Source organism: Bufo gargarizans, unplaced genomic scaffold (assembly GCF_014858855.1).
Source record: "Bufo gargarizans isolate SCDJY-AF-19 unplaced genomic scaffold, ASM1485885v1 original_scaffold_1911_pilon, whole genome shotgun sequence".
Taxonomy (NCBI): domain Eukaryota; kingdom Metazoa; phylum Chordata; class Amphibia; order Anura; family Bufonidae; genus Bufo; species Bufo gargarizans.
In genome coordinates, this window is record NW_025334566.1 from 973 (window position 1) to 73061 (window position 72089).

Below are 72089 nucleotides of genomic sequence, written 5' to 3' on the forward strand. Positions count from 1 at the left end.
ATGTGGAATTATATACATAACAAAAAAGTGTGAAACAACTGAAAATATGTCATTCTAGGTTCTTCAAAGTAGCCACCTTTTGCTTTGATTACTGCTTTGCACACTCTTGGCATTCTCTTGATGAGCTTCAAGAGGTAGTCCCCTGAAATGGTTTTCACTTCACAGGTGTGCCCTGTCAGGTTTAATAAGTGGGATGTCTTGCCTTATAAATGGGGTTGGGACCATCAGTTGCGTTGTGGAGAAGTCAGGTGAATACACAGCTGATAGTCCTACTGAATAGACTGTTAGAATTTGTATTATGGCAAGAAAAAAGCAGCAAAGTAAAGAAAAACGAGTGGCCATCATTACTTTAAGAAATGAAGGTCAGTCAGTCCGAAAAATTGGGAAAACTTTGAAAGTGTCCCCAAGTGCAGTCACAAAAACCATCAAGCGCTACAAAGAAACTGGCTCACATGCGGACCGCCCCAGGAAAGAAAGACCAAGAGTCACCTCTGCTGCGGAGGATAAGTTCATCCGAGTCACCAGCCTCAGAAATCGCAGGTTAACAGCAGCTCAGATTAGAGACCAGGTCAATGCCACACAGAGTTCTAGCAGCAGACACATCTCTAGAACAACTGTTAAGAGGAGACTGTGTGAATCAGGCCTTCATGGTAGAATATCTGCTAGGAAACCACTGCTAAGGACAGGCAACAAGCAGACTTGTTTGGGCTAAAGAACACAAGGAATGGACATTAGACCAGTGGAAATCTGTGCTTTGGTCTGATGAGTCCAAATTTGAGATCTTTGGTTCCAACCACCATGTCTTTGTGCGACGCAGAAAAGGTGAACGGATGGACTCTACATGCCTGGTTCCCACCGTGAAGCATGGAGGAGGAGGTGTGATGGTGTGGGGGTGCTTTCCTGGTGACACTGTTGGGGATTTATTCAAAATTGAAGGCATACTGAACCAGCATGGCTACCACAGCATCTTGCAGCGGCATGCTATTCCATCCGGTTTGCGTTTAGTTGGACCATCATTTATTTTTCAACAGGACAATGACCCCAAACACACCTCCAGGCTGTGTAAGGGCTATTTGACCATGAAGGAGAGTGATGGGGTGCTGCGCCAGATGATCTGGCCTCCACAGTCACCGGACCTGAACCCAATCGAGATAGTTTGGGGTGAGCTGGACCGCATAGTGAAGGCAAAAGGGCCAACAAGTGCTAAGCATCTCTGGGAACTCCTTCAAGACTGTTGGAAGACCATTTCAGGTGACTACCTCTTGAAGCTCATCAAGAGAATGCCAAGAGTGTGCAAAGCAGTAATCAAAGCAAAAGGTGGCTACTTTGAAGAACCTAGAATATGACATATTTTCAGTTGTTTCACACTTTTTTGTTATGTATATAATTCCACATGTGTTAATTCATAGTTTTAATGCCTTCAGTGTGAATCTACAATTTTCATAGTCATGAAAATAAAGAAAACTCTTTGAATGAGAAGGTGTGTCCAAACTTTTGGTCTGTACTGTATATATATATATACAGTCATGTGAAAAAATTAGGACACCCTTTGAAAGCATGTGGTTTTTTGTAACATTTTTAATAAAAGGTTATTTCATCTCCGTTTCAACAATACAGAGAGATTAAAGTAATCCAACTAAACAAAGAAAACTGAAGAAAAGTCTTTTCAAGATCTTCTGTAAATGTCATTCTACAAAAATGCCTATTCTAACTGAGGAAAAAGATAGGACACCCTTGCCCCTAATAGCGAGTGTTACCTCCTTTGGCTGAAATAACTGCAGTGAGACGGTTCTTGTAGCCATCTACCAGTCTTCGACATCGGTCTGAGGAAATTTTACCCCACTCCTCAATGCAGAACTTTTTCAGCTGTGAGATGTTTGAGGGGTTTCTTGCACGTACAGCCCTTTTCAAGTCACCCCACAGCATCTCAATGGGATTCAAATCTGGACTTTGACTTGGCCATTCCAGGACTCTCCATTTCTTCTTTTTCAGCCAATCTTTGGTTGATTTACTAGTATGTTTTGGGTCATTGTCATGTTGCATGGTCCAGTTCCGCTTCAGCTTTAATTTTCTAACTGATGGTCTCACATGTTCTTCAAGCACCTTCTGATACACAGTAGAATTCATCGTGGATTCTATGATGGTGAGCTGACCAGGTCCTGCTGCAGCAAAGCAGCCCCAAACCATGACACTTCCACCTCCATGCTTCACAGTTGGTATGAGGTTCTTTTCTTGGAATGCTGTGTTTGGTTTACGCCAAACATGTCCTCTGCTGTTGTGTCCAAATAATTCAATTTTGGACTCATCTGTCCAAAGAACATTATTCCAGAAGTCCTGGTCTTTGTCAACTTTATCTCTGGCAAATGTCAGTCTGGCCTCGATGTTTCTCTTGGAAAGCAAAGGTTTCCTCCTTGCACACCTCCCATGCAAGTTAAACTTGTACAGTCTCTTTCTGATTGTAGAGGCATGTACTTCTACATCAACAGTAGCCAGAGCCTGCTGTAGTTCTCGAGATGACACTTTACGGTTTTTGGAGACCTCTTTTAGCATCTTGCGGTCTGCTCTTGGGGTGAACTTGCTGGGGCGACCAGTCCTGGGCATGTTGGCAGTTGTTTTGAAAGCCCTCCACTTGTAGACTATCTTCCGGACAGTGGAATGGCTGATTTCAAAATCTTTTGAGATCTTTTTAAATCCCTTCCCAGACTCATAGGCTGCTACAATCTTTTTTCTGAAGTCCTCTGACAGCTCTTTTGCTCTCACCATGGTGCTCACTCTCACTTCAACAGTCAGGAGCACACCAAACTAAATGTCTGAGGTTTAAATAGGGCAAGCCTCATTCAACATGCAGAGTAACGATCTACTAATTATGTGCACCTGGTGTGATATACCTGTGTGAGATCTGAGCCAATTTAAGAGGGAATACATGTGAGGGTGTCCTATCTTTTTCCTCAGTTAGAATAGGCATTTTTGTAGAATGACATTTACAGAAGATCTTGAAAAGACTTTTCTTCAGTTTTCTTTGTTTAGTTGGATTACTTTAATCTCTCTGTATTGTTGAAACGGAGATGAAATAACCTTTTATTAAAAATGTTACAAAAAAAACACATGCTTTCAAAGGGTGTCCTAATTTTTTCACATGACTGTATATACATATATACACACACACACACACACACACATATACATACATATACATACACACACACACACAGTATCTAACTGAATATGTTTCTGTTCATGAGACAAAGTGCTTAGAAGCAGATCATGTTACTGCCACATAACGCCTCCTACCACCAGAGAAGAAGCAATGACACTAAGTATAGGGGCTACACCAAAAGCATTTGATGTTTTTACTGTATTTCCTACTTAGCCAGTGTAAGTACAAGTCTATACAATTATCTATGATATCTTCTCCATAGAAAGACAAGTTGTGGCAGGATAACTACCTCTGGCTCTTGCTTTCATAGGAAATAAATGTGGATTAAAAAGGATGTCCAATTATCCTGCCACAACCTGCCATGTTTCTCAAAACCATCTTTACTTTGCTAAATAAATTTCTAAGTGGGAGCTACAGAGACCAGTAAACATCAGGAAATGCAATTTAGTCCTTCACAAATCCCCAAGAGGAACAGACACCAAGAAAACTACAATGTTATCCCTATTGCTGAGGGAAGCTGCGTCCAGCCATACATTTATCCTGCGGCTGGAGCTTTAAGGTGTAAGCCTTCAATAGCTGTTGTCCAAGCATTTTTCATCCAAAAGCTCCCTCTCCTGATTCCCCCATGCACATACATGCTCTTCTTTTAATGGGAAGAGAAGAAAGCTGCTGCCAGACACCTCTGGCTGCCGCTTATATTCCAGGAGAATAAAATAATTGAGATTTATTAAGATCAGCGTTTTCTACGCCAGTTTTGATATCCCTTGCACCGTCAGATGTCCCCTCCGGCAGTCAGTGCGCCCAAACTGAAATCCACCACAGTTCCGAGCTGCCATAGATGTCAGTCTTCTTTTACACCAGAAAACTGGCGTAAATGAAGATAAGACACCATTAGCCCTGTCCTCTCCATGCAGCCTTTTTTCAGAAAATGGAGAGGGCGGTGTACAAATGCCACCTGCAACTATATTTTGTCGCAGTGGTCTTTAAAAAGTCACACAGACGAGGTTTGTGACTTTCTTCCGCCATACTGGCATAGGGAGAAATTTAATGTGTTGAAATTCAGGACACTTGAGCCTTCTCTCTTCAACATCATCTTTCAGGGGAGCTTCGGTGGCTTCCCATATACATTATATATATCTCCTCTACAGAAAATGCAATATTGAATAATGAATACATGTACTATATGATTGGCCTGGGTCCACCACAGCATCTGCTTGTGAGCAGCTCCCAGAAATCTGTCTGAGCAGTGAAAACCGATTAGAAGGAGCAGCTTCTCGGATTAAAATACAGAGTGAAGGCCTCATACTTTCTATTTAATAGCACATTTTGGTCCATGGGGCTTTCTAGTGACTTATATACTATTCCTATCATATTCAATAATCCAGAATATTTGGAATTTTACATTGTTTTCATGATTCTTTTAACTAAACTTGTACACTGGCGTTTTGGTTTCCGTTTGTAAGATCCGTTCAGGGCTCTCACATGCGGTCCAAAACAGATCAGTTTGGCCCTAATGCATTCTGAATGGAAAAGAATCGCTCAGAATGCGTCAGTTTGAATCCGATCAGTCTCCATTCCGCTCTGGAGGCGGACACCAAAATGCTGCCTGCAGCGTTCTGGTGTCCGTCTGGTGAAACTGAGCCAAACGGATCTGTCCTGACACAAAATGTAAGTCAATGGGGACGGTTTTCTATGACACAATCTGACACAATAGAAAACAGATCCGTCCCCCCATTGACTTTCAATCGAGTTCAAGACGGATCCGTCTTGGCTAGGTTACAGATAATACAAACGGATCAGTTCATGATGGATGCATGCGGTTGTAATATTGTAACGGAAGAGTCTTTGCAGATCCATGACGGATCCGCAAAAAAACGCTAGTCTGAAAGTAGCCTAATATCCTTCTTGGCTGAACCAACGCTCCTAGACAACACTTTTCTTTAAACTAAATTTACCTTCAGTGTTGGTGAGGATCCCACATAAACTGGGGGTGGGTTTCCTTGCCACCCATGCAGACGGTAGATGTGACCCACACGTGAACAAGGTGTAAACAATAGCTTTCCTCCACATTGCCAGATCTAAAAAAAACCACAAAAAAAACAAAACAAACACAACATATTGTATTACCAGTTACAATAGAGATCTATAAATATATACTTTATCTGTCCTGTCACCTTTACTCCTGATAGCCTTACATGCAGCACAGTGGAAGTGATGAAACACTATGTGGATTTGAGGTCATTACAAATATCACTCATGTCAATAACTGCAGATTATTTTACCAGGAAAACCTCTTTCCACATGGGAATATGGAGGTCACAGAGAAATTCAGAGGATGTGAAAATACTGCAAGCACTGTGCCGTGGGCAAAGTCTACCGCGTGCCACAGATTAAGTGCGGCTTTGTGCTAGGTATAAATAGATGCATCTCATATGTAGGTCATAATGATTCGTAATACTCACCTTCATTAAGTAATGCTCAATACATGCTGGGGGTAAGGCTCTGTGCACACGACGTTTGACAAATACGTCAAATGTATCCGTAGGGCTCTATTCACCCAACAGTAGCCAAAAGCGTGTCCTTTAAGCTTCTGTTGGGCTGGTATACTTTTATTTTCTACTGTATAGGAAAGTGCAGCAGACTGCTCCTTTCACCACAGAAACAAATAAAGCACTATGCTTGATTTTCTAACACTAAGGCCAATGATGTATGACCGTGTGGGGCTATACAACCGCATACATTGAAGCTTTCCGGCTGAGAACTTGAAGGCAGTGTGCACAAAGCCTAACCTTCAAAGATTTAATACATAGGTAATATGTATATGTAATAAGTATAGTAGTAACCTTTCAAACAAAAGCAAAAAAGACTTATTTTGCTGGGAAGAAACATATTTGAAATGTATAGAAGACAAAAATGGCTATTTACCCTCTGATCAACACAAACTGAGATAATATCCACCTAATGTAATAGCTCAGTCACTGGGAAACAACGCTACAAGCAGACTTCAATAAGCTATGCAGAACAAGCTGCTGTTATGTCTATTTTGTATAAATGACATGCTTCATAGAACCTTCTTGTTACAGGCGTAGCCTGATAAGGAAAAAACACAAGCCCGACCATTACAAGGTTGTTTTCCATGCATCACTGACACTCGCAACTGAAAGCCTTAAAAAGTCACTAATAACTGAAACCCACCATCACTCAAATACAAAAGAATATGCCTCATACTTGACAAATGTAACAATGATCGCCATGTATAACCCCGACACAGATTTCTTTACTTGCATCATGCTGCTGTCTGTTTGCCCCTACCACCATCCCCGTAGTAATCATGGGGGTGCCACTTCTCAATATGGGGGGGGGGGGGGGAGTAGTCTAAAGCCTTATTAAGTCATCAGTCTGATAAAAAATGGTCGATTCTTCATCTATGATGATGTGCGTGTTATGTTTTTTTATTCCGCGTGTCGATTTTTTGGCCCACTATGTGCCATCTACTCTGTTTACTTTAAATAATATAATGTTACACATATGCCCTGCAAAGTCTATAGAAGATATAGACAGACTGTGTATGTTTCTACAAATTCATGGAGAGACGGGGAGCCGCTTCTTCATTGAAAGCAGTTAGCGGAGAGTGTGCATATTAAGGCGTTGTGCCGGCCGTGCCCGTATTGCGGGCCACAAACAGAAGGTCCTCAATATATGGGCAGCGGCCATGTACACACTGTATTACAGATGCAGACATGTTCAATATGATTGTCGGGCCGCAATTTAGTTTTAATATAAAAAATCCTGGCTGCCTTCAGCTACCAATGGAGGAACCTTACGAGATTACTGCATACATTGAACTAAATAAGAAATGTATGCAGTATGCTCTTAAGCTCCCTCTAGTGGCAGCTGCAGGTAACCAGAAATCTATTTTTGAAGGGGCTACCTGGGGAACAGAAATTATTTACCACTGGTTTTATTTCAAATATTTTCAAATAATGGCACGTAATAATTAAGTCCTGCTTTCAAAGATGATCCCCACACCGACCCCTTGCCACAAGAAAATCAGTGGTTTCTTTCTGTGCTGTGACGTGTTGACATAGCACAAAGGGAGGGAGAGCTGCTTCCCTCACCCATTTGAGTTGGCTCATCACTGATTGTAGTGAGACACTTCATACAAGAAGCTACCAGTGCCAGTCCCTTGAGCGGACGTGGGTTGGTCCTGGCACAGTTGCTCTCTGTACAAGAGGTGCAGGGGCCTGGCTGTCAGAACAGCTCATGATATGATGCCAAATGATTCTGGATAGTGATTTTCTGTTCTGCCAGATAACTCCTTTAAATCTATAGGGGTTTTGGAGCTCAATATCAGAAGAACAGAGCTCCAATTGCTATAAAGGTGTAATAAGAAACTAAGCAGTGCAGAGTTTTGAGCCTATTTATATATATATTTTTAAATCTATTCAAGGGTGGACACAGACTTTAAAGGGACACTGACAGGCCCAATAAGCATATTTAGGTATATATATGACAGTACAGGTCTTATAAAGTGTATTAAAATCATCTAAGTATCCCCCTGTCCACCTTATAAATACTGAAAACTAAAGTTTTATAACCTGCTTGTCTCGTATCCAATCTGCCCAAGGGGCGGCGTTTCATCTCAAATTGCGCCCAGCCAGCCGCTCCCAACTGCCGTTCTGAAGCCCCGCCCAGCTCATCAATATTCACTTCGCTGGGCGGCGGCTACAACTCTCCCCGACTCAAGTGCCCGGCGCATGCGCATAAAGCAGAGGCTGCAGCGGCCTCTAAGACGCGGACTGTCTGTACGCAGGCGCGATGTGACCCCGGCTGGGCGCATGCGCTGAAGATTAGACGGAGGACGTGCCCAGAGGATAGAATTGGCCATGCGTAGGATCTTGAGTCGGGGAGAGTTGTAGCCGCCGCCCAGCGAAGTGAATATTGATGAGCTGGGCGGGGCTTCAGAACGGCAGTTGGGAGCGGCTGGCTGGGCGCAATTTGAGATGAAACGCCGCCCCTTGGGCAGATTGGAGACGAGACAAGCAGGTTATAAAACTTTAGTTTTCGGTATTTATAAGGTGGACAGGGGGGATACTTAGAGGATTTTAATACACTTGATAAGACCTGTACTGTCATATATATACCTAAATATGCTTATTGGGCCTGTCAGTGTCCCTTTAAAGTAAGGTCTTGCATGCTTTTCTAGGGATGCTTTAAAATTCAGGAAATCTTCACCTCCTCTTTTGTATGTTGTACATAAACAGTACAGTGTCTTGTGTGGCGCGATACATTTCCTAGAGCTACACAAACAACAATTGCATGAAAGGTGTAAATTATGGCTTTGCTTTTTGCATTTACTCCTCACTAGAGCATATTCGCTGCCTGCTATAGAGCTCTGTTACATGTCCCTTGTGTGTTGTGGGGACACAGACAATAGAACAGCTTGCTGTAATTTGCATACAGGAAGGTTACTATTGTTAACTAATTGCAACATTGAATCACCAATAGTTGAAGAATTCTATTTCTTAACAGAACAAAAGAAAGCAAATAACTTGGTTTTAAAACAAGACTGAGTAGTATGTGAAAGAGACGGCAACCATTAGAATTCCTGTAGGGGCACCATAATAGAGACCAGCACTCCTATTCACATTAAAATGACATCTGCACGGCTACAACTCGTCTGATGCTCAGCATTTACCTAAAGCTTAGAAAAGTATTTTTCCGCCAGTTAAGGTTGGGTTCACATCTGCGTTGTGAACTCCGGAACTGTATCAGATGTACATGTCGGCTTTCAGACGGACACAAAAAATGCTACATTCAACATTTTTTGTCTGACCGAAAGTTGGCATATGGATTACAGCGAATGGGGATCCGTCGGTGCATGGTGGTATCCGGCCTCTGTCGGAACAGACTGCCGGAGTTCACTGCGCAGATGTGTACCCAGCCTAAGCAGTAGTCTTTTCAGGTTCGGATGACACTCTACTGTGTGTGGGAAGCTCCCGATTCTTCCCCGATAGAGGATGCCAGGGTAGACAAGGATCGGGGGAAATTTATATTTTTGCCCGATGCTTTCTTCTCTCACCAGAAGTGCTCTCAGAAGCTTTCTCTGCTCTCCCCATAGAATAGACAAACATGTTTTGCTGAGTCGGGAGAGATAGTTGTCGGCTGATGGTTCAGTTGACACCTAATGAATGTATATGAGCGCCTTTACTGTTAGTGTGATGCCATGTTGGTCGATGAATGTGTAAAAACATAAGTGGTCATGGTTAAACCAGACTGATGCCCAGTCCTTTTCTTCTCTCAGCAGATAAGTTGCCATGTGTTTGGCAGCAGCTTTCGCCTCTCTCCCCAGTAAAAACAGATACAGGTGAAACTCGAAAAGTTAGAATATTGTGCAAAAGTCCATTTATTTCAGTAATGCAACTTAAAATTTGAATTTTTTGAAAAGGTTCAATATTCTAGGCTCAAAGTGTCACACTCTAGTCAGCTAATTAGTCCATACCCCCTGAGCAAAGGGGACCTCAAAATTGTGACTTTGGGGTTTCATAAGCTGTAATCCATAATCATCCAAATTATAACAAATAAAGGCTTGAAATATCTCGCTTTGCATGTAATGAGTCTCATATGTTAGTTTTACCTTTTAAGTTGCATTACTAAAATAAATGAACTTTGCACGATATTCAAATTTTTCGAGTTTCACCTGTAAGCCCGGTCATACTAAGCGTGTATGTGGGATTTAGGTTCCCCTATAACTGATATTTATCAATTATCCGCCGCATAGATGAAAATGTCTAATTGCTGGAAGCCCTACTGATGGGACCCCCACAGATCAATAGAATAGGGGTCCAGTTTCCCTGAGTAGTCGTGCAGTGGAGGAGTTAGACTGGTGCGCTGCTTGAACATATGCCCTGTCTCTGCCTTCCCTGTCAATGGGTCTGTACTCAGCTACCTTTATCAGTCCCATAGACTTTGAATAGACCCAAGGGCAAATCCTCAACCTGCACTCCATTCAAACTCCTCCACACTGTAATTGTGTAGTCAGGAGTAAGAGTGGCTTGGGACCCCCGTTCTAGTGACTAGTCGGGCGCTAGCATTCAAACAGTTATCAACTATCGTGTAGATGGGTGACAAATGTCTGTCAAGGGACAACCCCTTTAACAGAGGTGATGAAATATCACTCATAATGGGCAATTTTGGCTACTGCTAAGATTATTTGAATATCAAATTTTACTATATATTAATATGTAGCAGTTTGGTCAATTCACATAAGTAGCATAAGTCACAATGTATGTGCACCCTTGTTTCAAATCGCTATTTTGAACGTCACGGTCTCATGTCAATGAATCAACAGCGCGTACTGTCCATCTTCCTCACTGACAACACATGTATCCATTGATTTAAATGTTTATTCACACACCCTTGTTTTTTTATGACCTTGGTTTAGTGGAAAAACAACAGAAATATACACTACTTTTTTCCGTGGTACAGACCAAAAACGCTTATTGAAGTTTATCTATTAAAACCATTGACTAGGCATCTGTTCTGTCAGTGGTTTTCACTGGTCGTTGGTAGTAGATGCTCTGGAAACCCTTCTTCAGCCAAGCAGTAAACATGGAATACGGATGATATGGGGAACCATAAGATACATTGTACACACCATCTATACAAGAGGTATACGTATCCATAAACTAGGCTCCTTTAGTCTACAGTACCTTGTAGGAAATTTCAAAGTTCTCTCCTCCCCAGATCTGAAGACCTGGGTCATAAAGACCCAACTCGAAGAAGAACTCTCTCTCGATCGCAAATAATCCTCCGGCCATGGCAGGAGACCTAAATAACAAATGCATTGAGTAAGTTTTTGTCCCAGCTTCGCATAATGTGAAAATAATAAAATCAGAAGGCTATTAATATCAAGACCGCATTAATCAGACAACGGAGAAAATCCATATGAACGAAGCAAAGAGCTGCCAGGAAAGGTTCTAGATGAAGCAATGAGGGTTATTTGAATGCAATGAGCAGTAGTCTACTCTATATCCCTTGCATTTTTATAAATGACAGTGTAGTTTTACTCCGCATTAAATGTATTAGGCTTGTCTATGAAAATGAGAGGAATCTATGTGGTGGGGGTAAAGGGTCTTCTACAGGGACCAGGATAGTAATTGGGGATAAATGTTTCAGCGCTCATTCCCAATAACCACGCTGTGTAAAGGTGCCAAGGTTCACCGGACAAATGGGCAAACGCTTGTTCATCAGGTGATCGCATCTTTCATGCAGCACCTAAAATCATTATCCATGTAGAGCACAATGGCCTGTGTGAACAGGGATGTGCTTCCAACAAATTATGAGTCTGTATGGGGACAAACGATCACAGTATGAATTGTTCATCCCCATACAGAGGGAATGATTGCTGCTACAGAGGGCACGATCAGACAAGGTTTGGAATTCCTGATGATTGCCCTGTGCATCAGACTGTGTAAATGGACTCTAAGGGGGCATTCACGCAACAGTATTTTTGGTCTGCGTCTGATTTGCATTATTTGCGGATTGCACACAGACCCCTTCATTTCTATGGGCCTGCAAAAAAATGCGCACAGCACACAGACGTCATCCCTGTGCTGCTTGCATCCATGCGGCCAAGCGGCAAATTACAGAAAATGTCCTATTCTTGTCCGTTTGAGACATTTTCTCAATGGGGCCCGATATAAGTGCAGGATGCACATGGACCGCATCTGTAGCAGCCATAATAATGCATTTTCCCTAAAAGGATCTGGTCTGCTATGATGGCAATATTCAGTCTGCTTGCTATTAAAAGGGGTTGTAAAAATGGGTCTGCCTTTTTCCCCCCAGAAACAGCGCCACTCTTGTCTATGGATTAGGTGCGCCCTATGTTTGTGGTGTACACCTGACATGCAACTTTTGCAACTCTATGCAATACAGTCCCATATAACCTGCCTATACATTTATATACTGTGCATGCACACGGAACGCGTGTATACCACACAGTATATAATTGTACATACGTGCCATATGGGACTGTATATCATACCGTTACAAATGATGCATGTGGTGTGCGTTTTTTGTGGAATCCCTGTGTACTGATACATGTAGTTGATTACTTTTCATTACAGCCCAAAAAAGGGAGGGGGCGAACATAGGATGGTTTGGATATGCTAAGCGAATACATTGGAAGCATTTCCCTGCATATACCTCCGTTATACCGTAATACTGGGGATGGACATTGAGGATTGTCGTTTAGGCTTATAGTAAATTATTGGACAGAACGGCACATAGAACTAGGCATTTTGCTATTATTAATGTGATCTTTGAGGGGCAAGCAATTGTGCGTGCATGAATTAGAAAGCTTAAGCAGCAAGCCAGTAAGAGAAGTATTTTCCTATTGCATGCATGTCCCCTTGGTCCAAACAATTAACACCTCTATGTCCCCCAGCTTTTGTGTGTGCCACACTTTGCCGTCTCAGACCTCACAATTTACTCAGGACTGCCATTTCCTAGGCCATTCCTCCCCAGGACACAATGAAGCCCGCAGTAGAGAGGTGAATTCTCCCCCTACACACCCGTTTACGTTGAGAAGTAAACTAAGTGTTAATTCATATTAAGTGTAAGTGACAACCTAGCCATGCGGTTTCTTTAGGTGGACATTTTACATTGGGAATAGCAGCACTTCCATCAACATATGCATTTTGAATCCGTACATTACCCCCTCCCTGCTTCAATAAATCCATTATTATTTTTTTATCAGAATTCTATGCTAAAGAGGAGCTGTCACCTCTCCTGACATATTGCGGGGTGTCCCAGCACAGTCAGAGACTGACAGCACTTATTGGATAGTGTCAGGCACCCAGCTGGATCTTTATTGCTGACTGCTGGCAATTCATTCATAAACTTCAAGTAGGAATAATAGCGGGGTGGCACAACAGAGTTATTACATGGGCAATGTAAGCAATAACCAAAACAGACATGATAGTAGAGGTGATGGGTCCTCCTTACATGACTCCTTCTGACACGTACAAGCTTCGCCTTTCAGGTGTGTAGGAGACAATCTATACTATATCTTCCCTTTCTCCCGATACCGTTACACTCACCTCTCAGCTTCGGAGTAGGGTTAGGAAAGAGCTGAAAGGGGGTGAAGTCCTGCTGTACTAGGAGGTAAATCTGCAGGAAGGTGCTCGGCACCAAGTGAACATTACAAGGGGAGCTTAAAAATTCTGCGCATGCAAAAAATGAGTAAACAGTCTGTGGCCAGCAAAGCAGGGTATGCTTCACTGCTAGTAACTACCAGGAAAGGAAAACACAGAGTCCCGCTTAGCCCAAAATAAATGCATATACTCGTTAGCATATCAATTACAAAGTCAATACCCTTCACCAAAAATGGTGTTAACTCCTTACATAATGGAGCAGAAATTACTACTGTATACGCAGTGGTAGAAAGCATGCTGCCGACTGTGCAGGTAAAGAATAGCGTCTCCTTTATCATTTGCATGAGGTCGTGTGGCCATATATGTGTACAGACAAACATATATGGCGATGAAAGTGACACAGGAAGTGAAATATTACATTAACACCAAGAGGAAATTTATAACATGTTAATCAGGGTGGCCCACGCAAAAGTAGCCCTCCACCAGTGACAGTACCCACAAGTCACAAAATATGGTGAAAGTGGTCCCCGTTCACGTCTATGCATCTTTGGGCAGGTCGGATTATGTTGGCTGATACGGCTTGTGATGCTGCGGATAGTGTTTGTTATGTTCTCCTTGAGTTCATCCAGGGGATGTGGATTGTTAGAGGACACTTTCTGTTTTAAGTTTCCTCACAGATAATGTGGACAAGTCTGGGGAACCCCTTGCTCACCAGTGAGTTCCGTGAGGTGCGGCATGTTGCCCCATCTTTTGGACATTTTTTTCTTCTGCGGGATCACTGTTGAATGAAGAGCGGCAAGCAGTATCAGCCAACATAATCCAACGTGCCCAAAGACGGGAACAGGGACCACTTTCAGTATCTTTTGTGCCTTGTGGGTAATTAAGAAAAAACAATCCACTTACTCATTCATCTTGTCGTACGGGCTACTTTTTCGTGGGCCACCTTGTATAAGCATCCAGGAGATGACACTGGTGAGGGTCTGGAACCCCCTCCTATCAATGCTCAATGTATGGATGTCCATGGCATCCTGTCCAACATGCTTCACATGTGAAATTTCAAAGGATGGAAATTCCCAGGTGGCATCAAACAGGTTCGAGATTTTGAACCCTCACCAATGTTATCCTCTGAAATGCTTATATCGTAGATGATATCAGGGCGATTTCCACGTCAATATGCATTTGTCTATAAAATGCCTTGCAATGTAAGTCCTCCAGTTGCTCCCTTGTGTGATTTTTTTCCCTGTTCAGGCATGCCCGAGTTAGTATACCCCACAGGTAACAAATGCTGGGGGACAACTAGTAACGCAATGTCCAAAGCAGTTGTAACGGTGGGCATACGTGATTTTCCCCTTTCATCTACATGATGGCGATACACATGATAGCTTTTTACCCAGGGGACAGCTTTCAAAGTAGGCGAGATACCCATGGTAATGTTTATATCTCAGGAAAACAAAAGATCAGGCATGTTACACTCCAACATGCCCAATCATTTTTTTCTCTCTTTGTGGATACCTGGGTACAGATGTCCCTAGGCTTCTATGTGGTTTAAAAAAATCAACCATCTGGCAAACAGGGTCCTACAGATAGCTCTTAGTGCATTCATGACATATACACCAAATGCTGGGGAGAGTCATGATGTGAACACAGCCTTACCTGTGTATAGTGGAGGAATAGAACACAAAAAGGGCTTCAAACAAGAGGCCAACTCAGGACTCACATCTTTTCATATAATAAATCAATCACATACTAGAGGAATAATACATTAAGTACAAGCATAGTAATGAAAGACTGGTGGCTAGTAGGACTCTAGGAGAAGGTTGGCAGAGGTGGAATCAGACATGCAGTAACTTAGTGTATCAGTACATTGTATGGAAAGAAACCCGCAAGCCGTTTAGTGATTACCGATAAGGCTCAGTTTTTGTTTTTCTCATATCCTTTTCTCTTTTGGTCAAAGGCACCCGCTTCCAGAGCATACTCCAATCCCACGCTCCTCTAGCATACCCATCTTCATCACCTCCCCCTTGTGGTATTATATGATAATTGTTGCCATCTATGACATCTATCAGAGGTACAGTGCATGCGGTTCTGCGGAGTGGTGGTGATGCAGGATGAGGATTGACACGAAGGACAAACGTACGAACAGAAAAAGGATGGTGCAGGAACAAAAAAAAAAAAAAAAAAAAAAAGGGGACAAAAACAGAAAAAAAAAATTTAGACAAACATGTACATAAAAGATAAAAATCACATTCTTTACCAATAAGGTTCAGTTCTATGCTTTCGTTTGGCCTTTTCTCTGTCGCTTAATGGAATTCGTTTCCATAACATGCTCCAGTCCCAGGCCCCTCGAGCAAAACCATCGCTATCCCCACCTTGCTGTGGCTCAATGGTATAAACATTGCCATCAATGTAATCTATTAGTGGAACAGTACAAGCAGTTCTGCCAGGATTTCAGGAGGGAAAGCAAATTCACAACAAAAAAAAGACACGCAAAATTAGAAATATAACATTAACAAAGCAATAGCATCAAATACTACATAGAAAGAAGAAAAAAAAAATCACTGTAGATAGTGTAGGCCACGTTATATGCAAATACAGTCATAGTATCAAACAATCTGAAATTTGATAAAAATACAGGGAGTGGCACAGTTATGGTTTTACAAACTAGAGAACTTTACCATTGTGATTCAAGAGGACCTAGATCATCAAGACCGGCGCTTTCTTCACTGGTCTTGATATCCCGTGTGCTGCCAGAGGAAGTGCCTAATTTATGATAAGCAGGCCTCACCATACAGGTCCTTCTAAAAAAATTAGCATATTGTGATAAAGGTCATTATTTTCTGTAATGTACTGATAAACATTAGACTTTCATATATTTTAGATTCATTACACACCAACTGAAGTAGTTCAAGCCTTTTATTGTTTTAATATTGATGATTTTGGCATACAGCTCATGAAAACCCAAAATTCCTATCTAAAAAAATTTGCATATCATGAAAAGGTTCTCTAAACGAGCTATTAACCTAATCATCTGAATCAACTAATTAACTCTAAACACCTGCAAAAGATTCCTGAGGCTTTTAAAAACTCCCAGCCTGGTTCATTACTCAAAACCGCAATCATGGGTAAGACTGCCGACCTGGCTGCTGTCCAGAAGGCCATCATTGACACCCTCAAGCAAGAGGGTAAGACACAGAAAGAAATTTCTGAAGGAATAGGCTGTTCCCAGAGTGCTGTATCAAGGCACCTCAGTGGGAAGTCTGTGGGAAGGAAAAAGTGTGGCAGAAAACGCTGCACAACGAGAAGAGGTGACCGGACCCTGAGGAAGATTGTGGAGAAGGACCGATTCCAGACCTTGGGGACCTGCGGAAGCAGTGGACTGAGTCTGGAGTAGAAACATCCAGAGCCACCGTGTACAGGCGTGTGCAGGAAATGGGCTACAGGTGCCGCATTCCCCAGAAACAGCGGCAGAAGCGCCTGACCTGGGCTGCAGAGAAGCAGCACTGGACTGTTGCTCAGTGGTCCAAAGTAATTTTTTCGGAAGAAAGCTAATTTTGCATGTCATTCAGAAATCAAGGTGCCAGAGTCTGGAGGAAGACTGGGGAGAGGGAAATGCCAAAATGCCTGAAGTCCAGTGTCAAGTACCCACAGTCAGTGATGGTCTGGGGTGCCATGTCAGCTGCTGGTGTTGGTCCACTGTGTTTTATCAAGGGCAGGGTCAATGCAGCTAGCTATCAGGAGATTTTGGAGCACTTCATGCTTCCATCTGCTGAAAAGCTTTATGGAGATGAAGATTTCATTTTTCAGCACGACCTGGCACCTGCTCACAGTGCCAAAACCACTGGTAAATGGTTTACTGACCATGGTATCACTGTGCTCAATTGGCCTGCCAACTCTCCTGACCTGAACCCCATGGAGAATCTGTGGGATATTGGGAAGAGAAAGTTGAGAGATGCAAGACCCAACACTCTGGATGAGCTTAAGGCCGCTATCGAAGCATCCTGGGCCTCCATAACACCTCAGCAGTGCCACAGGCTGATTGCCTCCATGCCACACCGCATTCAAGCAGTCATTTCTGCAAAAGGATTCCCAACCAAGTATTGAGTGCATAACTGAACATAATTATTTGAAGGTTGACATTTTTTGTATTAAAAACACTTTTCTTTTATTGGTCGGATGAAATATGCTAATTTTTTGAGATAGGAAATTTGGGTTTTCATGAGCTGTATGCCAAAATCATCAATATTAAAACAATAAAAGGCTTGAACTACTTCAGTTGGTGTGTAATGAATCTAAAATATATGAAAGTCTAATGTTTATCAGTACATTACAGAAAATAATGAACTTTATCACAATATGCTAATTTTTTGAGAAGGACCTGTATATCAGGCACATCCCCCGGCAGCTCTGATCTCCTGAAGATTTCTGGTTTCATTTGTGCCTGAAAACTGGCATAATATATGAGGAGTTTGTCCCGGCTGTTGGTCACGCCCCCTTCGCCACGCGCTCTTTTGGGAATGTGGTGAGGGTGGCGTAAAATGTATTAAAACATAGGTTTGAAACTTTTTAACACTACTTTTCTGGTGCAAACTGAAGACAAATCTCCACCATAGTGTTCATACTCCTTCTGCAAATTAGCCCAATACCTTTTTAAGGTTTAGTGTAGAGTTAAAGGGGTATGGCAATAAGAATAAACGATTCCCTATCTACTGGATAGGGGCTAACTGTTAGATCGGTGGAGGTCTGACCCCTTCATGAGAATGGGGATCCTTAAGAATAGAGCAGCAGTCATGAATGCGTGCGTTTGCTCCATCCTATGGGGCTGCCACAATTTGCTGGGTACAGTGCTCAGTTATCTCTGGCAGCCCCATAGAGTTTGAATTGAGCGGCCATCAATGGATCGGGTATAATCTGTCGTATACTCAATACCCCTTTAATCTACATAAGCAGTGGGAAATTAGTTACTATTAGAGGCAGTCAATGAGCTTAGCTGAACTCCTATAATCTAGTGGAAACATTGGGTAATCGAGCAGGCTGCCATATATGCTAGTGCAACCAATCTAGGCGTCACCAGTTAATGCGAATGGTCTGCAAACATTCCTTGGCAGAGTCAATTTTCCACTGGCTATGCACATCGAGGGTCAGTTTGGCTGCCCACAGAGAGACTGATTAGTTTGCGGATTTCACAGAGATGGCCGGGCAGAAGGCCTATGCTTTACTGCGGACTGTAAACTGCATTTGGTAGACCGCCAGTTTCCTATATCGGATAAAGAACACCTGTATCTCCAAAGCCTTGGCCGCTCTTACAGGTACACTTTAAGGGGCAAGCGTTCAATCCAATGCCATTCCTTACAGGAAATAAACAGTGATTTACAAGGCCTCTCGTTCAATCAAACGTTACAGCCGTGCAGGGAAATTAACTTCTATGCAAATTTCAGAAATGAATACACGTCCTACAATAAATTGGAGAATTCAAAAGTAATCAGAGCACATCCATAGAAATAGAACATTTTCCGAGAAATCTTCAACCCACACCGTAAAGGTAATCAGATCTTGCTTGCAAAAAGGCAAAATAAAATTTCAGAGCTCTAACAGAAGTGCCCCGGTTACTGTTCAGAGACTATTTTCATTTCACTTTTGATTTGATTTAGAACTATTCTCCATCATGGTGTAATGTGTTTGGTACAGAGCTTTCCTTGTGTCAGGCAGCCACATGGTACAGCAACAGAAGAAGACATATAAAATATATTATTCTGGCGGTTGGTCACAACTAGGGATGAGCGAACTCGAACTGTATAGTTCGGGTTCGTACCGAATTTTGGGGTGTCCGTGACACGGACCCGAACCCGGACATTTTAGTAAAAGTCTGGGTTCGGGTTCGGTGTTCGTCGCTTTCTTGGCGCTTTTTGAAAGGCTGCAAAGCAGCCAATCAACAAGCGTCATACTACTTGCCCCAAGAAGCCGTCACAGCCATGCCTACTATTGGCATGGCTGTGATTGGCCAGAGCACCATGTAACCCAGCCTCTAAGCTGGAGTCACATAGCGCCGCCCGTCACTCTGCTCTGATTAGCGTAGGGAGAGGTTGCGGCTGCGACAGTAGGGCGAGATTAGGCTGATTAACTCCTCCAAAGCACTTGATTAATTGATCGATCTGCAGCTGTCGATCATTGAGCTGCTGATACTCAATTGCTCACTGTTTTTAGGCTGCCCAGACCGTTTGTCAGTCACTTTTTTCTGGGGTGATCGGCGGCCATTTTGTGTCTTGTGCGGTGCTGCGACCAAGTGCATCCTTGCTGCGACCAAGTGCATTTAACCCTCAATGGTGTGGTTGTTTTTTGGCTAAAGCCTACATCAGGGTGAAGCTGTCACACCAAGTGCATTTAACCAGCAATAGTCTGTTTATTTTTTGGTCATATACTACATCAGGGGCAAGCTGCGCCCGTCACCAAGTGCATTTAACCCTCAGTAGTGTGGTTGGTCAAGCTGTCACACCAAGTGCATTTAACCAGCAATAGTCTGTTTATTTTTTGGCCATATACTAAATCAGGGGCAAGCTGCGCCCGTCACCAAGTGCATTTAACCAGCAATAGTCTGTTCATTTTTTGGCCATATATATACTACATCAGGGGCAAGCTGCGCCCGTCACCAAGTGCATTTAACCCTCAGTAGTGTGGTTGGTCAAGCTGTGACACCAAGTGCATTTAACCAGCAATAGTCTGTTCATTTTTTGGCCATATACTACATCAGGGGCAAGCTGCGCCCGTCACCAAGTGCATTTAACCCTCAGTAGTGTGGTTGGTCAAGCTGTCACACCAAGTGCATTTAACCAGCAATAGTCTGTTCATTTTTTGGCCATATACTACATCAGGGGCAAGCTGCGCCTGTCACCAAGTGCATTTAACCCTCAATGGTGTGGTTGTTTTTTGGCTAAAGCCTACATCAGGGTGAAGCTGTCACACCAAGTGCATTTAACCAGCAATTGTCTGTTCATTTTTTGGCCATATATATACTACATCAGGGGCAAGCTGCGCCCGTCACCAAGTGCATTTAACCCTCAGTAGTGTGGTTGGTCAAGCTGTCACACCAAGTGCATTTAACCAGCAATAGTGTGGTTATTTTTTGGCCATATCCCAGTCTAATTCTGTCACTAAATCCATACCGGTCACCCAGCGCCTAAATACTAGGCCTCAAATTTATATCCCGCTAAATCTCTCGTTACCGCTGTACTGTTGTGGCTGGGAAAGTTATTTAGTGTCCGTCAAAGCACATTTTTTGTTCTGGGTTGAAATACAATTCCCAATTTAGCAATTTCATAATTTAGTGGTTTCTGCTATATCAGAGCTATTTGAAATCTATCCCTAAAAGGGTATATAATATTCAAGGTGCACATAGGGTCATTCAGAATAACTTCACACACACGCTACTGTGCATTTCCAAGTCTAATTCTGTTAGTAAATCCATACCGGTCACCCAGCGCCTAAATACTAGGCCTCAAATTTATATCCCGCTGAATTTGAATACAATACATTGGGCCAAATAATATTTTTGTTGTTGTGGTGAACCATAACAATGAGGAAAACATCTAGTAAGGGACGCGGACGTGGACATGGTCGTGGTGGTGTTAGTGGACCCTCTGGTGCTGGGAGAGGACGTGTTCTGCCACATCCACACGTCCTAGTGTACCAACTACCTCAGGTCCCAGTAGCCGCCAGAATTTACAGCGATATATGGTGGGGCCCAATGCCGTTCTAAGGATGGTAAGGCCTGAGCAGGTACAGGCATTAGTCAATTGGGTGGCCGACAGTGGATCCAGCACGTTCACATTATCTCCCACCCAGTCTTCTGCAGAAAGCGCACAGATGGCACCTAAAAACCAACCCCATCAGTCTGTCACATCACCCCCATGCATACCAGGGAAACTGTCTCAGCCTCAAGGTATGCAGCAGTCTCTTATGCTGTTTGAAGACTCCGCTGGCAGGGTTTCCCAAGGGCATCCACCTAGCCCTTCCCCAGCGGTGAAAGACATAGAATGCACTGACGCACAACCACTTATGTTTCCTGATGATGAGGACATGGGAATACCACCTCAGCATGTCTCTGATGATGACGAAACACAGGTGCCAACTGCTGCGTCTTTCTGCAGTGTGCAGACTGAACAGGAGGTCAGGGATCAAGACTGGGTGGAAGACGATGCAGGGGACGATGAGGTCCTAGACCCCACATGGAATGAAGGTCGTGCCACTGACTTTCACAGTTTGGAGGAAGAGGCAGTGGTGAGACCGAGCCAACAGCGTAGCAAAAGAGGGAGCAGTGGGCAAAAGCAGAACACCCGTCGCCAAGAGACTCCGCCTGCTACTGACCGCCGCCATCTGGGACCGAGCACCCCAAAGGCAGCTTCAAGGAGTTCCCTGGCATGGCACTTCTTCAAACAATGTGCTGACGACAAGACCCGAGTGGTTTGCACGCTGTGCCATCAGAGCCTGAAGCGAGGCATTAACGTTCTGAACCTGAGCACAACCTGCATGACCAGGCACCTGCATGCAAAGCATGAACTGCAGTGGAGTAAACACCTTAAAACCAAGGAAGTCACTCAGGCTCCCCCTGCTACCTCTTCTGCTGCTGCCGCCTCGGCCTCTTCTGCTGCTGCCGCCTCGGCCTCTTCCTCCGCCTCTGGAGGAACGTTGGCACCTGCCGCCCAGCAAACAGGGGATGTACCACCAACACCACCACCACCTCCGTCACCAAGCGTCTCAACCATGTCACACGGCAGCATTCAGCTCTCCATCTCACAAACATTTGAGAGAAAGCGTAAATTCCCACCTAGCCACCCTCGATCCCTGGCCCTGAATGCCAGCATTTCTAAACTACTGGCCTATGAAATGCTGTCATTTAGGCTGGTGGACACAGACAGCTTCAAACAGCTCATGTCGCTTGCTGTCCCACAGTATGTTGTTCCCAGCCGCCACTACTTCTCCAAGAGAGCCGTGCCTTCCCTGCACAACCAAGTATCCGATAAAATCAAGTGTGCACTGCGCAACGCCATCTGTAGCAAGGTCCACCTAACCACAGATACGTGGACCAGTAAGCACGGCCAGGGACGCTATATCTCCCTAACTGCACACTGGGTAAATGTAGTGGCAGCTGGGCCCCAGGCGGAGAGCTGTTTGGCGCACGTCCTTCCGCTGCCAAGGATCGCAGGGCAACATTCTTTGCCTCCTGTTGCCACCTCCTCCTTCTCGGCTTCCTCCTCCTCTTCTTCCACCTGCTCATCCAGTCAGCCACACACCTTCACCACCAACTTCAGCACAGCCCGGGGTAAACGTCAGCAGGCCATTCTGAAACTCATATGTTTGGGGGACAGGCCCCACACCGCACAGGAGTTGTGGCGGGGTATAGAACAACAGACCGACGAGTGGTTGCTGCCGGTGAGCCTCAAGCCCGGCCTGGTGGTGTGTGATAATGGGCGAAATCTCGTTGCAGCTCTGGGACTAGCCAATTTGACGCACATCCCTTGCTTGGCGCATGTGCTGAATTTGGTGGTGCAGAAGTTCATTCACAACTACCCCGACATGTCAGAGCTGCTGCATAAAGTGCGGGCCGTCTGTTCGCGCTTCCGGCGTTCACATCCTGCTGCTGCTCGCCTGTCTGCGCTACAGCGCAACTTCGGCCTTCCCGCTCACCGCCTCATATGCGACGTGCCCACCAGGTGGAACTCCACCTTGCACATGCTGGACAGACTGTGCGAGCAGCAGCAGGCCATAGTGGAGTTTCAGCTGCAGCACGCACGGGTCAGTCGCACTACAGAACAGCACCACTTCACCACCAATGACTGGGCCTCCATGCGAGACCTGTCTGCCCTGTTGCGCTGTTTCGAGTACTCCACCAACATGGCTAGTGGCGATGACGCAGTTATCAGCGTTACAATACCACTTCTATGTCTCCTTGAGAAAACACTTAGGGCGATGATGGAAGAGGAGGTGGCCCAGGAGGAGGAAGAGGGGTCATTTTTAGCACTTTCAGGCCAGTCTCTTCGAAGTGACTCAGAGGGAGGTTTTTGGCAACAGCAGAGGCCAGGTACAAATGTGGCCAGCCAGGGCCCACTACTGGAGGACGAGGATGAGGAGGAGGTGGAGGAGGATGAGGATGAAGCATGGTCACAGTGGGGTGGCACCCAACGCAGCTCGGGTCCATCACTGGTGCGTGGCTGGGGGGAAAGGCAGGACAATGACGATACGCCTCCCACAGAGGACAGCTTGTCCTTACCCCTGGGCAGCCTGGCACACATGAGCGACTACATGCTGCAGTGCCTGCGCAACGACAGCAGAGTTGCCCACATTTTAACCTGTGCGGACTACTGGGTTGCCACCCTGCTGGATCCATGCTACAAAGACAATGTGCCCACCTTACTTCCTGCACTGGAGCGTGATAGGAAGATGCGCGAGTACAAGCGCACGTTGGTAGACGCGCTACTGAGAGCATTCCCAAATGTCACAGGGGAACAAGTGGAAGCCCAAGGCCAAGGCAGAGGAGGAGCAAGAGGTCGCCAAGGCAGCTGTGTCACGGCCAGCTCCTCTGAGGGCAGGGTTAGCATGGCAGAGATGTGGAAAACTTTTGTCAACACGCCACAGCTAACTGCACCACCACCTGATACGCAACGTGTTAGCAGGAGGCAACATTTCACTAACATGGTGGAACAGTACATGTGCACACACCTCCACGTACTGACTGATGGTTCGGCCCCATTCAACTTCTGGGTCTCTAAATTGCCCACGTGGCCAGAGCTAGCCTTTTATGCCTTGGAGGTGCTGGCCTGCCCGGCGGCCAGCGTTTTGTCTGAACGTGTATTCAGCACGGCAGGGGGCGTCATTACAGACAAACGCAGCCGCCTGTCTACAGCCAATGTGGACAAGCTGACGTTCATAAAAATGAACCAGGCATGGATCCCACAGGATCTGTCCGTCCCTTGTCCAGATTAGACATTAACTACCTCCCCTTAACCATATATTATTGGACTCCAGGGCACTTCCTCATTCAATCCTATTTTTATTTTCATTTTACCATTATATTGCGAGGCTACCCAAAGTTGAATGAACCTCTCCTCTGTCTGGGTGCCGGGGCCTAAATATATGCCAATGGACTGTTCCAATGTTGGGTGACGTGAAGCCTGATTCTCTGCTATGACATGCAGACTGATTCTCTGCTGACATGAAGCCAGATCCTCTGTTACGGGACCTCTCTCCTCTGCCTGTGTGCTGGGCCTAAATATATGCCAATGGACTGTTGCACTGGTGGCTGACGTGAAGCCTGATTCTCTGCTATGATATGAAGACTGATTCTCTGCTGACATGAAGCCAGATTGTCTGTTACGGGACCTCTCTCCTCTGCCTGGGTGCTGGGCCTAAATATATGCCAATGGACTGTTGCAGTGGTGGCTGACGTGAAGCCTCATTCTCTGCTATGACATGCAGACTAATTCTCTGCTGACATGAAGCCAAATTGTCTGTTACGGGACCTCTCTCCTCTGCCTGGGTGCTGGGCCTAAATATATGCCAATGGACTGTTGCAGTGGTGGCTGACGTGAAGCCTCATTCTCTGCTATGACATGCAGACTAATTCTCTGCTGACATGAAGCCAGATCCTCTGTTACGGGACCTCTCTCCTCTGCCTGTGTGCTGGGCCTAAATATATGCCAATGGACTGTTGCACTGGTGGGTGACGTGAAGCCTCATTCTCTGCTATGACATGCAGACTAATTCTCTGCTGACATGAAGCCAGATCCTCTGTTACGGGACCTCTCTCCTCTGCCTGTGTGCTGGGCCTAAATATATGCCAATGGACTGTTGCAGTGGTGGCTGACGTGAAGCCTGATTCTCTGCTATGATATGAAGACTGATTCTCTGCTGACATGAAGCCAGATTGTCTGTTACGAGACCTCTCTCCTCTGCCTGGGTGCTGGGCCTAAATATATGCCAATGGACTGTTGCAGTGGTGGCTGACGTGAAGCCTCATTCTCTGCTATGACATGCAGACTAATTCTCTGCTGACATGAAGCCAGATCCTCTGTTACGGGACCTCTCTCCTCTGCCTGTGTGCTGGGCCTAAATATATGCCAATGGACTGTTGCACTGGTGGCTGACGTGAAGCCTGATTCTCTGCTATGATATGAAGACTGATTCTCTGCTGACATGAAGCCAGATTCTCTGTTACGGGACCTCTCTCCTCTGCCTGGGTGCCGGGGCCTAAATATCTGAGAATGGACTGTTCCAGTGGTGGGTGACGGGAAGCCAGATTCTCTGCTATGGGACCTCTCTCCAATTGATTTTGGTTAATTTTTATTTATTTAATTTTTATTTTAATTCATTTCCCTATCCACATTTGTTTGCAGGGGATTTACCTACATGTTGCTGCCTTTTGCAGCCCTCTAGCCCTTTCCTGGGCTGTTTTACAGCCGTTTTAGTGCCGAAAAGTTCGGGTCCCCATTGACTTCAATGGGGTTCGGGTTCGGGACGAAGTTCGGATCGGGTTCGGATCCCGAACATTTCCGGGAAGTTCGGCCGAACTTCTCGAACCCGAACATCCAGGTGTTCGCTCAACTCTAGTCACAACCCCTTGCCACACCCTCTTTTGGAAATGTGGTGGTGGAGAAACCCAAGACCACAGAACCCAATCAAGGCGAAGTTTACATTTTTAGACCGCTGGAATTATGAAAGCTGCACCATGATTGGTTGCTATGGGTAAGATGGCCAGCCAAATTTGATACATACATCTCTGGTTTCCACTGACAATACCTTTTCTCTGAGCTAATTTCCAGAAACTAGGCCTTGAAAAAGAAAACCTGACCTTGTTCCTCACAGTAATCAGATGTCTGGGAATATATGAAATATCAGGGTGGTGACTCTTGGATGGAATTTGACCAGTTTTATATAGTTGTACATAATACTGTATGTATGAATGAATAACATTAGTAGACATAATTGTACACTGTTACAACTGCAAATAAACCATATTTTATACTTTTTTTTTTAGGCCCCTGTAACTAAGGTTTCTCCAGTTTCCTAAGTTTCTAAGTGAAAAAGCAGTGAGCTATAGATAGATGTACAACAGTGATTTAAGAGCAGACATGATAATCATGCCAGACCCCTGACCCATGAGACTGACCCAATTACCTGCTACAAGACAAGACATTAGAAGACCGAGCAAAGAAATGGTATTTTCCTTGAAGAGCTGTCAATCAAGTGGTGTAATTGGCCAGCACTGCAGTGTTGAGGCTTTGATGATGGAAATGTAATGGCAGAGAAGAGGTATATATTCCAAGCATACTATAGCTTTACTTTCCTAAAGTGCTGATATTTTATGATATATAGTAGGTGCCTCAAAAATATGGTGTCCAGATCTGGGGATTCGCTACTCTATGGATGTGCTCTGTTTACACACACAGGACCATTTAGTCAACTGCTATCTCATAGACATACATGTTCACCGCAATGGTAAGTGGGGAATAAGCCACTATCAAATACCTTATCTGCTATGGGAACAGAGTCAGGCATGTATAAATCCAACATGCCTAATGGTCCTTTTACACATAATGATTCTTCAAGTCAATGAATCAAACATTCCTAATAATTGCCCGATTGCCAGCAGAGATGAGGCTGCATTTACATGCAGCAATGGTCTCCACTGAATAAGGACGAGTGACGAGCGTTTTCTTGTTCATTAAGTGATCTTCAGCACCTTTAGACTGGGCAATTACTTGGAATAAGTATTTTTACAAATTGTCATCCCCGATAATTGGTCCATGTAACAGGACCTTATCTCATTAGACCAGCCGCTGTACTTTGATGGTAAAGCAGGTGCTGAGTCTACAGAGACATCTTTTGACGTTGCTGTAGAGGATGGCATTCAACTTTTTCCCGAGCACTCCTGCTGTAAGAACAAGTTGAGGTTCTTAGTGGAGCCTCCTGACTATGGCTGGGATTGGAAGAACCTTTAGATCGCCACAGTCCATGACCACATCATAATCAAAGGGGATGTTCTCCTTCGATTCGGTCACTGGCTTTCCTAGTGACCCAATTGGAGATGAGGAACATCCCTAGATAGGGACCAAATAAGGCCCCCATGGCCATCTTTGCCATTACGACCTATTAAGGCTACTTTCATATCTGTGTTTTTAATTCCGGTTTTGAGATCCGGTATAGGATCAGTCACTAAAAATAATGTAAGTCAATGGTGATGGATCCTTTTTTTAAGAGCATACTGATGGGCAAAATCAGCCGGATCTCAAAACTGGAATTAACAATGCAAGTGTGGAACAGGCCTTAAAACGGATCAGGATGCATGAGTTCAGTTCAGTTGCGTTTTGGGGCCAGACACAAAACAACTGGAAGCAGCTTTTTTGTGTCTGGTTTGCAAAACTGAACAAACCTGATCAGGCATCAAAATCAATGTAAGGGTACTTTTACTAGCATTATTCTTTTCCGGTATTGAGTAAAGGGTCTCAATATCGGAAAAAATGCTTCAGTTTTGTCCTAATGCGTTCTGAATGGAAAGCAATCCGTTCAGTATGCATCAGGATGTCTTCCGTTTCATCCCTTGTATGGTATTTGACCAGAAAAAATACTGCAGCTTGCCGAAGTATTATTTCCCGGAACACTATCGCACTTGCCGGATCAGCCATTAATCTCCATTGAAATGTATTAATGGCGGATCAGGTACCAAGCGTTGCGGAAATTGCTGCATCGCCAGATCCGGTTTTCCGGTCTGCTCATGCGCAGTTCTTTCTGGCTTTACAGTATAAATATTAAAAAAAGGTTGTCAAATAGTAATCCTTTAATGGGATTTTAGAAAATGTAACAAATTGTAAGAACTGTCTGTAAAAATAAAAAAGTGATTAATATAAAATTACACGAGATTGTGCATACATTACATAAAACACAAAGCCTACACATATTGGGAATTTATCATGAGGGTAACGTTGGAGTATTCTGCTTCAAATTTATGAAATGTTGCACACGGTTTGATAAATAAGTGCAATGAACACCTTACCTGTCTTGGGCTATAGGAGCTATTAAAGGAGCATACCAATTAATTCCCACTTCACAGTGTGCATCCAGATAAATTAAAACCTGCAAGAGATCAAAGTTACATTACAGACTTAAAGGACTGTTAAAAAAACATAACACAAGGTAAGTGTAAAACTGACAGCAGAAAAACCACCCCCAAAACTTGCAATTGTATTCTTCATCATTAAATATATTTTTGGTGAGCGTTTGTCAAAACAGTATAAAAATAAATAAAAATCAATTTTTACGAAAGGCTAGGAGTCTGACAATAATACTCAGTATCTGAGAATACTATTCAGGCATGTACAACATACTCTGGTCACCACAGAAGTACGTAATTGCCTGCCCTTGTCTACTAAGTCATGTTCAGATTGGCTGAATTATTTTCACTTGGTAAGGCGAGCATTACTTATTTTATCAGTTCATATCGTTCAGACCATTTGGCAGGACAACCTCTTTTGCATTTCCAAAAATCAGAATCCCATTTAACTTCCTGTTTGGATAATAATCTTGAATTATATGGTGAAAGTGCAGTTCTATGCAAATCCCCTCAAAAGACAAGGGGGCACTGCCTCCGTCTCCACAGGCGTCAAGACTTCTTTACTGTAAATCTGTGGAACAGTCTACGCCAGGACGTGGTCACAGCAGGAGCAGTGGACTAATTCTTATGTAAAAGTGTCTCACTTCTCACCCCCTTCCTCTAATTCACAGCCCCACTGATCCCTTAGTTGAGCTCGATGACCATACGGCACGTCTTTTTTTGGCCGTACTACGTAACTTGTACTGACAAGTCTTACAACCCATGTGGTTACACTGACGGAGAAGCAGAAGAGCTTTCATGTGACTACAGGCAAGTCAACCATTTATGATACTTGACGAGGGTGATGTGCTTTATAGCCTGCAGCCATTTCACTTCAGTTTAACTTCAAGTGCCAGTGCAGCGTCTGTAAATGACATTTATATATCCGGCCAGCTCTGGTGTATTAGCATATTCACCAATATATCACTGCTGTGTATCAGAGGTAAAAGGCTGGTAGAGAGCCCCGTCATCTTCAAGGCTTATGGAGCAGAGCTGAACTATAGATCCATACTCACATAAGCACTCTAAGGGTCCATTCACACATCCGTGTGTGTTTTGCGGATCCGCTGATCCGCAAAACATGAACATCAGCGATATGCGTTCCGCATTTTGCGGACCACACATCGCCGCCACTTAATAGAAAATGCCTATTCTTGTCCGCAATTGCGGACAAAAATAGGACATGTTCTATTTTTTTCGGGAACAGAATTGCGGACCTGGAAGCGCGGGACCGCAATTCCGTGTCTGGGCAGCACAATGCGGAACTAAATTGCGGATGTATGAATGGACCTTAATGATGGCCATAGACAACCAGAATTTTAACCCCTACACGTGCTGTTATATGCGAGACAGACATGGCTCTCTGGGCAAGAAAAACAGAGCTCTGACAGGATATTACAAAAGTGATTTTGGGATGCATTTATGTGAAAGAGGTGAAAACAAGAGGTGCCCTTTAACATGGGGCTGGTTCCTCAAACCTTGCTGCTCTTTGAAAGCATGTGTAGGGTGAAACCTGAAAGGGCAAGTTCACTTTTCATGCTTCAGACTCATTAAACTGGGCACCAGAAGTGTGTTACAGGTTTTTCCATGAACACCCAAAAACGGGATCCCCAAGAGCAGCTCTCAGGTCCCATGGTTGAAGACACGACCGTGTGTGTTCATATAGCTGTTTGCATGCAGCCCATGACAGTCTACCACAAGACAGGAACATACTCCTACTTACTTGTCCTAGTTTCGCCTTCTGGGCTCCGATGCTTCGGGCCTGTATAAGCCCCTCTCTACGTTCGTTCCTAAATACCTTTACCAGCCCATTCCACTGCTTGACGTAATTGTCCAGCCTTGACTTTAAATGTTCTGGAAGAAAGAACCAAGCAGAATCAAAGTGAGAATACACTTTCTATGCTGCCATGCCCTGGAATCTGAAGCAGGATATCAATTTTGTGACAGGACAGCCACAGGGACGGGTACTGGCACATGGATGGCAGAGTCGATGCCCTTTGCTCTGAACATGGATGAAACACTACATCTGATGGCTTATTCCTAGGAGCGATGACAATTTACATAAACCCCACAGGATGGCTTAAGACCAATTGACAACTTCATAAATTCCAAAAGTGCCAAGTGTGGTTTGACCACGATCAAGAATGGTTGAAAAGTTAGCCTTCTCCAGTAGTTGTACTAAAAACGAAGATGCAAACCGTCACCCATAAGCTTCATGGTCCCACACAATCTCAACTTGTGAGAAAGACAAGTAAATCTAAGGCTGGTTTCACATCTCCGGCAAAGAACACCATGCCGGAAATCTCCGGATCTGGCACTGCCAGAGGCAAACAGAATGCTTGCCAGCCCCATTAACTATAATGGGGTCCAGTGGAGATCTTGCAAATATGCCAAGAATCGGCCGCACAGGAAGCGCAGCATGCTGCGGTTTGTGTCTGACCGATTCCCGCCTTCGCTACCGGACCTGCCTGCCGGAGATGTGACACTAAATGTTCACTCTTGTCATCAGCTGCTAAGAGAAATACTAAATGACCGGTGTGACATCTGGAAGCTGTGGTAAAAAGCCATCAAACCATGCAATGTAATAAGGCCTTAGAGACACTGGAACTCCTGTATGAAATGGCTTAAAAAGAGGACCTCGCCCCTCTCCTGACATGCCTGTTTTAGTAACTACTTGCATTCCCCATATAATAACAATTCTGGAACAGCTATTCTTATGACTCTGTGTTGTGCCATTCCTTTATTATTCCTGGTAGAAGTTTACAAATAATCTGCCAGCAGTCTGCAGTAAAGGTACTGCTGGGCGTTACCAATAGATGGTGTGTCAAATTGGCAGGGACAACCCCCCTTAACTACCATAGCGGCAGACCATGCAACTGCTATGGGGCCCAGGGCAAGAGGGGACCAGTTGGGATCCTCTCCTCTTCTACTGCAGATGAAAACTTGGTCAGGACTTTACCCTCTAAAGAACCAACTTTTAGCAAAAGAGCCAGTGGAAAAAATAGCCCAAGGTTCATTGAAAAGGGTTGAGGCGGAAACCCTTGTGTCCTGTGGTCCTTACTTCTCTATGTATGCCACTGCCCCAACTGGTAACACCCATCTGTGCCTTTACTGCAAGGATGCTGACTTTATTCATAAACTTCTAGTAGAAAGAATAGAGGCATGGCACAACATAGAGTCATAAGAATAGATGCTGCAGAATTGTTATTACATAGTAAATACAAGTAGTTATTACCAAAGACATGTCAGGAGGGGTGACAGGTCGTCTTAAAAGTGCGATCCAGGAAGTAAATGTAAAAAAAAAAAAAAAAAAAATCAGACTGGCATAAAAACAATGAGCACCTCAGCCTTTCGCAGAACGAAATTGCGGACCCATTCAATTCCTATGGGGCAGCACGATGTGCTGCCCGGATCCGGAATTGCAAGTCCGCAATTCCGTTCCCGAAAAAAATAGAACTTGTCCTATTCTTGTCCGCAATTTTCTATTAAGTGCCGGCGATGTGCGGTCTGCAAAATGCGGAATGCACATCGCTGATGTCAGTGTTTTGCGGATCCACGGATCCGTAAAACACACACGGACGTGTGAATGGACCAGTGACCGGCCTTCAGACGACGATTGCCTTAGTGGTCATTTCTTGGTGTTGAGAAGGGCCCGGTAGCAGAGACCTGAGAGGTGTGAGAAAAGGACCCTTTTTTAAGTAAGGTTAGCAAATGGGATAAAGACATCTTCTATTTATAATATTTCCAATGACACAACTGCATTTCCTTAATTAAAGTTCAGTGTTTTTTGTAAAAGAGGTCTCGTTAGTAGGATCAACCCTATTAAAACAGATAAACTACCCATTATGGTTGATCCTGCTGATTAAAACAATGCTTTCTGTATTCAGGGGCAGATTGGCCATAGACCCTACAGGGAAAATTCCAGGTGGGCCGATGCCCAGGGGGCCACTCAAGCACTCTTGATGGCTGAAGGCCAGGTACATAACGATCAGATGCTGCAGGTGGCCCCCTGAACTCCGCTGTATTACTGTCCTCATGATGGTGATACAGTTGAATACTGTGATGAGGGCAGCAGTATTTTGTGCTGTCCTGTGGTATTTGGTTCTGCTGGGGCGGTATTCTGTGCTTCTGCGTGAAGCCTGTACTGACTCATACAGCACCATGTAAGCCTCTGTGACTGACCGCTATGCTGTGGATGGCACTGGGGAGCACTGACGATGGCACTGTTATAGGGTGCCATAGACGTCACTGTTACGGGGGCGCTGTGGAGCTCAGTATGAGTTATAGGGCTTATGCAAATGACTCATCGGCCCAGGGATCAAGGTCCATGTGTTGGCCACATTTTCCAGGCGACCGCAGCTGCCCTGACCAGCGTTGCCTGTATGATAGCAATGTATGATACAACCAGTCTTTATCTGATACAAGGCCGTTGTAGTGTCATCATATACAGTAATCATGCGTACAGACCCTGCGATCAGCTAGAGACTGGCTGCATCATAAATCACTGTCAAAGTCAGTTTGGGATTTGTGTGCGGCCTGCACATGGACCGTGTTTCCCGGGCCGATCATGGTCATATCACACATTACAGGCCAAGATAAACACTGCAGCAGGCAGGACCGAAAAAGATAGGATCAACCCTCATGCACACAACCGTATCAGTTTTGCGGTCTGCAAGTTGCGGACTGCTAAATAAGTATACTGTCCATGTGTGATCCGCATTTTTTTTTGCAGAGCCATTGATTCTATGGGGTTGAGGTCCGCATTTTGAGGACTGGAATAGACCATGTTCTCTCTCTTCCAGAACTGATATATGGATGTGGAAAGCACACTGATGACGTCATCAACGTAGAGAGTGGCATAAGCAGTGATAACAGCTGTTGCCATGGACCTCAGATGGTCAGTGGATCTTATGTCTAGGATTGGCTTTCCACTCACCTTTGTTACTGTAATCATCTATCATGACAATCTCAGCCAGGTATTTTCTAGGGGTCCTCTTGATAACACTGTGAACGGTCCTCATGAGCGTCGACCAGCCTTCATTATGGAAAACAATGATCACACTGGACGTGAGCAAGTTCTCATCATAACTCCAGTATTTGCACCTACAAATGACAAGTTCCACCAGTTATTAACAGTTACAGGTTTTCTGATAAAAGAGGTACAAACGATCCAAATTTATTGATTAGTCACAGCAAGTAAAATGAGCAAATCTGGCCTTAAACATTGGCCCTGCTCTCATTGAGATGACCTCTACTAGTCTAAAGCATATATTAGACGGGCAGATAATCGTGCAGATCATCACTAACAAGCCTTCATATGAATGCTCGTTAGCAATGATGTGTCAGTGTAATACTGCCGTCGATTTTTCCAATGAACGGGCAAACACTTGTTAAGCCAATTGGAATTTTTCAGCAGGTTTATAAATCATCGCTTGCTGGCGGCAGATCGTGGTGTCTAATCACAATCTGCTGCCAGCAAATAATGATTAATTATGGGGACGAGCGATGGCATAGTGATCACAACCGCCCATTCTGAGGAGGAGATCACAGCATGTAATACCAGCAGTCTCCTCCGCTGACAAGCAAGCGATTCCCTCCTAACAATCATCTGTGTTATTTGCCTGTCTAAGGCTACTTTCACACTAGCGTTCGTCGGTCCGCTCGTGAGCTCCGTTTGAAGGGGCTCACGAGCGGACCCGAACGCAGCCGTCCAGCCCTGATGCAGTCTGAATGGAGCGGATCCGCTCAGACTGCATCAGTCTGGCGGCGTTCAGCCTCCGCTCCGCTCGCCTCCGCACGGACAGGCGGACAGCTGAACGCTGCTTGCAGCGTTCGGGTGTCCGCCAGGCCGTGCGGAGGCGTGCGGATCCGTCCAGACTTACAATGTAAGTCAATGGGGACGGATCCGTTTGAAGATGCCACAATATGGCTCAATCTTCAGGCGGATCCGTCCCCCATTGACTTTACATTGAAAGTCTGGACGGATCCGTACGAGGCTATTTTCACACTTAGCTGTTATATGCTAAAAATAATGCAGACGGATCCGTTCTGAACGGAGCCTCCGTCTGCATTATTACGATCGGATCCGTTCAGAACGGATCCGATCGAATGCTAGTGTGAAAGTAGCCTAATATTAGCCTAAGTCCACCATAAAGATGCAGGCTCCGCTTGGCCTAAGGCCTCCTGCACACAACCATTTATTTTTTTGTTTGTTTTTTGTTTATGGGCCGTTTTTGGCGTTCCGTATACGGAACCATTCATTTCAATGGTTCCGCAAAAAAACTGTACTCTGTATGCATTCTGTTTCCGTATTTCAGTTTTTCCATTCCGTTGAAAGATAGAACATGTCCTATTATTGCCCGCAAATCACGTTCCATGGCTCTATTCAAGTCAAAGAGTCCACACAAAAAAAACTCTGTATGTCTTCCATATCCGTTCCGTTTTTGCAGATCTATTGAAAATGTTATGCCCAGCCCAATTTTTTCTATGTAATTACTATATACTGTATATGCCATATGGAAAAACAGAACGGAAACACAACGGAAACAAAAAATTGAAAAATGGATCCGTGATAACACTGAAAAAGCCATACGGTCGTGTGCAGGAGGCCTAACAGGAATGTTACGTCATTAGGAAGAATATTAGGAAGATATCCAGCTGCCATACTCCTCTGGTGTCGCTCATCTGTCAGAGAATCCAATTAAGGCTACATTCACATCTCCGCTAAAGGCACCGCAATACACACAGACGCGCACTGCCAAATCCCCATTACCTATAATAGGATCCCATTATAGTCAATTGGGATCCAGCGGTGTGCAGCTGTGTCCGGTTAGAACGGATACGGCAACTCTGGTAGACTGTTCCTGTGCCGGAATAGGATAACGGATTACCTTAATGGAAATGCGAACCTGCTCAAACAATACAAGAAAACTAGACATGTGTAATATGCCAGACACCCAGTCTCAACACATTTTAACCCCATAAGGACCCTGACAATTTTCACCTTCCTGCCCAGGCCATTTTTAGCAAATCTGACATGTGTAACTTTATGTGGTAATAACTTTAAAACGCTTTTACTTATCCAAGCCATTCTGAGATTGTTTTCTCGTCACATATTGTACCTTATGACAATGGTAAAATTGAGTTAAAATATTTCATTTTTATTTACCCAAAATTTAAAGAAATATTAAAAGAAAAAAAACAATTTCTCTGCTTTTAAAACAGATAGTGATACATCCTAAAATAGTTATTACCTTACATTTCCCATATGTCTATTTCATGTTTGGATAATTTTGTAAATGCCATTTTATTTTTTGGGGACGTTAGAAGGCTTAGAAGCAAATCTTGAAATTTTTCAGAAAATTTCCAAAACCAACTTTTTAAGGACCGGTTCATGTCTGAAGTCACTTTGTGAGGCTTATATAATAGAAACCAGCCATATAAATGTCGCCATTTTAGATACTACACCCCTTAACGTATTCAAAACTGATTTTTACAAACTTTGTTAACCCTTTAGGTGTTCCACAAGAATTAAAGGAAAATCTGGATGAAATTTCAGAATTTCACTTTTTTGGCAGATTTTCCATTTTAATCAATTTTTTCAAGTAACAAAGCAAGGGTTAACAACCATACAAAACTCAATATTTATTGCTCTGATTCTGCAGTTTACAGAAACAACTATATGTGGTCGTAAACTGCTGTACGGGCACATGGCAGGGCGCAGAAGAAAAAGAACGCCATATGGTTTTTGGAGGGAAGATTTCAAAAATTTTAAGTTGCCATGTCACATTTGAAGACCTTCTGATGCACCCCTAGAGTAGAAACTCCAAAAAAAAGACCCCATTTTGGAAAGTACGGGATAAGGTGGCAGTTTTGTTGGTACTATTCTAGGGTACATATGATTTTTGGTTGGTCTATATTATACTTTTTATGAGGCAAGGTAACCAAAAATAGCTGTTTTGGCACAGTCTTTATTTTTTGTTATTTACAATGTTCATCTGACAGGTTACGGTAGATCATGTAGTGTTTTTATAGAGCAGGTTGTTACAGACGTGACAATACCAAATAGGACTACATTTTTGTTGTTTGTTTCAGCTTTACATAATCAAGCATTTTTGAAAAAAAAAAGTTTTTAATGTCTCCATATTCTGAAAGCCATATATTTTTTTACATTTTTTTTTTGGGGGGGCAACTATCTTATGTAGGGGCTCATTTTTTTCGGTATAAGATGACGGTTTGATTGGTACTATTTTAGGGTGCATATGACTTTTTGATCGTTTGGCATTCCACTTTTTGTTATGCAAGGGGACAAAAATTGGCTTTTTGAGACTTTTTTTATACGGTGTTCACCTGAGAGGTTAGGTCATGTGATGTTTTTACAGAGCAGGTCGTAACGAAAGCGGCAATACCCAATAGGTCTACTTTTGGTGTTGCACTTTTAGTGATGTAAGGTGACAAACAAAATGTTTTTCTTTTTAGCAATTTATTTATTTATTTTTTGACGGTGTTCACCTGAGGGGTTAGGTCATGTGATAGAGTCGGTCAATACGGAGGCGGCTATACCCAATAGGTCTACTTGTCTTTATTTCCCTATTTTTTACAACAAAAAAATTCTACTTTATTTTAGGAAAAGGACATTTTTTTTTTACTTGAAACATTATTATTATTATTTGTAAAACTTTTTTTAACTTCTTTTTTCACTTTTTTTTGTCCCACTCTGGGACTTCAACTTTTTGGGGTCCGATTCCCTTTACAATGCATCACGATACTTCTGTATTGTAATGCATTGGCTGTAAGTGTATTATACAGTGTAATACACTTCAGCCTGCGTCCTGTGAGATCCAGGGAGCTGGATCTCACAGGCTCTCCTGAAAGGCAGCCACAATGCCTAAGTAAGGCATCGGGCTGCCTTCCCTGCCATCGGGTCACTGTCACAGCAGCGTGGGGACCCGATGGACACCTTGCACCCGGCAGGACCCCGCATGTGCCGTGCTCAGCGCGTTGTCCTTTTTTTGTGCCCAGATAATGGACAGGCTTTCTAATTAAAGAACGTTTCTATGCAACTAGACGAGGCAGAGAGGATTTTCTAAGTATAGAGAGCACAGATAAAAAAGAAAAAAGAAAAAAAAAAGCTCTAACCCCGAATAAGTGATTGGAGTACTGCAGAGCGGAGAACACAATTATCTCGCCGGCGCAGTTTCTCACTCTTCCTAGTTAAAGGCCTCTTCTCCCAGTGATCACATTAAAGGAATGATTCTCCTCTATAAAAGGTTACATGTAGATTATTACAGATGTGTATACTCTTGGTGGCAGAAATCTTTATTAATCCTGTCAGCCCTGAAGTGCTTCCGTGTTTTATCCTCTGTGTCCTCCACAATAAGACACTGACTGGCATTTATGGTCTTGAACGGCATACATAAAAGCTAGACTGCCACGACTTACTGCATGTGTCCTTCAAGAATTACTGCCCTCCAACATGGCTCTCTAGGTACTAATTCTTAAAGCAGTCTGGAGTGATGGGCCTTTATTAAAAGAACTAGTCTGGAGGGCTCCATAGATTTGTAGATGCTATGTAGCTTATTGACTCTGAGATCAGGTCACGTTTTAACAAGGTATCTGGAGCTTCGGTCCTCCAGACATTACCTATTCTACCTGCAAATGACAATATTGTTAACATGGCCCTCCCTGCCTGTTCTAGGATGGACCAAGGAGAACATAAGTAGAGTCATCTGGGCCAGACTACTGACCACGGTGTGCACAGGGTAGTCGTCGAAGCTGGTGGCCGTTTTAGATTAATGAAGAGGTGGTCAGGAATAAAATCAACAACACCACCAAGCAAAAGGTATAGACATAAGGGGATATTTATCTAAACTGATTAAAGGGGTTATCCAACCGCTATATTGACCCCCCTAATGCCCACGCCGTTCATATAGGTTATACTTCCCACGCTGCCCAGCACCTGTGTCCTGATCCCCACACGGCCAACGCTGCATCTCCCTATCGCGTGGATCAAAATACAGTGATCCCTTAAGATACAATGGCCTCAGGATACAGTATTTTCAGCATACAGTGGTCTTTTCAGACCCATCGTAAGTTGAAACTAGAATCAACATACAATGTTTCAGACTCCGATCCAACCACTCAAGGCCACCTCTCTGGTAAAATAGCTGGATTAGTTGCTATTTAGCAGCTATTCCTGACTGTTATATGTAAGGACTTGTCTTATCTGTCTTAGTTATCTGCTTATTTTTCTTAAATCTTAAATTTTCTCTCATCTTGGATGATATTTTGTGGCTTTGGAACCGATTACACAACTTACAATGGTTTCAACATACAATGGTCGTCCTAGAACCAATTAATATTGTATCTTGAGTAGGGCTGCAGCTAACGATTATTTGAATAATCGATTAGTTGCCGATTAATTTCTACGATTAAATATGGGGAGATCTGTGGATGGCGCTGTTATGGGGAGGATCTGTGGGTGGCGCTGTTATGGGGAGGGGGATCTGTGGGTGGCGCTGTTATGGAGAGGGGGATATGCGCACTGTTATGAGGGAGGGGAAATGTGCACTGTTATGGGCATAACAGTGCACAGATCCCTTTCCCCATAACAGTGCCATAGACAGATTTCCCCCTCCCCATAGCAGTGCCATAGACAGATTTCCCCCTCCCCATAGCAGCCCCGGCCCTGCTGCTCACAGCAGACTAATCACTCACTGTATCTTTATTTTACCTTACAATCGTGGCGCTCCAGTAACAACTAACAGGCAGAGCGGAGGGCGGCGTAACGTTATCCAGTTATCGATTATTATCAATTACATCGATTAATCGTTGCAGCCCTAATCTTAAGGGACCACTGTATCTGGCAAAGGGGTGGGGGTTAGCCAATAGCAGGCCACGAGCCTCCCTCGCATCATCTGTAAAGCTAGGGAGCCCCGTCCCCGTTCCAGCTATTGGCTGCATGTCCCCCCCCCCCCAGGATATTTTGATCTGCGTGACGGGGAGATACAGTGGCGGCCGTGCGGGGACCAGGAGAGACGCAGCTGCCGGGGAACAGGGTAAGTATAATCTATTTGAGGGGCCCAGGCATTAGGAAAACATTATACAGTAGGTGTTAGATAGCCCATTTAAAGGAAAACTGGCTGTCACAGCCTCTGTGTTGTGCGCCGTGACACATTAGCCATGCATACTGGTTGCCATGGGCAACGTGTTGTTGTCTCAACATGTATCCGCTTTGCTCTCCTTGTTCCTCCCCTGTCTGGTGCTGGAGGGGTTAACTTCCTGGCTGGTTGTGGCTACTTGGTTTTATTCACCTGTGGCTTTCTGGCTGGAGTCTGTTGTACTCCAGCCTTTGTTGGTGCTGGAGCTTGCTCCTGTCCTGGGTGTTTTATCTGCCCAGTCCTTGAGGGCCACCTAGTGGGACATCGATGTCTCCCCTTTGTTCCCCCATTTTGGTACCATTTCTTACATGTCTCTTTTTTGGTGTGGGTTTATGTAATGGTGTGTTGTAATGTCTAGTTTGGTGTTCCATGTCTGGTATGTTTGGTGTTGTTATCCAGGTTGCTAGACATTTCCCCTGTCTGTTGTGACCTCCGGAAGGGGGTGTCAGGGTTCCCTGGAGGGGGAATCACAAGTCAGTGTGCAGCTCTGCTTGGGCCGTCATGCATCCTGTCCGCATGGGGGTCCGTTCTTAGTTGTTGCCACGGCAGGTAAGAGCAAGTTCTTTCAGGGCTCTTACCTGCCGATGCAGTAGCTGTACACTGCCTGCTTTTCCCTGCATCTAGGCCAGGTAAGACTCCTGTTTATCCATGTCTGGGATGCACAGGTCGTCTCAGCCCTTTCCCTATTTTAAAGGGATTATCTGGGCGACTCAGGGTCCTAGGTTTCCTGGGTACGAGCTGTCCTACCATCCAGGTCCGCTCATACGGTGAGGAGTAAGGGTGAGGATTAGGGATGCAATAGGAGGGACCTGCTCCCTTATCCAAGCCCCAGGCCTAGTTGTATTCTTGTTTAACCACCCTATCGTACGGTGGGGAGTTTCCGCCACTCCCCATCGTAACACTGGCTTAGTTGTCCATAGCAACTAATCAAATTCCAACTTTCAGTTTCCAAAGGAGCTGTGAAAAATGAAAGGTGGAATCTGATTGCCTGCTAAGTTCAAGTAAGCCAGTTTCTGTATGCCAGTTCTGATAAATCTCCTCTACAGGCCGTGATTTATAAAAGTGGTTTTGTCTTTATTTTGGAGTACACTGCGACTTTTCTGTTGTTTTACTTAAGAATTCACAGCTAGGACAATATCCTGTCAGAGGGAAAATATTTAGGACGGTATGTATATATCATATAATCACAGAGTACCTCCTATTAAAACGTAGCATTTAATAAATCAAATATAAAATAACCCCACAAAAAAGATATTAATACACACAAAAAGGGATCTAGGGGCCTAAAAGTGTGGGGTTGCCAACTGCAACCAACTTAGACACCTACATTATTGTATTATAAACTGGCGAACAGTGTATTTGGCTCCTAGCCGTCGATAGTCGCATCTTCTATCGTAGGAATGATATTGTGTACTCAGCAGTTACTTGACATCCATAAAGATAACCGTATGTAGTACTTAGAAGAACGACATTGCATTTACTTATTTCTTACTATAACAAACTATGTGTACTGAGCATTTATTATTTTCGTATACCTAGATTAGGCCACAATACATCAATATTGGGCATCCTATATGGCTCTGTCTGTATCATCTGTCCTCAGGGTCAGTCTAGGGCAGTTATGGCAAACCTTTTACAGACCGAGTGCCCAAACTGCAACCCAAAACACACTTATTTATCTCAAAGTGCCAACACGCACTTTAACCTGAATGCCAATATATAGTATACTTCCATGTACTTTATCATGTAGCTGTAATAGCCTGCCTACATTCAGTGCGCTGCCTGTGCTGTTCATAGTGAGCCCTGCGCTGATGAATGGCAGGAAAAGTCTAAGGCATACAGGTACACCATACCAGGGAGCGGGTGCCCACAGAGAGGGCTCTGAGTGCCACCTCTGGCACCCGTGCCATAGGTTTGCCACCACTGGTCTAGAGTATACAGGAGGTTCCTGAATACGGGATCGCCCCTATCGGGGATGCCATTCCGTTTTTTAGGCAGGGACTACTAAGAAAAGGGTCGGTATTAGGGATAGATCCCAAATCAAATGCTACAACCCTGCGCTAAAAACGGTCTCCTCCAATATATTGGGGACATGCCGGATTACCCAGTCCACAGTGTATCTAATGCCTATCTTCATATGCTTTGTGGTTCCGCTCTCTTTTTTTCTTTTTTGTGGGGTTATTTTATATTTGATTTATTAAAGGCTGTTGTATTACTTGTAAGAAGCATTTATCAATAATCTGCGGCAGGCCAATGTTTTGTATCGGCTAAGTCAGCTGTTGTAGGTGTCCCTATGGAGCATGCTGGTTTTATGATCGGGAAAGTCCCCCAAAATTGTCTCAGCTGAACTCCACTCCTGACCAGCCATGGCAGGAGAAAATAAGCTGTATGTGATAGATTGCACAAGTGCTGGGTGTTACTTGCCTATATTTGGCTCACAGACAATTACCTTTATATAAATAGACAAATGTGACGACTACAATTGATCCCCTGTTGATAAATTAGGGCCATAATCTTTACCTGTGCTACACCTGTAGATGGAGCCATCACCCAGAAGAACTCATTATGAAATCGTTCCTCTGCGGCAGATCCCAGCTGCTTATCCTGAGCTTTCTACTTCATCGTAATACAGTATAATGAAAGGTCTGCTATAAAGGAAACTACTATGAATCTTGTAAAGGAGAACAGTAGGCAAGAGCAAGAAAGGCAAGGGGTTGGTAGAAGAAATATATATTTACAGGCCATATGGGCCATCACATAAGATTTAGAAACGAGAAGCGCCCTTAACCTGGCCAAACATGTCAGGAGGATTTGGAAGTAATAACCACTGACAGAACAACATTTTATGTCCATAGTTGGCCATAGATATTAGATAATTATTATCCAAAAATAAGAAATTCCAACTATATCTAACGCCTTTGTGGCGGGGACACCAGATTTAAGTACACTAGTGCATGGCTCGGCGCCCACAGACGTTGCAAGTTGTTTTTCTGTCTAGCATTTGGAGATATCAGGTATCAAAACTTATGCATTATTATTATTTTTTTTTTTTACTGAAAAATAGTTATAGACTGTGTGCCCATCATGGCCGTTATCAGAGCCATGCAGCACGCTGTTTGTTGAATGGAAATTGCCGGACACCGTGGAAATTTGTGTATTGGCACTGGCATATACAGGTCCTTCTAAAAAAAAATGCATATTGTGATAAAGTTCATTATTTTCTGTAATGTACTGATAAACATTAGACTTTCATATATTTTAGATTCATTACACACAACTGAAGTAGTTCAAGCCTTTTATTGTTTTAATATTGATGATTTTGGCATACAGCTCATGAAAACCCCAAATTCCTATCTAAAAAAATTAGCATATCATGAAAAGGTTCTCAAAACGAGCTATTAACCTAATCATCTGAATCAACTAATTAACTCTAAACACCTGCAAAAGATTCCTGAGGTTTTTAAAAACTCCCAGCCTGGTTCATTACTCAAAACCGCAATCATGGGTAAGACTGCCGACCTGACTGCTGTCCAGAAGGCCATAATTGACACCCTCAAGCAAGAGGGTAAGACACAGAAATTTCTGAACGAATAGGCTGTTCCCAGAGTGCTGTATCAAGGCACCTCAGTGGGAAGTCTGTGGGAAGGAAAAAGTGTGGCAGAAAACGCTGCACAACGAGAAGAGGTGACCGGACCCTGAGGAAGATTGTGGAGAAGGACCGATTCCAGACCTTGGGGGACCTGAGTCTGGAGTAGAAACATCCAGAGCCACCGTGTACAGGCGTGTGCAGGAAATGAGCTACAGGTGCCACATTCCCCAGGTCAAGCCACTTTTGAACCAGAAACAGCGGCAGAAGCGTCTGACCTGGGCTACAGAGAAGCAGCACTGGACTGTTGCATGTCATTCGGAAATCAAGGGGCCAGAGTCTGGAGGAAGACTGGGGAGAGGGAAATGCCAAAATGCCTGAAGTCCAGTGTCAAGTACCCACAGTCAGTGATGGTCTGGGGTGCCATGTCAGCTGCTGGTGTTGGTCCAGTGTTTTATCAAGGGCAGGGTCAATGCAGCTAGCTATCAGGAGATTTTGGAGCACTTCATGCTTCCATCTGCTGAAAAGCTTTATGGAGATGAAGATTTCATTTTTCAGCACGACCTGGCACCTGCTCACAGTGCCAAAACAACTGGTAAATGGTTTACTGACCATGGTATTACTGTGCTCAATTGGCCTGCCAACTCTCCTGACCTGAACCCCATAGAGAATCTGTGGGATATTGGGAAGAGAAAGTTGAGAGACGCAAGACCCAACACTCTGGATGAGCTTAAGGCCGCTATCAAAGCATCCTGGGCCTCCATAACACCTCAGCAGTGCCACAGGCTGATTGCCTCCATGCCACGCCGCATTGAAGCAGTCATTTCTGCAAAAGGAATCCCGACCAAGTATTGAGAGCAAAACTGAACATAATTATTTGAAGGTTGACTTTTTTTGTATTAAAAACACTTTTCTTTTATTGGTCGGATGAAATATGCTAATTTTTTTAGATTGGAATTTGGGGTTTTCATGAGCTTTATGCCAAAATCATCAATATTAAAACAATAAAAGGCTTGAACTACTTCAGTTGTGTGTAATGAATCTAAAATATATGAAAGTCTAATGTTTATCAGTACATTACAGAAAATAATGAACTTTATCATAATATGCCAATTTTTTTAGAAGGACCTGTACAGACCCCTGATGAAGTGGTGATACAGAAACGCGTAGGGTCATTATTTTCTATATAGCGTCTCTCAGGGAAAGTACAGGACAAGTCTCGCCGCTCACAGTAGCAGATAAGAATCATCCTTAGCGCTGGGATCGGGGGAAAATAGCGGCTATTAGCCTGCATCCCTTTCGAGGGACAGTTTCTTTTAGTCACGTTTGTATTTTTCATTTTTGAGTTTAATGCCCTTACCGACTCAACTACAATAATAAAAGTTATATTTGAATATACCCATCACCTTCTTCCAGTGATTTATCAAAACTGATGCGGCAGATGCCATGAACGATCCCACAGTAAAATATGGAATTGGTTCTGGAATCAGTTTTCATCCTGTGGGAAACGACATGTTACACATGTAACAGACACCGTAACCTGTAATAGAATATAATCATCCTCCTGCACTGCTCTCTAATTTATTAAAAAGAGGACCTGTCACCACTCCTGACATGCCTATTTTAATAGCTTCATGCATTCTCTATACTATAACAATACTGGAGCATCTATTCTTATGGCTCCATGTTGTGCCATTCCTTTATTATTTCTACTAGAAGTTATGAATGAATTGCTAGCAGTCTGCAGTAAGGGTACAGAGGGGTGTTACCAGTTGGGGGTGTGTACCTGCACAGTCTGACTCTCCAATTAGTGCTGCCATTTTCAGTCTGTGCAGGTACAACCCCCCCAACTGGTTACCTCCCCTCTGTACCCTTACTGCAGACTGCCAGCAATTCATCATAACTTTTCGTAGAAATAATGAAGGAATGGCACAACATTGTGGCCATAAGGATAGGTGCTCCAGAATTGTTATGACACGGGGAATGCATGAAGCCATTAAAATAGGCACATCAGGAGAGGGGACAGGTCCTCTTTAAGAGAAACATCTGTTAGCGGCCACTCAGCAGCCATTTAAATGTAGTTTTCTCTTCCTCTACCAATCTCTATGACCAGCAATCAGCACTGAGGAAATCTATTACTACCCGAGTCCTAAACACTAGAACAGGGGCAGCAACCTCAGACACTCCAGCTGTTGTGAAACTACAATTCCCAGCATGTTCCATTCATTTTTATGGGAGTTTTGAGAAGAGCAGAGCATGTACGCATGCTAGGAGTTGTATTTTGACGACAGCTGGAGTGCTGGAGGTTGCCTACCCCTGCACTAGAGCCCGGGGGGTCCAGTACCCCACATCCGTATTTCTACTGATGGGAGTGTACATAGAAAGTATCCGTAGTTTGTGGACAGGAATACGGATAAGGTGATGTGTACGAGGCCTAAATACACTGGGATTTGTTGTTCAGTGACAGTTAATGAGCCATAAACTGCATATCAATGCAAAAATAACCTCACTCCGCACAGCGAAAAAGTGCCTTCATGAAACAATAACCACAGATGCATCGCAGTAAAGAGAAAAGTGCATATAAATAATCCCAGATTTGGAGAAATATTACGTCTGTTACAACTGAGAACAGTGACTCAAAGCAAGCTTGCACATTGCAAATCTTCTGACAGACCAGAAAACATCTGCTCTGCAGTGTATTTTTAAGGAGGGAGGAGGGGCGCGTAGAGGAACCCAACAGCCAATGCCTTGATAAAAAGAGGAATACAGACAGCAACAAATGTTAGATTCTTATAGCGGCCATAAAAGCCGCCCCTTGAAGATTAATCTGGCAGAAACGCCTGGTATTTGCAAGCATCTGAGGCAATCTATTAGTCTGTTTTTAACTCAACGACTCTCGAGCTGGCTTTTAGTAGCTGTAATGCAAACTAGGAGCACATCCCATCAAATTACATGTCCTCCAGATCCTGAAGGGACAAGCCCTTAAACAGCAGAACATGTTCTTTCTGCATTTCCCAGCAGAAGCTAAGTATCCGTAATGCACATGACAGATCCCTGCACAGTCTAGGCTCTTTTCGACGCTTTTTAGGTCATCTAAAATTCAGTGGAGAGACCAAGCAGATGATTTTCAGAGTCAAAGAAAATCTCTGCATGCAAGTGCTGAAAACTAAAATATATTCTATCAATCTGAAGCTCAGAAAGTATTCTTGGCATTACATCGCGGCACACGCCTGGTCTATGACCACTCCATCTGATGGACATTCCTACCAATCATTGTACACAGGCCGCCATGGATCATAGCGGCGTATAGATTATACATGTAGGCTGTTCACATCTGTATAGTGGTCTTCCATATAAATAGCGCTCGACAGACCCCCATTGACATATAATGGGCCGAGCGGGGCTGTCGTGGTGTCCATTGTTTTGACAGACAAAACAGTATTATATGCAAGATTACAATAATTGTCACAGACAGAAACAAAATAATTGAAACAATTCGTATTATGCCCTCCTCACATTACTGATCCCTGACTCTGTGCTTCCAAAGCCACCCGGGTCCCCCATAGGTTTCTGCTCTTTTTGGTTCCTGCCAACATGATCATGTGATTGCTACAGCTAGTGGTTGGCAACAGTGGTCACAGGCCCATGTCGGGAGGGACTAAAAAGTACAAAGACTGACAGGAGACCTAAAAAGCGTAGAATAGGAAGCGGCAGGGGGGATCAGTCAGACGGGTATGATTATTATTTTACACCATTTTGGGAAAAAAAAATTAGATGACCAGAAAACCCCTTTAAAATCCTAACACCATTTATGTATAGTGATGTGAGGTCATAGGTCAGTCACATCAATATGAATTGATTGGGTCATGCAAAATATCCATTTTGCGCAACCATCAGAATGAATTGTTCCTCAAAAGTGAATGTTGCATACCGCTTCCACTAACTTCTATTAAAATGTGACACGCGGGATAGAAATGTCTCATAATTCCTGAGATTGCCCATAATCTCAGGAACGAGGGTTGAAGGAATATGATGGCTGCAGTGAGGCAGCACATGAGGAATGGTAGGATGCAGTACACGTCAGCTGCATCTTTTTCCAGTATGTGAAACCTTGAATTAGGTGATCTACTAGGGGACAGGGACAGCAGACACCTGAAGGACAATGCAGCACGTTTTTACTTTGTGCTCCCATAATAGTGATGGCAGACAGTTATTCATTGCACTTGCTCCACAGCAGCGCCGTCTTCTTACAAAATCTGCTGGCTCACCGCTATACAAGATGCAGTTGCAATAGTGAGAGTTATAAAAGGAAGACCTCTTATACAGATGTCAAACTTACAGTAGGTTACAAGAAAATTTAGACTAGCACATCCAAAGTCACAGGTGCACATCCATAAAGTTATTATAAACAAAATATGGCAGCACACTGTTATGCCTCATTCACACGTCAGTGTTCGATCAGCGATTATGAGCCACAATCACTGATGGAAATCACTGACAAAACACTGATGTGTGAATAAGGCTTTATACATGCAAATAGAACTAGGGTTTAGGGTTATTTTGGATTACAGTGGTATTATACTTACTATACATGAAAAATGTAAACTCTTTAAGCACATTTTTGATCGTCTGTCAGGCCCATCTACCAATGTCAAGGTGGCTTCTGCAGATGGGTACCTAACACTAACAGAACGGCCTGTCCCGGGCCTAACTTAAGCCTACAATGTTTAGGGCGGTGTGGGAACCAGTTATATCTATACTCTGCATATAAACCCTTGAAGATGGGTGGGGAATGCTCAATCTAAAGGAGGGAGCCAACCTCCAAACACACTGCAAGAAAATTTAGACTAGCATAACCAAAGTCACAGGTGCACACCCATAAAGCGAACATGCAAACTAAATACGTATGGCAGCACACAGTTATACATGCAAAAAATAGAACCAGGGATTAAATATTATTCTCTAAGCAGCTCTGTTAGTGTTAGGTACCCATCTGCAGAAGATACCTTGATGGTGGTAGATTGGCCCAACACACATTTGATCAAAAATATGCACACAGAGCTTCAATTTTTCATGTATACTACCACTGTAATCCAAAATAAACCCTAATCCCTAGATTTATTCTTTGCATGTGTAATGGTGTACTGCCATACGTATTTTTTTTCAATGTGCATGTTAGCTTTATGGATATGGAGCTGTGATTTGGGGTATGCTAGCCTAAATTTTCTTGCAGTGTGTTTGGAGGGTAGCTGCCTCCTTTACATTAAGCACTCCCCGCCCATCTACCCTGGGCTTCTAAGCAGAGTATAAATATAGCTGGTTCCTGCTCCGCCCTGAACATTGTAGGCTTAAGTTAGTTAGGGGAGGCAGTTCCGTTAGTGTTAGGTACTCATCTGCAGAATCCACCTTGACGTTGGTAGATGGGCCCGACACACGTTTGATAAAAAATGTGCGCAAAGAGCTTCTATTTTTCAAAGATACAGTAGGTGTCTTGATACAGTCCGTACTGAAGACTGAAAGTCCTAGAAGCTGTCAAAGAAAGTATAGATGACACTGAAAGCCAAAAGACAGAAGAAGCCAAACAAGGCGTTAAGAATCAATGGAAATATTCATGGAGGCAGGAGGTAAAGGTAAAGTTTGCACTGGATGTGTGGCTGCCTCCTCAGCCGTGCACTCCTGATCAGCTCATCTGCCCCATAGGCCGATTTTAACTAGTGTGAGTATATAGCTTGGCCTGCTCCCCCTCACTCACTGAAGCCATCTGGCACCAGGAGAGAGATGGTGTGTGGACTCTCATTGCAGTCCTTGGTGGCCATTTGGCGCCAGGGCTGGTGTGGAGTGGGCCCGGCATGCATGTTGGTACCTGCTTTCCTAGGATATAATGGAGGCCATTTTGGCACCAAAAAATGACAGAAATTAAAGTGGGCCCAGCATGCATGTGGAACCTACACTTGCTGAATTATATGATAGCCATTATGGCACATAAAAGATAGAATTTAGCGCTAGGAACCCGTCTAACTAGAGATCGCCTTGACGTGCGGCAGACGGGCTCAAATAATTTTGTACAAAATGATTTGCCAAGCATCTCTAACTTATTAGTTTAGCATTTGCAATTGTGACGCCATTTTGTACTTTATTTGGTTTGCAGTGAGCTGTTGCATTGTATGTCTAGTTTAACAGTCTTGTTCTCAGCCATAGCAACGTTCTCCTGCGCTTTGGGATGTGCTGACTGACCCCCTTTTTCCAGGAGGTAAAGGTAGGTTGGAGCATAGAAGTCAGACAGGGCCATTAAAGCTCAAAATGACAACCAAAAATCAGAACAATACAGGAGCAGATCCCATCAAGCTACAGTATAGTATGAAGTACTATAAATACAGCTATGATATCATCATCAGCATCTCAGGCTCTTTTTGTGGTCATCATATCCTTTTTCTGACACTACAAAACAGACAAACACAGAAAGACCTTTCTATAAACCTATGATTTCAAGGAATGCTGGAATGTACATGAATCATTCTTTCACATTACCACTCTCACAGCAGAGTTTTCAGGAAATGTATCTGCACATACACTAAGTAGTTTCATGACCGTCATTCTTCCAGTATGTTTGTGGCAGGTTGTAGGTTGCTCTAACAGAAGCAAACACCAATGAAATGTATAAGCGGGGCCACTTTGGGCTTCGTGGAGGCTTCTGGGCAAAAAAAGCTGGTGGAGCTCCCCATAATTTATACATTTTTAACATAGCTGGGGGAATGAGGGTGTCCCCGTTAGCCAGGCCAGGTTGTACTTCAGCATGTCAAATCCCTTTGATCTCAAAAGGAGAGAAGTGGGAAAATGTATGTTCGACCAGGATTCTGTTTGCCCCCCTCGAGCATTAATGACAGCATAGATATCTGATGTAGCTAGCAGGATCCAGCTGCATATGTGATAGTAAGGAACATTAACTTGACAAGCTCAGCACAAATCCTGCTCGATACATGTGAAAGGCAGAGAAAGCCCATCAATAGGACAGGAGGGCACGTTTCTGTTTACATAGACATTTTACATCTACAGGTCCAAGAGTCACAACATGGATTCAGCCAAGAGGAGGAAGGGGCCCAAGCAAGAAACCCTCAATACTTCTTCCTTAAAGTCGGGGAGAGAAAACAGTTTTCGCTCATAGTAAAACAAATGCTGTACCCGGGATATGCCTTTCATTAGATAATGTCCTATAAACTGTAGATGGAGCTTGAACTGTATGTATTAGGCTTGTTTCCCATACAGGGAGACTGTGCCAGTACTTGATCCTATAGTTTGCTATAGGATCTTTTCTGGAATTAAGTGAACCAGCTATAAGGCCAAATTCACTCCAGGTTTTAGCTTCCAAAGCTACATCAAGAAACCTGACTGTGTTGACCGCACCCTAATAGCAGATATCTGTCCATGTTAAAAGGTCTTTCCAGGACTTAGGTCAGCAATACTTAAAAGGAGTCTGTCAGCAATTTTGTGGAGCTTTTATTATCAGTAGTGAAAATATGACTTAGGGTCCATTCACACGTCCGTTTTTTCTTTCCTGATCTGTTCCGTTTTTTCAGGAACAGATCTGGACCAGATCTGGACCCATTTATTTTCAATGGGTCCTGAAAAAAAACGGACAGCACAATGTCAGATTTTTTTCAGGACCCATTGAAAATGAATGGGTCCAGATCTGGTCCAGATCTGTTCCTGAAAAAACGGAACAGATCAGGAAAGAAAAAACGGACGTGTGAATGGACCCTTATTCTGCTGGACACCTCTACTGCCTGTGCACTGGAGGCTACACTGTGAAGTGCTCTCTGCATTGAGCTGTTTCACAGCCCCTCCCCTCTGCTCTGAGTGACAGCTGTAGCATCTAATGAGGAGACAACTATAGCTGTCACTTAGAGCAAAGGGGAGGGACTGTGAAACAGCTCAATGCAGAGAGCACTTCACAGTGAAGCTCCGCCTGTAGTGCACTTGCAGATTAGAACTTGGCAGAATAAGGGTCCATTCACACGTCCGTTTTTTCTTTCCTGATCTGTTCCGTTTTTTCAGGAACAGATCTGGACCAGATCTGGACCCATTCATTTTCAATGGGTCCTGAAAAAAATCTGACATTGTGCTGTCCGTTTTTTTTCAGGACCCATTGAAAATAAATGGTCCAGATCTGTCCAGATCTGTTCCTGAAAAAACGGAACAGATCAGGAAAGAAAAAACGGACGTGTGAATGGACCCTAAGTCATATTTTCACTACTGATAATAAAAGCTCCACAAAATTGCTGACAGACTCCTTTTAAGTATTGCCTGACCTAAGTCCTGGAAAGACCTTTTAACATGGACAGATATCTGCTATTAGGGTGCGGTCAACACAGTCAGGTGTCTTGATGTAGCTTTGGAAGCTAAAACCTGGAGTGAATTTGGCCTTATAGCTGGTTCACTTAATTCCAGAAAAGATCCTATAGCAAACTATAGGATCAAGTACTGGCACAGTCCTCCCTGTATGGGAAACAAGCCTAATACATACAGTTCAGCTCCATCTACAGTTTATAGGACATTATCTAATGCAGGCATATCCCGGGTACAGCATTTGTTTTACTATGAGCGAAAAACTGTTTTCTCATCCCCGACTTTAAGGAAGAAGTATTGAGGGTTTCTTGCTTGGGCCCCTTCCTCCTCTTGGCTGAATCCATGTTGTGACTCTTGGACCTGTAGATGTAAAAGGTCTATGTAAACAGAAACGTGCCCTCCTGTCCTATTGATGGGCTTTCTCTGCCTTTCACATGTATCGAGCAGGATTTGTGCTGAGCTTGTCAAGTTAATGTTCCTTACTATCACATATGCAGCTGGATCCTGCTAGCTACATCAGATATCTATGCTGTCATTAATGCTCGAGGGGGGCAAACAGAATCCTGGTCGAACATACATTTTCCCACTTCTCTCCTTTTGAGATCAAAGGGATTTGACATGCTGAAGTACAACCTGGCCTGGCTAACGGGGACACCCTCATTCCCCCAGCTATGTTAAAAATGTATAAATTATGGGGAGCTCCACCAGCTTTTTTTGCCCAGAAGCCTCCACGAAGCCCAAAGTGGCCCCGCTTATACATTTCATTGGTGTTTGCTTCTGTTAGAGCAACCTACAACCTGCCACAAACATACTGGAAGAATGACGGTCATGAAACTACTTAGTGTATGTGCAGATACATTTCCTGAAAACTCTGCTGTGAGAGTGGTAATGTGAAAGAATGATTCATGTACATTCCAGCATTCCTTGAAATCATAGGTTTATAGAAAGGTCTTTCTGTGTTTGTCTGTTTTGTAGTGTCAGAAAAAGGATATGATGACCACAAAAAGAGCCTGAGATGCTGATGATGATATCATAGCTGTATTTATAGTACTTCATACTATACTGTAGCTTGATGGGATCTGCTCCTGTATTGTTCTGATTTTTGGTGTCATTTTGAGCTTTAATGGCCCTGTCTGACTTCTATGCTCCAACCTACCTTTACCTCCTGGAAAAAGGGGGTCAGTCAGCACATCCCAAAGCGCAGGAGAACGTTGCTATGGCTGAGAACAAGACTGTTAAACTAGACATACAATGCAACAGCTCACTGCAAACCAAATAAAGTACAAAATGGCGTCACAATTGCAAATGCTAAACTAATAAGTTAGAGATGCTTGGCAATCATTTTGTACAAAATTATTTGAGCCCGTCTGCCGCACGTCAAGGCGATCTCTAGTTAGACGGGTTCCTAGCGCTAAATTCTATCTTTTATGTGCCATAATGGCTATCATATAATTCAGCAAGTGTAGGTTCCACATGCATGCTGGGCCCACTTTAATTTCTGTCATTTTTTGGTGCCAAAATGGCCTCCATTATATCCTAGGAAAGCAGGTACCAACATGCATGCCGGGCCCACTCCACACCAGCCCTGGCGCCAAATGGCCACCAAGGACTGCAATGAGAGTCCACACACCATCTCTCTCCTGGTGCCAGATGGCTTCAGTGAGTGAGGGGGAGCAGGCCAAGCTATATACTCACACTAGTTAAAATCGGCCTATGGGGCAGATGAGCTGATCAGGAGTGCACGGCTGAGGAGGCAGCCACACATCCAGTGCAAACTTTACCTTTACCTCCTGCCTCCATGAATATTTCCATTGATTCTTAACGCCTTGTTTGGCTTCTTCTGTCTTTTGGCTTTCAGTGTCATCTATACTTTCTTTGACAGCTTCTAGGACTTTCAGTCTTCAGTACGGACTGTATCAAGACACCTACTGTATCTTTGAAAAATAGAAGCTCTTTGCGCACATTTTTATCAAACGTGTGTCGGGCCCATCTACCAACGTCAAGGTGGATTCTGCAGATGAGTACCTAACACTAACGGAACTGCCTCCCCTAACTAACTTAAGCCTACAATGTTCAGGGCGGAGCAGGAACCAGCTATATTTATACTCTGCTTAGAAGCCCAGGGTAGATGGGCGGGGAGTGCTTAATGTAAAGGAGGCAGCTACCCTCCAAACACACTGCAAGAAAATTTAGGCTAGCATACCCCAAATCACAGCTCCATATCCATAAAGCTAACATGCACATTGAAAAAAAATACGTATGGCAGTACACCATTACACATGCAAAGAATAAATCTAGGGATTAGGGTTTATTTTGGATTACAGTGGTAGTATACATGAAAAATTGAAGCTCTGTGTGCATATTTTGATCAAATGTGTGTTGGGCCAATCTACCACCATCAAGGTATCTTCTGCAGATGGGTACCTAACACTAACAGAGCTGCTTAGAGAATATATTTAATCCCTGGTTCTATTTTTGCATGTATAACTGTGTGCTGCCATACGTATTTAGTTTGCATGTTCGCTTATGGGTGTGCACCTGTGACTTTGGTTATGCTAGTCTAAATTTTCTTGCAGTGTGTTTGGAGGTTGGCTCCCTCCTTTAGATTGAGCATTCCCCACCCATCTTCAAGGGTTTATATGCAGAGTATAGATATAACTGGTTCCCACACCGCCCTAAACATTGTAGGCTTAAGTTAGGCCCGGGACAGGCCGTTCTGTTAGTGTTAGGTACCCATCTGCAGAAGCCACCTTGACATTGGTAGATGGGCCTGACAGACGATCAAAAATGTGCTTAAAGAGTTTACATTTTTCATGTATAGTAAGTATAATACCACTGTAATCCAAAATAACCCTAAACCCTAGTTCTATTTGCATGTATAAAGCCTTATTCACACATCAGTGTTTTGTCAGTGATTTCCATCAGTGATTGTGGCTCATAATCGCTGATCGAACACTGACGTGTGAATGAGGCATAACAGTGTGCTGCCATATTTTGTTTATAATAACTTTATGGATGTGCACCTGTGACTTTGGATGTGCTAGTCTAAATTTTCTTGTAACCTACTGTAAGTTTGACATCTGTATAAGAGGTCTTCCTTTTATAACTCTCACTATTGCAACTGCATCTTGTATAGCGGTGAGCCAGCAGATTTTGTAAGAAGACGGCGCTGCTGTGGAGCAAGTGCAATGAATAACTGTCTGCCATCACTATTATGGGAGCACAAAGTAAAAACGTGCTGCATTGTCCTTCAGGTGTCTGCTGTCCCTGTCCCCTAGTAGATCACCTAATTCAAGGTTTCACATACTGGAAAAAGATGCAGCTGACGTGTACTGCATCCTACCATTCCTCATGTGCTGCCTCACTGCAGCCATCATATTCCTTCAACCCTCGTTCCTGAGATTATGGGCAATCTCAGGAATTATGAGACATTTCTATCCCGCGTGTCACATTTTAATAGAAGTTAGTGGAAGCGGTATGCAACATTCACTTTTGAGGAACAATTCATTCTGATGGTTGCGCAAAATGGATATTTTGCATGACCCCAATCAATTCATATTGATGTGACTGACCTATGACCTCACATCACTATACATAAATGGTGTTAGGATTTTAAAGGGGTTTTCTGGTCATCTAATTTTTTTTTCCCAAAATGGTGTAAAATAATAATCATACCCGTCTGACTGATCCCCCCTGCCGCTTCCTATTCTACGCTTTTTAGGTCTCCTGTCAGTCTTTGTACTTTTTAGTCCCTCCCGACATGGGCCTGTGACCACTGTTGCCAACCACTAGCTGTAGCAATCACATGATCATGTTGGCAGGAACCAAAAAGAGCAGAAACCTATGGGGGACCCGGGTGGCTTTGGAAGCACAGAGTCAGGGATCAGTAATGTGAGGAGGGCATAATACGAATTGTTTCAATTATTTTGTTTCTGTCTGTGACAATTATTGTAATCTTGCATATAATACTGTTTTGTCTGTCAAAACAATGGACACCACGACAGCCCCGCTCGGCCCATTATATGTCAATGGGGGTCTGTCGAGCGCTATTTATATGGAAGACCACTATACAGATGTGAACAGCCTACATGTATAATCTATACGCCGCTATGATCCATGGCGGCCTGTGTACAATGATTGGTAGGAATGTCCATCAGATGGAGTGGTCATAGACCAGGCGTGTGCCGCGATGTAATGCCAAGAATACTTTCTGAGCTTCAGATTGATAGAATATATTTTAGTTTTCAGCACTTGCATGCAGAGATTTTCTTTGACTCTGAAAATCATCTGCTTGGTCTCTCCACTGAATTTTAGATGACCTAAAAAGCGTCGAAAAGAGCCTAGACTGTGCAGGGATCTGTCATGTGCATTACGGATACTTAGCTTCTGCTGGGAAATGCAGAAAGAACATGTTCTGCTGTTTAAGGGCTTGTCCCTTCAGGATCTGGAGGACATGTAATTTGATGGGATGTGCTCCTAGTTTGCATTACAGCTACTAAAAGCCAGCTCGAGAGTCGTTGAGTTAAAAACAGACTAATAGATTGCCTCAGATGCTTGCAAATACCAGGCGTTTCTGCCAGATTAATCTTCAAGGGGCGGCTTTTATGGCCGCTATAAGAATCTAACATTTGTTGCTGTCTGTATTCCTCTTTTTATCAAGGCATTGGCTGTTGGGTTCCTCTACGCGCCCCTCCTCCCTCCTTAAAAATACACTGCAGAGCAGATGTTTTCTGGTCTGTCAGAAGATTTGCAATGTGCAAGCTTGCTTTGAGTCACTGTTCTCAGTTGTAACAGACGTAATATTTCTCCAAATCTGGGATTATTTATATGCACTTTTCTCTTTACTGCGATGCATCTGTGGTTATTGTTTCATGAAGGCACTTTTTCGCTGTGCGGAGTGAGGTTATTTTTGCATTGATATGCAGTTTATGGCTCATTAACTGTCACTGAACAACAAATCCCAGTGTATTTAGGCCTCGTACACATCACCTTATCCGTATTCCTGTCCACAAACTACGGATACTTTCTATGTACACTCCCATCAGTAGAAATACGGATGTGGGGTACTGGACCCCCCGGGCTCTAGTGCAGGGGTAGGCAACCTCCAGCACTCCAGCTGTCGTCAAAATACAACTCCTAGCATGCGTACATGCTCTGCTCTTCTCAAAACTCCCATAAAAATGAATGGAACATGCTGGGAATTGTAGTTTCACAACAGCTGGAGTGTCTGAGGTTGCTGCCCCTGTTCTAGTGTTTAGGACTCGGGTAGTAATAGATTTCCTCAGTGCTGATTGCTGGTCATAGAGATTGGTAGAGGAAGAGAAAACTACATTTAAATGGCTGCTGAGTGGCCGCTAACAGATGTTTCTCTTAAAGAGGACCTGTCCCCTCTCCTGATGTGCCTATTTTAATGGCTTCATGCATTCCCCGTGTCATAACAATTCTGGAGCACCTATCCTTATGGCCACAATGTTGTGCCATTCCTTCATTATTTCTACGAAAAGTTATGATGAATTGCTGGCAGTCTGCAGTAAGGGTACAGAGGGGAGGTAACCAGTTGGGGGGGTTGTACCTGCACAGACTGAAAATGGCAGCACTAATTGGAGAGTCAGACTGTGCAGGTACACACCCCCAACTGGTAACACCCCTCTGTACCCTTACTGCAGACTGCTAGCAATTCATTCATAACTTCTAGTAGAAATAATAAAGGAATGGCACAACATGGAGCCATAAGAATAGATGCTCCAGTATTGTTATAGTATAGAGAATGCATGAAGCTATTAAATAGGCATGTCAGGAGTGGTGACAGGTCCTCTTTTTAATAAATTAGAGAGCAGTGCAGGAGGATGATTATATTCTATTACAGGTTACGGTGTCTGTTACATGTGTAACATGTCGTTTCCCACAGGATGAAAACTGATTCCAGAACCAATTCCATATTTTACTGTGGGATCGTTCATGGCATCTGCCGCATCAGTTTTGATAAATCACTGGAAGAAGGTGATGGGTATATTCAAATATAACTTTTATTATTGTAGTTGAGTCGGTAAGGGCATTAAACTCAAAAATGAAAAATACAAACGTGACTAAAAGAAACTGTCCCTCGAAAGGGATGCAGGCTAATAGCCGCTATTTTCCCCCGATCCCAGCGCTAAGGATGATTCTTATCTGCTACTGTGAGCGGCGAGACTTGTCCTGTACTTTCCCTGAGAGACGCTATATAGAAAATAATGACCCTACGCGTTTCTGTATCACCACTTCATCAGGGGTCTGTACAGGTCCTTCTAAAAAAATTGGCATATTATGATAAAGTTCATTATTTTCTGTAATGTACTGATAAACATTAGACTTTCATATATTTTAGATTCATTACACACAACTGAAGTAGTTCAAGCCTTTTATTGTTTTAATATTGATGATTTTGGCATAAAGCTCATGAAAACCCCAAATTCCAATCTAAAAAAATTAGCATATTTCATCCGACCAATAAAAGAAAAGTGTTTTTAATACAAAAAAAGTCAACCTTCAAATAATTATGTTCAGTTTTGCTCTCAATACTTGGTCGGGATTCCTTTTGCAGAAATGACTGCTTCAATGCGGCGTGGCATGGAGGCAATCAGCCTGTGGCACTGCTGAGGTGTTATGGAGGCCCAGGATGCTTTGATAGCGGCCTTAAGCTCATCCAGAGTGTTGGGTCTTGCGTCTCTCAACTTTCTCTTCCCAATATCCCACAGATTCTCTATGGGGTTCAGGTCAGGAGAGTTGGCAGGCCAATTGAGCACAGTAATACCATGGTCAGTAAACCATTTACCAGTTGTTTTGGCACTGTGAGCAGGTGCCAGGTCGTGCTGAAAAATGAAATCTTCATCTCCATAAAGCTTTTCAGCAGATGGAAGCATGAAGTGCTCCAAAATCTCCTGATAGCTAGCTGCATTGACCCTGCCCTTGATAAAACACTGGACCAACACCAGCAGCTGACATGGCACCCCAGACCATCACTGACTGTGGGTACTTGACACTGGACTTCAGGCATTTTGGCATTTCCCTCTCCCCAGTCTTCCTCCAGACTCTGGCCCCTTGATTTCCGAATGACATGCAACAGTCCAGTGCTGCTTCTCTGTAGCCCAGGTCAGACGCTTCTGCCGCTGTTTCTGGTTCAAAAGTGGCTTGACCTGGGGAATGTGGCACCTGTAGCTCATTTCCTGCACACGCCTGTACACGGTGGCTCTGGATGTTTCTACTCCAGACTCAGGTCCCCCAAGGTCTGGAATCGGTCCTTCTCCACAATCTTCCTCAGGGTCCGGTCACCTCTTCTCGTTGTGCAGCGTTTTCTGCCACACTTTTTCCTTCCCACAGACTTCCCACTGAGGTGCCTTGATACAGCACTCTGGGAACAGCCTATTCGTTCAGAAATTTCTGTGTCTTACCCTCTTGCTTGAGGGTGTCAATTATGGCCTTCTGGACAGCAGTCAGGTCGGCAGTCTTACCCATGATTGCGGTTTTGAGTAATGAACCAGGCTGGGAGTTTTTAAAAACCTCAGGAATCTTTTGCAGGTGTTTAGAGTTAATTAGTTGATTCAGATGATTAGGTTAATAGCTCGTTTTGAGAACCTTTTCATGATATGCTAATTTTTTTAGATAGGAATTTGGGGTTTTCATGAGCTGTATGCCAAAATCATCAATATTAAAACAATAAAAGGCTTGAACTACTTCAGTTGTGTGTAATGAATCTAAAATATATGAAAGTCTAATGTTTATCAGTACATTACAGAAAATAATGAACTTTATCACAATATGCATTTTTTTTTAGAAGGACCTGTATATGCCAGTGCCAATACACAAATTTCCACGGTGTCCGGCAATTTCCATTCAACAAACAGCGTGCTGCATGGCTCTGATAACGGCCATGATGGGCACACAGTCTATAACTATTTTTCAGTAAAAAAAAAAAATAATAATAATGCATAAGTTTTGATACCTGATATCTCCAAATGCTAGACAGAAAAACAACTTGCAACGTCTGTGGGCGCCGAGCCATGCACTAGTGTACTTAAATCTGGTGTCCCCGCCACAAAGGCGTTAGATATAGTTGGAATTTCTTATTTTTGGATAATAATTATCTAATATCTATGGCCAACTATGGACATAAAATGTTGTTCTGTCAGTGGTTATTACTTCCAAATCCTCCTGACATGTTTGGCCAGGTTAAGGGCGCTTCTCGTTTCTAAATCTTATGTGATGGCCCATATGGCCTGTAAATATATATTTCTTCTACCAACCCCTTGCCTTTCTTGCTCTTGCCTACTGTTCTCCTTTACAAGATTCATAGTAGTTTCCTTTATAGCAGACCTTTCATTATACTGTATTACGATGAAGTAGAAAGCTCAGGATAAGCAGCTGGGATCTGCCGCAGAGGAACGATTTCATAATGAGTTCTTCTGGGTGATGGCTCCATCTACAGGTGTAGCACAGGTAAAGATTATGGCCCTAATTTATCAACAGGGGATCAATTGTAGTCGTCACATTTGTCTATTTATATAAAGGTAATTGTCTGTGAGCCAAATATAGGCAAGTAACACCCAGCACTTGTGCAATCTATCACATACAGCTTATTTTCTCCTGCCATGGCTGGTCAGGAGTGGAGTTCAGCTGAGACAATTTTGGGGGACTTTCCCGATCATAAAACCAGCATGCTCCATAGGGACACCTACAACAGCTGACTTAGCCGATACAAAACATTGGCCTGCCGCAGATTATTGATAAATGCTTCTTACAAGTAATACAACAGCCTTTAATAAATCAAATATAAAATAACCCCACAAAAAAGAAAAAAAGAGAGCGGAACCACAAAGCATATGAAGATAGGCATTAGATACACTGTGGACTGGGTAATCCGGCATGTCCCCAATATATTGGAGGAGACCGTTTTTAGCGCAGGGTTGTAGCATTTGATTTGGGATCTATCCCTAATACCGACCCTTTTCTTAGTAGTCCCTGCCTAAAAAACGGAATGGCATCCCCGATAGGGGCGATCCCGTATTCAGGAACCTCCTGTATACTCTAGACCAGTGGTGGCAAACCTATGGCACGGGTGCCAGAGGTGGCACTCAGAGCCCTCTCTGTGGGCACCCGCTCCCTGGTATGGTGTACCTGTATGCCTTAGACTTTTCCTGCCATTCATCAGCGCAGGGCTCACTATGAACAGCACAGGCAGCGCACTGAATGTAGGCAGGCTATTACAGCTACATGATAAAGTACATGGAAGTATACTATATATTGGCATTCAGGTTAAAGTGCGTGTTGGCACTTTGAGATAAATAAGTGTGTTTTGGGTTGCAGTTTGGGCACTCGGTCTGTAAAAGGTTTGCCATAACTGCCCTAGACTGACCCTGAGGACAGATGATACAGACAGAGCCATATAGGATGCCCAATATTGATGTATTGTGGCCTAATCTAGGTATACGAAAATAATAAATGCTCAGTACACATAGTTTGTTATAGTAAGAAATAAGTAAATGCAATGTCGTTCTTCTAAGTACTACATACGGTTATCTTTATGGATGTCAAGTAACTGCTGAGTACACAATATCATTCCTACGATAGAAGATGCGACTATCGACGGCTAGGAGCCAAATACACTGTTCGCCAGTTTATAATACAATAATGTAGGTGTCTAAGTTGGTTGCAGTTGGCAACCCCACACTTTTAGGCCCCTAGATCCCTTTTTGTGTGTATTAATATCTTTTTTGTGGGGTTATTTTATATTTGATTTATTAAATGCTACGTTTTAATAGGAGGTACTCTGTGATTATATGATATATACATACCGTCCTAAATATTTTCCCTCTGACAGGATATTGTCCTAGCTGTGAATTCTTAAGTAAAACAACAGAAAAGTCGCAGTGTACTCCAAAATAAAGACAAAACCACTTTTATAAATCACGGCCTGTAGAGGAGATTTATCAGAACTGGCATACAGAAACTGGCTTACTTGAACTTAGCAGGCAATCAGATTCCACCTTTCATTTTTCACAGCTCCTTTGGAAACTGAAAGTTGGAATTTGATTAGTTGCTATGGACAACTAAGCCAGTGTTACGATGGGGAGTGGCGGAAACTCCCCACCGTACGATAGGGTGGTTAAACAAGAATACAACTAGGCCTGGGGCTTGGATAAGGGAGCAGGTCCCTCCTATTGCATCCCTAATCCTCACCCTTACTCCTCACCGTATGAGCGGACCTGGATGGTAGGACAGCTCGTACCCAGGAAACCTAGGACCCTGAGTCGCCCAGATAATCCCTTTAAAATAGGGAAAGGGCTGAGACGACCTGTGCATCCCAGACATGGATAAACAGGAGTCTTACCTGGCCTAGATGCAGGGAAAAGCAGGCAGTGTACAGCTACTGCATCGGCAGGTAAGAGCCCTGAAAGAACTTGCTCTTACCTGCCGTGGCAACAACTAAGAACGGACCCCCATGCGGACAGGATGCATGACGGCCCAAGCAGAGCTGCACACTGACTTGTGATTCCCCCTCCAGGGAACCCTGACACCCCCTTCCGGAGGTCACAACAGACAGGGGAAATGTCTAGCAACCTGGATAACAACACCAAACATACCAGACATGGAACACCAAACTAGACATTACAACACACCATTACATAAACCCACACCAAAAAAGAGACATGTAAGAAATGGTACCAAAATGGGGGAACAAAGGGGAGACATCGATGTCCCACTAGGTGGCCCTCAAGGACTGGGCAGATAAAACACCCAGGACAGGAGCAAGCTCCAGCACCAACAAAGGCTGGAGTACAACAGACTCCAGCCAGAAAGCCACAGGTGAATAAAACCAAGTAGCCACAACCAGCCAGGAAGTTAACCCCTCCAGCACCAGACAGGGGAGGAACAAGGAGAGCAAAGCGGATACATGTTGAGACAACAACACGTTGCCCATGGCAACCAGTATGCATGGCTAATGTGTCACGGCGCACAACACAGAGGCTGTGACAGCCAGTTTTCCTTTAAATGGGCTATCTAACACCTACTGTATAATGTTTTCCTAATGCCTGGGCCCCTCAAATAGATTATACTTACCCTGTTCCCCGGCAGCTGCGTCTCTCCTGGTCCCCGCACGGCCGCCACTGTATCTCCCCGTCACGCAGATCAAAATATCCTGGGGGGGGGGGGACATGCAGCCAATAGCTGGAACGGGGACGGGGCTCCCTAGCTTTACAGATGATGCGAGGGAGGCTCGTGGCCTGCTATTGGCTAACCCCCACCCCTTTGCCAGATACAGTGGTCCCTTAAGATTAGGGCTGCAACGATTAATCGATGTAATTGATAATAATCGATAACTGGATAACGTTACGCCGCCCTCCGCTCTGCCTGTTAGTTGTTACTGGAGCGCCACGATTGTAAGGTAAAATAAAGATACAGTGAGTGATTAGTCTGCTGTGAGCAGCAGGGCCGGGGCTGCTATGGGGAGGGGGAAATCTGTCTATGGCACTGCTATGGGGAGGGGGAAATCTGTCTATGGCACTGTTATGGGGAAAGGGATCTGTGCACTGTTATGCCCATAACAGTGCACATTTCCCCTCCCTCATAACAGTGCGCATATCCCCCTCTCCATAACAGCGCCACCCACAGATCCCCCTCCCCATAACAGCGCCACCCACAGATCCTCCCCATAACAGCGCCATCCACAGATCTCCCCATATTTAATCGTAGAAATTAATCGGCAACTAATCGATTATTCAAATAATCGTTAGCTGCAGCCCTACTCAAGATACAATATTAATTGGTTCTAGGACGACCATTGTATGTTGAAACCATTGTAAGTTGTGTAATCGGTTCCAAAGCCACAAAATATCATCCAAGATGAGAGAAAATTTAAGATTTAAGAAAAATAAGCAGATAACTAAGACAGATAAGACAAGTCCTTACATATAACAGTCAGGAATAGCTGCTAAATAGCAACTAATCCAGCTATTTTACCAGAGAGGTGGCCTTGAGTGGTTGGATCGGAGTCTGAAACATTGTATGTTGATTCTAGTTTCAACTTACGATGGGTCTGAAAAGACCACTGTATGCTGAAAATACTGTATCCTGAGGCCATTGTATCTTAAGGGATCACTGTATTTTGATCCACGCGATAGGGAGATGCAGCGTTGGCCGTGTGGGGATCAGGACACAGGTGCTGGGCAGCGTGGGAAGTATAACCTATATGAACGGCGTGGGCATTAGGGGGGTCAATATAGCGGTTGGATAACCCCTTTAATCAGTTTAGATAAATATCCCCTTATGTCTATACCTTTTGCTTGGTGGTGTTGTTGATTTTATTCCTGACCACCTCTTCATTAATCTAAAACGGCCACCAGCTTCGACGACTACCCTGTGCACACCGTGGTCAGTAGTCTGGCCCAGATGACTCTACTTATGTTCTCCTTGGTCCATCCTAGAACAGGCAGGGAGGGCCATGTTAACAATATTGTCATTTGCAGGTAGAATAGGTAATGTCTGGAGGACCGAAGCTCCAGATACCTTGTTAAAACGTGACCTGATCTCAGAGTCAATAAGCTACATAGCATCTACAAATCTATGGAGCCCTCCAGACTAGTTCTTTTAATAAAGGCCCATCACTCCAGACTGCTTTAAGAATTAGTACCTAGAGAGCCATGTTGGAGGGCAGTAATTCTTGAAGGACACATGCAGTAAGTCGTGGCAGTCTAGCTTTTATGTATGCCGTTCAAGACCATAAATGCCAGTCAGTGTCTTATTGTGGAGGACACAGAGGATAAAACACGGAAGCACTTCAGGGCTGACAGGATTAATAAAGATTTCTGCCACCAAGAGTATACACATCTGTAATAATCTACATGTAACCTTTTATAGAGGAGAATCATTCCTTTAATGTGATCACTGGGAGAAGAGGCCTTTAACTAGGAAGAGTGAGAAACTGCGCCGGCGAGATAATTGTGTTCTCCGCTCTGCAGTACTCCAATCACTTATTCGGGGTTAGAGCTTTTTTTTTTCTTTTTTCTTTTTTATCTGTGCTCTCTATACTTAGAAAATCCTCTCTGCCTCGTCTAGTTGCATAGAAACGTTCTTTAATTAGAAAGCCTGTCCATTATCTGGGCACAAAAAAAGGACAACGCGCTGAGCACGGCACATGCGGGGTCCTGCCGGGTGCAAGGTGTCCATCGGGTCCCCACGCTGCTGTGACAGTGACCCGATGGCAGGGAAGGCAGCCCGATGCCTTACTTAGGCATTGTGGCTGCCTTTCAGGAGAGCCTGTGAGATCCAGCTCCCTGGATCTCACAGGACGCAGGCTGAAGTGTATTACACTGTATAATACACTTACAGCCAATGCATTACAATACAGAAGTATCGTGATGCATTGTAAAGGGAATCGGACCCCAAAAAGTTGAAGTCCCAGAGTGGGACAAAAAAAAAGTGAAAAAAGAAGTTAAAAAAAGTTTTACAAATAATAATAATAATGTTTCAAGTAAAAAAAAAATGTCCTTTTCCTAAAATAAAGTAGAATTTTTTTGTTGTAAAAAATAGGGAAATAAAGACAAGTAGACCTATTGGGTATAGCCGCCTCCGTATTGACCGACTCTATCACATGACCTAACCCCTCAGGTGAACACCGTCAAAAAATAAATAAATAAATTGCTAAAAAGAAAAACATTTTGTTTGTCACCTTACATCACTAAAAGTGCAACACCAAAAGTAGACCTATTGGGTATTGCCGCTTTCGTTACGACCTGCTCTGTAAAAACATCACATGACCTAACCTCTCAGGTGAACACCGTATAAAAAAAGTCTCAAAAAAGCCAATTTTTGTCCCCTTGCATAACAAAAAGTGGAATGCCAAACGATCAAAAAGTCATATGCACCCTAAAATAGTACCAATCAAACCGTCATCTTATACCGAAAAAAATGAGCCCCTACATAAGATAGTTGCCCCCCCAAAAAAAAAATGTAAAAAAATATATGGCTTTCAGAATATGGAGACATTAAAAACTTTTTTTTTTCAAAAATGCTTGATTATGTAAAGCTGAAACAAACAACAAAAATGTAGTCCTATTTGGTATTGTCACGTCTGTAACAACCTGCTCTATAAAAACACTACATGATCTACCGTAACCTGTCAGATGAACATTGTAAATAACAAAAAATAAAGACTGTGCCAAAACAGCTATTTTTGGTTACCTTGCCTCATAAAAAGTATAATATAGACCAACCAAAAATCATATGTACCCTAGAATAGTACCAACAAAACTGCCACCTTATCCCGTACTTTCCAAAATGGGGTCTTTTTTTTGGAGTTTCTACTCTAGGGGTGCATCAGAAGGTCTTCAAATGTGACATGGCAACTTAAAATTTTTGAAATCTTCCCTCCAAAAACCATATGGCGTTCTTTTTCTTCTGCGCCCTGCCATGTGCCCGTACAGCAGTTTACGACCACATATAGTTGTTTCTGTAAACTGCAGAATCAGAGCAATAAATATTGAGTTTTGTATGGTTGTTAACCCTTGCTTTGTTACTTGAAAAAATTGATTAAAATGGAAAATCTGCCAAAAAAGTGAAATTCTGAAATTTCATCCAGATTTTCCTTTAATTCTTGTGGAACACCTAAAGGGTTAACAAAGTTTGTAAAAATCAGTTTTGAATACGTTAAGGGGTGTAGTATCTAAAATGGCGACATTTATATGGCTGGTTTCTATTATATAAGCCTCACAAAGTGACTTCAGACATGAACCGGTCCTTAAAAAGTTGGTTTTGGAAATTTTCTGAAAAATTTCAAGATTTGCTTCTAAGCCTTCTAACGTCCCCAAAAAATAAAATGGCATTTACAAAATTATCCAAACATGAAATAGACATATGGGAAATGTAAGGTAATAACTATTTTAGGATGTATCACTATCTGTTTTAAAAGCAGAGAAATTGTTTTTTTTCTTTTAATATTTCTTTAAAATTTTGGGTAAATAAAAATGAAATATTTTAACTCAATTTTACCATTGTCATAAGGTACAATATGTGACGAGAAAACAATCTCAGAATGGCTTGGATAAGTAAAAGCGTTTTAAAGTTATTACCACATAAAGTTACACATGTCAGATTTGCTAAAAATGGCCTGGGCAGGAAGGTGAAAATTGTCAGGGTCCTTATGGGGTTAAAATGTGTTGAGACTGGGTGTCTGGCATATTACACATGTCTAGTTTTCTTGTATTGTTTGAGCAGGTTCGCATTTCCATTAAGGTAATCCGTTATCCTATTCCGGCACAGGAACAGTCTACCAGAGTTGCCGTATCCGTTCTAACCGGACACAGCTGCACACCGCTGGATCCCAATTGACTATAATGGGATCCTATTATAGGTAATGGGGATTTGGCAGTGCGCGTCTGTGTGTATTGCGGTGCCTTTAGCGGAGATGTGAATGTAGCCTTAATTGGATTCTCTGACAGATGAGCGACACCAGAGGAGTATGGCAGCTGGATATCTTCCTAATATTCTTCCTAATGACGTAACATTCCTGTTAGGCCTCCTGCACACGACCGTATGGCTTTTTCAGTGTTATCACGGATCCATTTTTCAATTTTTTGTTTCCGTTGTGTTTCCGTTCTGTTTTTCCATATGGCATATACAGTATATAGTAATTACATAGAAAAAATTGGGCTGGGCATAACATTTTCAATAGATCTGCAAAAACGGAACGGATATGGAAGACATACAGAGTTTTTTTTGTGTGGACTCTTTGACTTGAATAGAGCCATGGAACGTGATTTGCGGGCAATAATAGGACATGTTCTATCTTTCAACGGAATGGAAAAACTGAAATACGGAAACAGAATGCATACAGAGTACAGTTTTTTTGCGGAACCATTGAAATGAATGGTTCCGTATACGGAACGCCAAAAACGGCCCATAAACAAAAAACAAACAAAAAAATAAATGGTTGTGTGCAGGAGGCCTTAGGCCAAGCGGAGCCTGCATCTTTATGGTGGACTTAGGCTAATATTAGGCTACTTTCACACTAGCATTCGATCGGATCCGTTCTGAACGGATCCGATCGTAATAATGCAGACGGAGGCTCCGTTCAGAACGGATCCGTCTGCATTATTTTTAGCATATAACAGCTAAGTGTGAAAATAGCCTCGTACGGATCCGTCCAGACTTTCAATGTAAAGTCAATGGGGGACGGATCCGCCTGAAGATTGAGCCATATTGTGGCATCTTCAAACGGATCCGTCCCCATTGACTTACATTGTAAGTCTGGACGGATCCGCACGCCTCCGCACGGCCTGGCGGACACCCGAACGCTGCAAGCAGCGTTCAGCTGTCCGCCTGTCCGTGCGGAGGCGAGCGGAGCGGAGGCTGAACGCCGCCAGACTGATGCAGTCTGAGCGGATCCGCTCCATTCAGACTGCATCAGGGCTGGACGGCTGCGTTCGGGTCCGCTCGTGAGCCCCTTCAAACGGAGCTCACGAGCGGACCGACGAACGCTAGTGTGAAAGTAGCCTTAGACAGGCAAATAACACAGATGATTGTTAGGAGGGAATCGCTTGCTTGTCAGCGGAGGAGACTGCTGGTATTACATGCTGTGATCTCCTCCTCAGAATGGGCGGTTGTGATCACTATGCCATCGCTCGTCCCCATAATTAATCATTATTTGCTGGCAGCAGATTGTGATTAGACACCACGATCTGCCGCCAGCAAGCGATGATTTATAAACCTGCTGAAAAATTCCAATTGGCTTAACAAGTGTTTGCCCGTTCATTGGAAAAATCGACGGCAGTATTACACTGACACATCATTGCTAACGAGCATTCATATGAAGGCTTGTTAGTGATGATCTGCACGATTATCTGCCCGTCTAATATATGCTTTAGACTAGTAGAGGTCATCTCAATGAGAGCAGGGCCAATGTTTAAGGCCAGATTTGCTCATTTTACTTGCTGTGACTAATCAATAAATTTGGATCGTTTGTACCTCTTTTATCAGAAAACCTGTAACTGTTAATAACTGGTGGAACTTGTCATTTGTAGGTGCAAATACTGGAGTTATGATGAGAACTTGCTCACGTCCAGTGTGATCATTGTTTTCCATAATGAAGGCTGGTCGACGCTCATGAGGACCGTTCACAGTGTTATCAAGAGGACCCCTAGAAAATACCTGGCTGAGATTGTCATGATAGATGATTACAGTAACAAAGGTGAGTGGAAAGCCAATCCTAGACATAAGATCCACTGACCATCTGAGGTCCATGGCAACAGCTGTTATCACTGCTTATGCCACTCTCTACGTTGATGACGTCATCAGTGTGCTTTCCACATCCATATATCAGTTCTGGAAGAGAGAGAACATGGTCTATTCCAGTCCTCAAAATGCGGACCTCAACCCCATAGAATCAATGGCTCTGCAAAAAAAAATGCGGATCACACATGGACAGTATACTTATTTAGCAGTCCGCAACTTGCAGACCGCAAAACTGATACGGTTGTGTGCATGAGGGTTGATCCTATCTTTTTCGGTCCTGCCTGCTGCAGTGTTTATCTTGGCCTGTAATGTGTGATATGACCATGATCGGCCCGGGAAACACGGTCCATGTGCAGGCCGCACACAAATCCCAAACTGACTTTGACAGTGATTTATGATGCAGCCAGTCTCTAGCTGATCGCAGGGTCTGTACGCATGATTACTGTATATGATGACACTACAACGGCCTTGTATCAGATAAAGACTGGTTGTATCATACATTGCTATCATACAGGCAACGCTGGTCAGGGCAGCTGCGGTCGCCTGGAAAATGTGGCCAACACATGGACCTTGATCCCTGGGCCGATGAGTCATTTGCATAAGCCCTATAACTCATACTGAGCTCCACAGCGCCCCCGTAACAGTGACGTCTATGGCACCCTATAACAGTGCCATCGTCAGTGCTCCCCAGTGCCATCCACAGCATAGCGGTCAGTCACAGAGGCTTACATGGTGCTGTATGAGTCAGTACAGGCTTCACGCAGAAGCACAGAATACCGCCCCAGCAGAACCAAATACCACAGGACAGCACAAAATACTGCTGCCCTCATCACAGTATTCAACTGTATCACCATCATGAGGACAGTAATACAGCGGAGTTCAGGGGGCCACCTGCAGCATCTGATCGTTATGTACCTGGCCTTCAGCCATCAAGAGTGCTTGAGTGGCCCCCTGGGCATCGGCCCACCTGGAATTTTCCCTGTAGGGTCTATGGCCAATCTGCCCCTGAATACAGAAAGCATTGTTTTAATCAGCAGGATCAACCATAATGGGTAGTTTATCTGTTTTAATAGGGTTGATCCTACTAACGAGACCTCTTTTACAAAAAACACTGAACTTTAATTAAGGAAATGCAGTTGTGTCATTGGAAATATTATAAATAGAAGATGTCTTTATCCCATTTGCTAACCTTACTTAAAAAAGGGTCCTTTTCTCACACCTCTCAGGTCTCTGCTACCGGGCCCTTCTCAACACCAAGAAATGACCACTAAGGCAATCGTCGTCTGAAGGCCGGTCACTGGTCCATTCACACGTCCGTGTGTGTTTTACGGATCCGTGGATCCGCAAAACACTGACATCAGCGATGTGCATTCCGCATTTTGCAGACCGCACATCGCCGGCACTTAATAGAAAATTGCGGACAAGAATAGGACAAGTTCTATTTTTTTCGGGAACGGAATTGCGGACTTGCAATTCCGGATCCGGGCAGCACATCGTGCTGCCCCATAGGAATTGAATGGGTCCGCAATTTCGTTCTGCGAAAGGCTGAGGTGCTCATTGTTTTTATGCCAGTCTGATTTTTTTTTTTTTTTTTTTACATTTACTTCCTGGATCGCACTTTTAAGACGACCTGTCACCCCTCCTGACATGTCTTTGGTAATAACTACTTGTATTTACTATGTAATAACAATTCTGCAGCATCTATTCTTATGACTCTATGTTGTGCCATGCCTCTATTCTTTCTACTAGAAGTTTATGAATAAAGTCAGCATCCTTGCAGTAAAGGCACAGATGGGTGTTACCAGTTGGGGCAGTGGCATACATAGAGAAGTAAGGACCACAGGACACAAGGGTTTCCGCCTCAACCCTTTTCAATGAACCTTGGGCTATTTTTTCCACTGGCTCTTTTGCTAAAAGTTGGTTCTTTAGAGGGTAAAGTCCTGACCAAGTTTTCATCTGCAGTAGAAGAGGAGAGGATCCCAACTGGTCCCCTCTTGCCCTGGGCCCCATAGCAGTTGCATGGTCTGCCGCTATGGTAGTTAAGGGGGGTTGTCCCTGCCAATTTGACACACCATCTATTGGTAACGCCCAGCAGTACCTTTACTGCAGACTGCTGGCAGATTATTTGTAAACTTCTACCAGGAATAATAAAGGAATGGCACAACACAGAGTCATAAGAATAGCTGTTCCAGAATTGTTATTATATGGGGAATGCAAGTAGTTACTAAAACAGGCATGTCAGGAGAGGGGCGAGGTCCTCTTTTTAAGCCATTTCATACAGGAGTTCCAGTGTCTCTAAGGCCTTATTACATTGCATGGTTTGATGGCTTTTTACCACAGCTTCCAGATGTCACACCGGTCATTTAGTATTTCTCTTAGCAGCTGATGACAAGAGTGAACATTTAGTGTCACATCTCCGGCAGGCAGGTCCGGTAGCGAAGGCGGGAATCGGTCAGACACAAACCGCAGCATGCTGCGCTTCCTGTGCGGCCGATTCTTGGCATATTTGCAAGATCTCCACTGGACCCCATTATAGTTAATGGGGCTGGCAAGCATTCTGTTTGCCTCTGGCAGTGCCAGATCCGGAGATTTCCGGCATGGTGTTCTTTGCCGGAGATGTGAAACCAGCCTTAGATTTACTTGTCTTTCTCACAAGTTGAGATTGTGTGGGACCATGAAGCTTATGGGTGACGGTTTGCATCTTCGTTTTTAGTACAACTACTGGAGAAGGCTAACTTTTCAACCATTCTTGATCGTGGTCAAACCACACTTGGCACTTTTGGAATTTATGAAGTTGTCAATTGGTCTTAAGCCATCCTGTGGGGTTTATGTAAATTGTCATCGCTCCTAGGAATAAGCCATCAGATGTAGTGTTTCATCCATGTTCAGAGCAAAGGGCATCGACTCTGCCATCCATGTGCCAGTACCCGTCCCTGTGGCTGTCCTGTCACAAAATTGATATCCTGCTTCAGATTCCAGGGCATGGCAGCATAGAAAGTGTATTCTCACTTTGATTCTGCTTGGTTCTTTCTTCCAGAACATTTAAAGTCAAGGCTGGACAATTACGTCAAGCAGTGGAATGGGCTGGTAAAGGTATTTAGGAACGAACGTAGAGAGGGGCTTATACAGGCCCGAAGCATCGGAGCCCAGAAGGCGAAACTAGGACAAGTAAGTAGGAGTATGTTCCTGTCTTGTGGTAGACTGTCATGGGCTGCATGCAAACAGCTATATGAACACACACGGTCGTGTCTTCAACCATGGGACCTGAGAGCTGCTCTTGGGGATCCCG

The 72089-nt window shown here is 43.8% G+C and overlaps 2 protein-coding genes across 2 annotated transcripts in view; one reads left to right on the top strand and one right to left on the bottom strand.

Annotated features, from left to right (window-relative positions):
- Nucleotides 1-5112: 5112 nt before the first annotated feature.
- LOC122923785 (N-acetylgalactosaminyltransferase 7-like) lies at nt 5113-35247 on the bottom strand (the record flags this gene model as incomplete). The annotated part of the gene is made up of 7 exons (XM_044274626.1): nt 35223-35247; nt 33387-33553; nt 30174-30304; nt 28355-28434; nt 15569-15751; nt 10870-10987; nt 5113-5235 (listed from the first exon to the last, which is right to left on the bottom strand). Coding segments are annotated over exons 1-7 (819 nt in total), but the record flags the coding sequence as incomplete, so codon positions are not given.
- Nucleotides 35248-66895: 31648 nt separating this feature from the next.
- LOC122923784 (N-acetylgalactosaminyltransferase 7-like) overlaps nt 66896-72089 on the top strand; it is a gene marked incomplete at its 3' end in the record, with an annotated part of 6892 nt that continues 1698 nt past the window's right edge. Inside the window, exons 1-3 of the mRNA XM_044274625.1 lie at nt 66896-66920; nt 68590-68756; nt 71838-71968. Coding sequence (XP_044130560.1) covers nt 66904-66920; nt 68590-68756; nt 71838-71968 — 315 coding nt within the window. The remainder of the gene's footprint in view (nt 66921-68589; nt 68757-71837; nt 71969-72089) is intronic.